The sequence below is a fragment of the Schistocerca americana genome, chromosome 8, assembly GCF_021461395.2.
Source record: "Schistocerca americana isolate TAMUIC-IGC-003095 chromosome 8, iqSchAmer2.1, whole genome shotgun sequence".
NCBI classification, from domain to species: domain Eukaryota; kingdom Metazoa; phylum Arthropoda; class Insecta; order Orthoptera; family Acrididae; genus Schistocerca; species Schistocerca americana.
Window position 1 is genome coordinate 113,025,440 of NC_060126.1, and position 64,237 is coordinate 113,089,676.

Consider the following 64,237-nt stretch of genomic DNA (forward strand, 5'->3'; position numbering starts at 1 on the left):
GGTCACTTGTTAATTTATTGACTGAAGTCCGAACCACGGCCCCGAAAGATTTCATAAATTATCTTCCGATGAGTCCTGCATCATACATCAAGTTATTAGCGCTATTACCAGATAAGAGAGAGAGAAGCAAATTACATTAATGAAAGAGGCATTCGACAAGAGATTAAGAGTAATTTAGAGATTTCTGGCGTCAAGGTCATTCTAATGCTCGAAGTTTAGTTCTGCAATATCAGCTAGCACAATTATCAAAATTTTGTGGAAACCCATGAAGCACTTATATCTGCCTGGCAAGGACGTGTTCAGGCAGTTAATGTAAAACAGTTTTTTATCTTTGTGATAATTTGATGAAATTGGCGTGTATTTCGCAGACCTCTTACAAGTAATTGCAGATACATGACGTATTTTTCGAAATGGGAGTGTTTTCTCAAACTGCTATGTAAGACACCAGTCTATACTATGTTCTCAAATCAACGAAGTAATCATTGTCTAGGGGATACTCCTTGGGATTATTCTTGTGTATGTCTATTAAAATTATTTCGTGTTAAAATACTTCTTAAAAATTAAATCTGAGATATGATCTACCGCAACGGCGTGCTGACATAAACACACTAGCGCCGCATGGCTGGTTCCTGAAGCTCTGTCAGCGACTGAATATTGTCAGACCTTCAGTACTTGGCCTCACACGTTCAGTATGTATTCACAATAATGAGAATATTTTGAGGTCCATCAATACTGCTCGTCAATATTTCTACTATTGACAAAACGTTAATATGCTCCCTCAGACGATCAAGACATTGGATGTTTGACAATGTTGTTGAACTTGCGAAGGCCCTCCGGACATTCAAATCAGTCTTTGGTTTTCTGTGTGGTTGGTCTTCCGCCCGACAGATGTTTGATGCTTTGTACAAGGAGGTGATTGTGTGGGAGTAAATACGATACGGAAAAGAAAACGGGATGGTGGTTTGGAGTTCGTTGAGTACAGCTCTGTTGAGAGTAAGACCGAACATAGTGACAGCAACAAGTTCTGCCCTAAAGAATGTTAACAGTGGCAAGTATAAATTTTATTTATACTGAAGTGTGGCATACGGCAAATGGCAATTGATGAAATATGACCACCAGGAACTCTGAACAATTATTTCGATACCATACTTGTTTAAGCAGACCAATTTGTGTTTATTTAGAGACCTTCTTTTCAGTTCCAATAAGATGCATGAGTGGACATGGCCCAAGAACAATGCCACTTCAGCCATCTCGTTTCCAGTGGAATAAATACAAGGATTTACTACACTTTTACATATTCCTTGGAGCAATACCAGTTGGTTTAATTATTTTCTTTACGAACGTGTTTGTTGGTCCTGCTACACTTGCAGAAATCCCCGAAGGTTATGAACCAAAACATTGGGAATATTTCAGGGTATGTATCAAAAATCAATTTTTGTTACTTCCAGTAAGAATTATTTTCAAAAAAATTTTTCTTTACGTACCTCATAGAGCACTGTTATGTACCTACAAGACTGAGTTCAATTCAATTTGGTCTCGGTGATCATTTCACCTTAGTGGATATTTGCTGTGTAGAAATTGAGGGAAACATGATAACAGCTGTTGACCATTTTATAAATAGTTTTATACTGTTCGTATTTATGCCAAAACGAACAGATTGAATGTCGTAATGTGTTCGAACCCTGAAGTAGCAGTTTGTTTATATTTGTATTTTTTGTAAGGTTTGTTCTATTATTTCTTTCTATCATTTTCATTTTATGTACTCATACAGCATCTTTATAAAAGGGGCTATTACTTTTCCTGTTCATCTAATGGTTAAAATCAAAATTTAATCTCTCTCCTTGTTTAAAATGTTAACACATATATGATAGCGTTTTTGTAAGTATGCTAGAAGAATTCATTGGGCAGCCTAAGCCCTTATTCATCCAATGATCCACCTACCATATTCTCTAGATTCCCCTTCCAAAATTTGGAAAGTGATTCTTATTAATATTGATTTTCCTCTGAAGTAAGTTTTTGTATTTGCTAGTTTATTTGTGCTGATCATAAATAGACACAGTTCCTTGTGCAAATTTATTGTAGGTAGGCGTTTTTTGCATTTTTGATGTACTAACAATAGTTCATCTCCTCTTTGTATTGAATGCATAGAATAATTCAATAAATAAAAATGTAAATGCAATACAAATCATAAATTAATACAGGCTGTATTTACTTTTCTTTTCAGCACCCTATTACACGATTTCTTGCACGGTACTTATTTCCAAATCCGCAACAAGAATATGAAAAATTCCTTCATTATTCTTATGAAGAGGATGAGAAAGCCAAGATAAGGTGAGACTCGTTATTTTAATTCCCAGTTTGAATGAGAAATCTAACATAACAACTTCAAGATAACTTTGTAGAGGAGAATTGCAGGTAAAGTTTACGATGTGCAGATGTTGGCAATGCCTATGCACGTATGTGTAAGAGTGAATGTGTTATTACTTTCAACAAGAAAACCTGATCACTTGTCTTTCCCCATCCACCTCACTATCCCCAATGTTTTAATTCATAAAAACAAGAAATCTTATGAAACATTGTTTCACAATTCTGCTGTTCTGCCACCTTGAATTTTTCCAATGACCAGTTGTAAGGTTTTAACAGAATTTTTATTACAAGAGGGAACAAAAATCTCCCTGCATGTGGAGGGCTGACAGTAATAGGGTTTCTTTCTAGCTGCCTGTGCTGCGCACTTTTTAATCAGTTGATTGGCCATCACGTAGCAGCATTAGTGGTGTTCTTTTAGTAACTGACAGTTATCTATCTCCTGTCTGATTTCCACCAGCAATCTTAACACATACTTGTACTAGAATGCTAACCTCTTTCCCGAACCTTGGATGGGGATAATTTGTGTGTATGACAGTTATTTTTACTTCTGATATTACTCAGATCATCCTAAATTCACCCTTTTATTAACCAGAAAAACCATTGTGGAGTATCTGTATTGAAATGTAAGTGCAAGAATCTTAATGTCCATGAAAATGCCTGTGTAGCATGTTTCTCAACTTTACATAGTTACTCTTACTACACGCTCCTGTAGAGTGAATACTGTTAGATTTTAGCTGCTTTTCTGCATCATATTACACCCAATGGCAGTATTGACTAAAAGTCTATTAGAAAGTTCTATCTGTATGTACATACGATCGGAGAATTTTTGAATAAAGAGGAATATTCTATACTAGTCATCGGCTTTGAACAGTGCTGTAGGAAATGTGACAAATGCGATAAACAGCATGATGACTGTAACATGATCAGTGCCATTGTTTTTTCAGACGGGCTAAGTTATGGATCAGTGTGTCATTGTAAAAAGGTTTTTTGATTTTACATCTGTTGGTTTCAACTCTCAACCAAGCTGTGAAAATATGTGCCGAAAGGTGACACCACAGGAACTGTTAACATTACATCACTGGTAAAAGCCAATGACTAGTATGTTTTTAGCTTCTCTCATGTCAGTTGGGGCTGATGTGTAGTCGCTTTTTAACTCCCCTCTGTCTTCGTGTTCTACCGTTGGACTCGGGTGTGTATGACCCCGGTTGTTTTTTGCGTCCTGAAGCAAAACAAAACCAAACCAATGACTGGTATCAAATATTCCTCTTGACCTGAAATTTCTAACAAGAAGTGCAAAGCAGGCAAAACTGAACTTTTGGTTTCTTACCCACAGCTGTTTTACCTCAGTTTATTATTCATCTTGCTACCTAAGAGCTGCGCTTGGGATCTCATCCAGTGTGATTCATTGATCAACACTGCTTGTACCCATAGCCATTTTTATTTGTATATTTATTTTTGTAATATGAATCTCTGAATGATTTGCTAATCAGTTGTAAGCCTGCTGGTTGTCAGGTATGCATGTGTTTTGGTCCTTCATCAGCAAACACTACAGTCTTCAGAGTTCTACAGTGATCGAGACAGATAATTTATCTGCACTTATGATGTACCAAGGATCTTTTGCTGCATGCTCATATTAGCAGTTCGTTTCTGTTAGTATTATCTGGGTGCTGAATCTAATGATTCCTTTCAGCAAAATATGTGAATTGATATGTTTTTGATATGGAGACCAGGAAGAAAACAAGATGTTCTGAGAGAAGACTGATCTTTAATGTAGCCTGTGGCCTAGGTCATATTGGAATATGACAATTTGGATGTGAATTGGCACTATAGGAAATTGCAAACGAGTATTCCAGTTGGCCAACAGTTAACCAACAGCAGCATACATTGAAAAGCTGCAAGTGCCCTTTTACTGATCAAGAAGAGGAGGGGATTGACTTTTGTGGGGCTCTGTCATGTGTACCTACTATGAATTCTATCATATTTCTGTGCCAGCATTTGTTAATGTGACAATCTGTTTTCTGCTATTAAAACACGAGTACATCTGTGCAATTGAATGCCTTTAAAGTCCTAATATCTTAGGTTGCATTAGTAGAATTTTATGATCCAAACAGTCTCACATGTGCTCACAGAAATTTCAACAGCATAGTTGTTCTTGTTTAAGTCTAACAGAACCATTTGTGAGATATATTACTTTCTCAATTTTAATGAAAGCCAAACTGAGCTGTTGTCAAGATTGTCAGAAAGTTGATTCAATAATTTGCTGTTAACTACACGCCATTGCATGAAAATATATCCCTTTCAACTTTGTTTTCATTCTGGAGAACAGCGGACCAGATCAGGTCAATAGTGTAGGTGTGAACCTCTGTGATTTTGTTTTTGGCTAACTTCCGCATAACATGCAACATGGTAACAGTGTGTGCTTTAGTGGTGTATGAGCAAATTTTGTGAGCACCACAGTGCAGACGGTTTTATCCTTAGTGCCTGTCACAGTTATACCACATGAAGATGGTGGGAACCAACTGGGTTATCATATAAATGGAAGAAAACTAGATGTGCCACACCACTGATTTTACACTTGATGTTAACTGTGTCATTGTATGCAACATCAAGGTGCTGAAATGGATCGCATTTGCAGAGAACATGGTGGAGTTTGTGATGGTGCACTCTAATGGGAGATGTCTGTTTCTAAATTGTTTGTAAGCAATGTTAATGAATCATTGATCCCTTTCAGTGTTGCTTGTGAGAAGAATATTGGAAATGTTTCTTCTAATATTCCGGCTGAATACTGTCCAGCCATCTTCAGAGTGAGCCGAGGCGACTAACGCTCCACCACTTGCTCTGTCCTTTTAAACCTGAGCATCGAACCACTGTGTATGCGGCCAAAGATACACAAGGTGCCAGAGATGTTGATAGGTGGCAAAGAGGTGTAACATATGCATGGAAATTAAATCTATGGCTCTGCCGTCATTCCACAAGCTGATATCAATATGTCACGGAGAGCTGCGCCGTCACGACGTCTTTGTGATTTAATGACAGAAATTGCTTGATTCCATGATTTTTCCAAGCTGAAGCTGCTATCTCTATTAATTAAATTTGTAGCCAACCAAATTTCAATTGCTTCTTTCACTACGGAGTCCCAGGAAGATGAAGGCTAAAATTTCGACATTATTGTACACCATAGAGTGCTCAGTGTCAATACAGTGCTCCGCCACCTCAGATTTATAGGTTGTAAGAGACGGGTGTATCTGTGGTGCTCTATGCATCTCTCCTGGACTGTATGTGTCGTCTGTCCGATGTATGAACAGCCGCACTCACAGGGTATCTCATAAACCCCAGGCTTCCGAAGTACCAAATCGTCTTTAACGGAACCCAGGAGTCATGCAGTCTTTGGTGGAGGGCAAAAAATCACTTTCAATTTGTGTTTGCTGAGAACCCGTCCTGTTTTTGATGAAAGGCTTCCCACGAATGGCAGGAAAGCCATGGATCTAAAACTTTCCGTGTCTCCCATTTTTTGGATGTGATGGTACGCTGCAAAGATGATGGCACTATGGGACGTGCAGTGTATCGAAAACTGACCCATACAGATTTATATTTACGTGCAAATAGCTGCCACCATCCTTCGCAGACGATGAGTGTACCCAGAACTCTAGTACACAGAGCACATGTCATTGCTGATGAGAGCAGTCTGGAGGACGAGATTCTACACCTGAGAAGAGTTTTTGAAGCCAACAGGTGCTCTCCACAGCAGATATGTAAGGCACTACGAATTAAATCAACAGTGGCCACAAGAATAGTGGAAGAAGACATGGAAGGTTCTTAGAACTCTGCAGGTGGGAACCATCACTACAACATGTCCTTGGTTCTTGCCACCACCTGGTCTTAATTAACATTAATTCCTTCAGATCCTGCATTTATTCACAGTAACTACTCTTTTCTTCATTACATTTCAGTTTTCTACATCTTTCACTTTCTGACTTGCCTATTTTTTGCCATCACCCCCTGTAATCTCTGTTACATACAGTGCACTTAGCTTTTCACTCTTACTGATCTGTGCATGAAATTTTAGTAGTAATCTCTGTCTTGCTTTCTCATCCTGTCTGGTAAGCCTTCCCTGTCCCAGGCTTCTGGGTGACTTTTCTGAACTGTACTGCTTTCCTTAAGCCTCTCCAGTCCTTTTACTTCACCACTTTCCCTTCCCCTTCAACTCTTCTCCGAGAAGTAGTAGTCACTGGCTCCGAAAGCTTGTAAAATTTAAATTGTTTCGTGTGTGTGTGTTCCCCCCTACCATTTCCCAGCGAGTAGATTATTTATCTATCCGTTCATATTATCAATAATTGAATATGTTCATGATAGGACATTGGCACGTGAAACTCGTGGAGTCTCGAATCAGGACCTTCCATGGGGCTCACACCTCTGATGCAAACCTGTGTGTGGCAAGGATTGGGTGCCGAGTCATTGGAATATTTCTTCTTACACTATGCTGCAACATCAGCCCATGACCCCTCTTCTCAAACTCTATCCTCCCATTTACTTGTAAACCATGGTGGCTTCTTGATGCGAACTGAGCTTATCGAAAAATTGTGATTTTGGTCATGTTCTAACCCCCTTAGCATATACCAGTAGTCCTGCCCCCTACCCCCAGTTCTTTAAATAATTGAATTGTGTATAAAACAACTTTGGTGTAAAAACAGCTAATTTTTCACTGATCTCAGTGTTTAGAATGTCATATCTCCTGAGTGTTGTAAAATGTTATTATTTTGCTGGCACATCAGCAGTATATGTGTATACTGTGAAAAATGTGTAGTCAGTAGTGTTAATACTAAAGAAATAAGTTAAAACATCATACCTGACACTGAAGCTTTACTGCAGGAACAGCAAAAATGCAGTAAGCGATAAACATTTTTCTTCAGTGTGTGTGTGTGTGTGTGTGTGTGTGTGTGTGTGTGGGGGGGGGGGGTGGGGGGGTTGTTTTCATCAGGAAAAACAGGAAAAAGTGTGACATGCTCTAATTATTATCAAATCCTAAATGAAGAAAGATAGTCTGGGCAGTTTGTGCACCATATATAATGGTGCCTCAAGATGTATACATTATTTCTAACTTCAATACGTATTGTGTTAAATCTTTAAATAATACCTCTTAATGAGTATAACATTATTTGACATTTGTAAATTGAGAAAGTAATATATGATGTACTAAACATCAAATTTATGTTACCCCTGGAAGCCATTAGGTACATTGGATGACCATTTTAAATGTTTGCTTGTGTGGTGTCATGTTCATGTGGTATGCCTAGGAGTATGTGTTAGTTGTATCTGGGACATGGCAAGGCAGGAAACCACATTAAGAAACGAGGAAAAAAATTTGCTTCCCAATACTTCGTCTGTTCCAGAATGGATAAGGAATTCTCTTTGAATATAAAACCACCGTTCTTCTGTAGAACAGACTGAAGATGAGTAGAAGAAATCACCTCAATAAGTAAAATGAGAATAGGATCAGCATTAATCAAACTGTCATCACCCACTCTGCCATGGGCCCTGTTCTTGTGTAACAAGCTTGATGATATCCCTGTCACAATTACACCCCATAAGAGCCTCAACTAGATGCAAAAGCTAATCTTTCATGGTGGCCTTCCACTCTGTAAAGACTGTGATCAACCATTACATGAGAACATCCTTGTGGGGGAACCACTGATTCACATTAATTATGAGTAAGAGCTTTCTATCCCCCCACAAACATGCCATGTCCTTATTAAAGCTCACATAATACAGGAATATAAAACCTCTGACTAAAGTACTCTGAGGCTCAAAAGAAATATAACCTCTTACATTCTGTACAAACGACAGAAAATTTCTTGACGGTGGTAACCAAGGTACCACATACAGCAAATAAGAATGTTCTCTCCCCTCTCAACAGTGGTACCAATTAGGCTCCCAAGCCTGTTCCCTGTTATTCCTTCTACATTTGCCTTGATGTTCCCTCCCCAAGCAGAGCAGTATCCTTCTCAACAGATCACTCTTGGGGGATGGCTACCTTCCACCCACCACCCCATGAACCGCCAGCACTGCATCCCCCAACAATGACCAGAGGCTGATGGAAGCCTGGGAAATAGGCCTTAGGATGGCCCATTCATCTTTAATTCCAGCAACCTATCCCAATGTTTCCAAGCTGGAAATAAAATTCCGAAAGAAAAGAAACTACTGAAGGGAAGATGGATGCAATAACCCTAACAGTCTCTCATGCTCCTTAGCACATCCGTCCCCACATCGGTGAGTCCATTCACATCTGCAGTGACTACTCGAGCAGTTTGCAAGTTCTTGATAAATATTACACTTACCATCCCTTGGACATGGCTATCCAGAATTTCCCGTATGCCCTTGAACAATGTGGACACAAAGTGACCTTTGTCTGGACGCTGGGCCATGTTGGGACCCAGGGGAATGAACTTGCTGATAGCCTGGCCAATCTGGCAACCAGTAAGCCAACTCTTGAGATCAGTATTCTGGAAACATCTCCAATTGGTATTACACCGTGAAGTTTTAGGGATATGGAATGGCTCACTCTCTGACTTCACCAAACTAACTACAGATGATAAAGGAGACCATGAATCTGTGGAGGTCCTCCATGCAGGCCGCTTGCGAGGACCTTACCATCCTTTGCTGGCTCTGTGTTGACCATACTTGGCTGACTCAGGGTCATCTTTTCCATCACGAGGACCCATCTCATTGTCGTTATGGTTCCGGTTTGATGGTACCCTACATTTTGCTGAACTGCCCAACCTAGATGCCCTATAGCAGACTCTTAGTCCCTTACTCACTACCCTTAGTATTAGGAGACAATGCCTCAGCAGCTGATTTAGTTTTACATTTTATTTGTGAAGGTGGCTTTTACCGCTCTGTTTAAGGGAGGGCAACTTAACCTTATCGGCCCATTTAAGGTTTGGCAGAGCACTGTTACCTCCTCTGCGCAGACTGGGCTGTGGCAGTCTGGGCTTGGTGGTCCACCCTAGCCCTCATCGTACCTGCTCTTTTACTCTTTCTCCCCCTCTTGCATTGTCTATTTGACTTCTTTGACTTGTTCAATTTTTGTCTGTCTGTTTCTCTTGCCCTGTCCATGGTGCTAGTCTTTCCTAGGCTATTTCTGAGTGGGGTACCTCTGGTAAGTGACTGTTCTTGCTAAATCTCCCTTTTTTCTTTTTGTTCCTTATCTAGCCTTCATTGAACTTTGGCAGACCTTGGGGTTTTCTTCCTTTAGGTTTTGGGCTGTAGGCCATCTCTGATGAACAGTTGTGTATACCTTTGTGTCTGAGAAAAAAGGGACTAATGACGTAGTTGTTTGGTCCCTTTAATCATCCAACCGACACATCCTAACAGTCTGCCAAATGCCACCTACAGAAATTATGCAAATTGACAGGAATCCAACAGGTGCTACTGGCTTATTTCAAAGTGCGTAACAAAAATCAAGCTCCTGGGAGGTCTTCTGGTGGCGTTTCCACATTGGCCTACATGACCAGTTAACAGATCCCACTCCGTACTTCAAGCAGTGGCTGTGCTTTTACAAACATACATAAATCTTATACTCTGTAACATTTATCTATTTCCAGATGGGGAGGTCACATATCAGCTGATCACTGATTTGATCTTCTAACTATCCACATGCTTATCAATCTTAGGGCATTTTAATGTTCAGTCTTTTGTGAGGCAGTTCAAAAATCTCTGTGAGGTAGTATACTAGAACAGGTATTATTCAGTTATAAACCCCAGGTTGTCCACTTACTTTAGGCAGCCTATGGCACCTTCTCGGCTATATATGTACCAATATGTAACCCCCAGCGCTCTCTCTCTCTCTCTCTCTCTCTCTCTCTCTCTCTCTCTCTCTCTCTCTCTCTTTTTGTCCATGCTGGAATGTAAGGAATGGTGGCTGGCGTAGCTTCATTTCGATAAATCTTACTCCCTCCCAAAGGATGTACCAATACTGTGACATTATAAGCAATAGAAGCAGCAGTCCCTCTCTCCTCAGGTATCAGCCAGTGGATACACTGTGTTTATGGACACCAGTCATCATACAGTATCGTGGGCATCTATCAGGATGGTGCCATTTATTCTGATGTCACTATTCTTGCTGTACAATTGACAACACAATTTGCTCAAGCCTCAGCATGTGGGAGTTAGCCTCCTACCTTCCACCACCATAAAAATGAATGAACAATATTTAACAATCCTTTGATTCTCAGTCCTCAGAAGCATACATTAACCATGCTACGAACAGGAACTTCCCATTGCCTTGGTGCATTGCTGTGACATAGCTCCATGCTCAGATTGAATACATAACCAGATGCTACGTTATGGTCTCCTGAAATACAAACATCATATTTTTGCTGTTTCTTTTTTTTTAGTACCATCTGGTCTCCAGCCTTGCACTCCCCTCCTCCACCAATAGAGCAAAAGTGTAGGTGTCGCTATGTTGAAACTAGGGAAGAATACATACAAGATGGACAGCTATCTCCATATTTCTTACAAATGTTTTACGCATTTGGTTCAAATGAATGGTGCACAGGTGACTTATTTGAACTCTTGAGACTAAGGGACTTGTATCCAAATTTCAGTGCGGATTTTGAGAGAGCTCACCTACCAGTGACTGCCTAATTTGCTTGTAATCCACTATCAGAATGGACTTCAGTCAACATCAGTAATAAAGTATGACCCCAGGTCATTCTCTTTCCTTGCCATGGTGTCGCAGGAGTTGGTGGGTTGGTTTGGGGAAGGAGACCAGACAGCGTGGTCATCGGATTGGGGAAGGATGGGGAAGGAAGTCGGCCGTGCCCTTTCAGAGGAACCATCCCGGCATTTGCCTGGAGTGATTTAGGGAAATCACGGAAAACCTAAATCAGGATGGCCGGACGCGGGATTGAACCGTCGTCCTTCCGAATGCGAGTCCAGTGTGTAATCACTGCGCCACCTCGCTCGGTGTCGGAGGAGTGCAGGACTAGACAACAAGGAGCAAAATCCTGCCCCCAGTATCTGGTCCATACCAGGGTTGACAGGGACACATTTTTGGCCACAAAGCCAAATATGGGGAATTTGCAGCCATTTCCATGATGAAGAATGGTTCCTTCCTCGTTAAATCATCATCTCTTGCACGTTCACAGGGACTGCTCTGTAGTGAGAAGTTTGTGACATTCCTGTGACTGTCATTCTCCACAGTTCAGTCCAGGGCATCATCTTTCACCATGATCTTCTGCAAGCTGACAGATGAGCTGCGGGCCAACTTAGAGGGAAGGGGTGTGTACTTGATCCGCTGGGTCCATAGGGGACCAAGAGAAAAATGAGTTGCTATTGGGGCCTTCATCTTGGCTTTTGAGGATGATACATTGCATGAAAAGTGAAGGTAATGGTTTACCAGTGTGATGCAGAACACTATGTTCCTCCTATGACATGCTTCAGGTGCAGGAAGTTTGGACATATGTCTTCCTGTTCCACTGCCACTGCTGCCTGCAGAGATTGTGGGTGTCTGTTGCACATGAATGTTCCTTGTGCCCCTCCCACCACACTTCTGTGTAAACTGCGGCAAGCTTTACTCTCCCCACTCACCAGATTGTTCCATTTTTAAGCAAGAGAAGAAAATCCAAGAGTGTAAGATTCTGGACAAGCTCACATATCAGGAGGCCAGAAAAAAGTATGAACATCTTAATCCCAGACAAATGACACAGTATTAAGCAACAGCTGCAACACCATCTCCTTCTTTATTGCTCCACTTACAGTGGCCCCTCAGAGCCACCTACTGATACCTGTCCCCCAGATGATTGGCTCCCTTCTGGTGCTTTCACTGCACCCACTTTGATAGTATTCTCTCCCCAGCTGTGAGGGACATTGGTTCCCATCCCCTAGCCAGAGCAGCTCCTCCGGCTTCCCTAGCTGAGAAGAGGTCCTTTGGGGCTCTTCCTTCCACTGTTCCTGCTGGTCCACCGCCAGACTCCAGATGCCGGATGAAGGAACCATAGGTTGCTGACTGCCGGACTTCCCATTCCTCCTGTGTCTCAGAAACCAATTGGAGGAACCTTATCAGTCATTGTCTTCGAAGAAGAAGAAGAAGAAGAAGAAGAGTCCTTTAAGGTGAAGGAAACTCTGGTGGCCGCCTCGCCACTGGACTCTGCATGTACTCCTTCTGTGCCCAAGGTGGAGATCCCGGTTGCCACTGAGGTACCAGATCTCCCCAGCCAATGTACCACACAATCTATGGGGGTCCATGGTTGTACTTATGGTGCACTGTAGTTGGCATCTAAAGTACTACCAGGCACAGAAGTCATGAACATAAATGGAATGTGGGACTGTAGGGTCCACAATCTCTACAAATCTTAATTGCTATTAGGAAAAGGGTTACTCTCAAAATGGAATTTTACAGGAGACTGATTTACTGTGTGTGAGGGAGACTGTGTGACGCACCTACTTGATCACGGAAAGACCAATGGGACAAAAAGTTACGGATAAAAATTGGGAGGACACCTATGCCCCACCCATGTATTAAGATGACGATGTCACCACGTGGTGTTAAAAATGCAATGAGGTGTTCATGGTGGTTGGTCGATTGGAGTGAAAGGGACTGAACTGCAAGGTCTTTTCTCCTGTCATGTATTAAGTGTAAAATCAGGAGCAGTCATGAAAGGAAAGAGGTGAAATGCAAATTCTGGAAAGCCTAGGTATAGCTAACACAGTAGAGAGAGAGAGAGAGAGAGAGAGAGAGAGAGAGAGAGAGAGAGAGAGAGAGAGAGAGAGAGAGAGGAGGAGGAGGAGGAGGAGGAGGAGGAGATCATTAAGAGAACAGTCAAGACAAGTTGTTAAAACCAAGAAATGAAAAAGAATAGTGTAAAAAAAGTGGAAAGGGTACAGGCCAGGCTCGACCACCCACTCAAGGGATGCCAAGGAAGCCCTAGGGGGGACGGGGCGGAGCCGGAGATGGGCACCCGATCACCCCTCTGGCGGTCAATGAGGCCAGAAAACACTACCTTACAGGGATGAATAGAAACCACCTTCCCAGGCAAAATGTAACATCTTGTCGGCCAAGTTGGTGTCATCTGCTAACACTTGAGGTAGTGTGTCAGCACGATTAAGATGCCACCTCAAAGTAGCCAAATTAGGGCAATCTATGAGTAGGTGGGCCACTGTCAGGAGGTCTCTGCAATGGCAGTGAGGGGGATCCTCACATCTGAGTATGTCGCCTTGGGTCAACCAAGTTTGGCCAGTGCGACTGAGGACAGTGGACTCCCTGCGAGAAGCGCTCAGAATTTTACAGACGGTAAAATCCTGATGTGCCCATACCTGAACAGCCACAGCTTCCAATGGTGCAAACAGGTTTGTCAGAAATATTGTGAGAAACTTGTTCATCATGAGTCTATGTATGTCATTCAGGTCATTCAGATAGCTTTCAAAACTAAAATACTGAGATACTGCAAAGTCAAAAGATTAGGTATCTGAAAGTGATGTAAACAGGAATGGCATCTGTCTGAGTTGACCCTAGTCATGTCAGCCTCACCACACCATGTTTTATCATAAAGGAAATGGAAATAAATATAAGTGGCATAATAAAGCTTTCATGGAGTGGAACCATACCTCTTTTTGTCGCTTAGCTCTCTTGTCTAGTTATGAAATTACCAGAACAGTTTGAACATTCCTTTGTTACATTCTTTATATAGATAGGTAATTGTTTGTGCAAAACTATCTTACTTAGTCACGCTATTTTTTATTTTTTCAGGAAACTTGAAAAAGAAATCAAAGCTAAGATGGCAGAGAGAAGTGATTACCAAGCGTATTACTATCGGCCTGCAATTGCTAAATATCACCGCATCTCTAAAGAAGCATCTAATTATCTGGAATCTTTAAGAGGAGATTAGTTATTGAAGAAATACAGAATTTTTTGTAGCATATTGCTAGTGTATATATGGAATGATTTCTGAATCAATTTACTTGTACAAATATATTATTTATAAAACATTGCATGTGTGTGTTGTGTACACATGTACTGAAACCTTAAGGTGCTAATCTCATATCATAGTGTTGATAACACAGGTCTAAAAAGTACAGTTACTAAAACAGAACACATTTAAAACCAAAATGTCAGAACTAAAGTGAAATGAGAATGGTGCAGTTGTTGGGAGTGTTAGAGTTAATGCCTTATGTCATCAATTATTTTGTAATCTGTGTTCCACAATGTTCAGTGATTCCAAATGCCTCCCATACAATTCCTGTGAATGAGTTCACCAGAAATTTGTCAGTATGCTACCTTATTGAAATCATAACTTTTTGTGCATCCTGTAAACTTGATTTAATTTTAAAGCATCTGCAGTACTTACTCAAACTTTAGTTCCCATTGTAAGTTATGAATCACTGCAGTTCATATTAAAATCTGTGCACAGCAGTACTACAGCTGAACATTAACTGGAATGACAATGACGATTTTGTGACTGTGCTCAGTGAAAAACCCATAAGTCTGTAGATTGCAGCTCTAAGAAGAGTTATTGATGTGTGAAGTCATTTCACCCTTTGACAGAAACTTTTACTTTTCAGTGCAAGCTCTGAGAACAAAATACATGTATATCAATTTTTCTTAATAGCACAGGATGTATTACAATGGTTTTCCTGCAGGAGGGTAATCTGTTACAGTAATTGGGCGAATATGAAATACACTTGAACTTTCAGATGTACTTGGGACCCGTGTTTCTGGACAGTATAAAATGTTGACTGAAGGATGTGGAACAAGCACTTTGTAGAAAATTTATAATTCCAGCACTGTGAAATGAACAATCTCATATCTATGTAATATTATTTGCTGTTAAAAATGGATTTGACCAGTAAGGGTATGGTAATTGTGTAGTTCATCTGCCACTAATCAGTGTGTTGCTTAACTCTCCAAAGAACATTTTTTTCAGTTTTCCTCTTCAGAGAAACACAAGATGATTTCAGTTGTCTGTGACAATGATTACAGGTAAAAGAATATTATATATTTTTGTCTGGTTTTTGAAGATAGGTGTGTTAGAGGGGAGGCTGCATCACAGGGTGCTCCAGCTCATCGGTGCATTTGTCTGAAAGATAGCAAGTGTTATTCTTTTTTTGTGCATGTTGATGACTCCTTTGACTGTTGGTGAGTTGTCTCCTGAAGTCTGAAATTATCTGCATTCTGTCAGAACTTTAATTACCATATTTAGGTCAATGGAAGAGTCTTCTGATATTGAAAATGAATGATCACATGTTTACTTCAAACATTATGGCAGATAAAAATCCTGAATTAAATTGGGAGCAGACTACAGGTCTAGTGATCTTTATCTTTCATGGGATTTCTTGTCCGAAGCTTAATGGGTGGGTTCCTTAAGCATGGCGTATTAAATCAAAGCGCATAGACATTTTTTGTTTGTATTTAAACATGATAACCTGTTGTGTTCTGTTGTTAAAGTGTAGTGAATAAGTTGCTCTAACGAGGGTTTTTCATAAAGATGGGAACACAGGCTTTAAAATTAAGTATTTTTCCTGTTGAAAATCTGCCTTGGAATGAGAGAAACTGAATGAAGTGCTGTAAAAGGTATATATATCTTCATTATGTTTACTTGTTGTACACACAATGCCATGATGGGGTCCAGCAAGTGGACTGGTGTGGAGAGGCATACGGGGGGGGGGGGGGGGGGGGGATGGGAATAGAAGAGAGAGTGAGAGAGAGGCAGGAAAGGGGTTGGGGGTGGGTAACTAGTGGCTTGGAGGAAGCCAGCTGGTTTGCTGGCGAGGGATGTGGGAGGGAGCAGTTGCAAGTGCATGGGCTAGGCATGTGATATATGGGTATCACAGCTGGTGAGGAGTGGCCTACGAAGATGATGTGCGATATGTGAATTGGGAGTGGATGGTAGTTCAGAGGAAGGGGAAATAATTGGACGGAGGGTGTAGGGACTGTGGTTAAAGGAGATTGAAGAAAGGTGGCTTATGGAAGTGAAGGATGTGTTGTAAGGATAACTCCAATCTGTGTAGTTCAGAAAATCTGTTCACTCTTGCAGGTCCGGGGGTCACAATAGGCCTGTGGTATTCCTGCCTGTCGTAAGAGGCGACTAAAAGGAGTCCCACACTACCCTCCTTTTTGCTGTTGTGCCACCTGCTTTGGGAGCAACATCACCCCCACCCATCGGGGTCATCCATCCCCACTTCTAAGCTGGAGAAGCATCCGACTTCTTCAGCTCCTTGCTCGGAAGGGGTCCCTCGGGTCCCTCCCTTCCCAGGTTTCCACCAGTGGGAAGGGTGATGCCCGCCAGTGGTGTAAGTGCCGACAAGCAGCTGGTCATAGGGCTTCACAATCCTCCTCAGTCGCGGAGACTGAATCAGTGAAGCCCTCCCAGACAGTGAAACCCAAGGAGCAGTGAGAAAAGTCCAAGAAGAAGACCTCTACGACCAAGGAACTTGCTGTGGCGCCCACCCCACTGCGACCTACAAGCTCTGCGTCTGAGGATGGGGTGGAGATTCTGGCATCCACTGAGGAGCTTTATCTCTCCGGACCCTCAGCCACCATGGAAGTCGATCGCACAGGTACTTAGTTGGTGGCAGCAGGTGATCCAGTGGCGTAATCTACCTCCACGGTGCTTCACGCCTTTTTTGGCTGCAGACAATGTCATCCTCCAGTGGAATTGCAGTGGTTTTTCCACCACCTTGCTGAGCTCCGACAACTTCTCAGCCTTCACCCTTTCTTCTGCATTGCTCTCCAGGAAACTTGGTTTCCAGCTTTGTGAAACCCCCCCCCCCCCCTCTCCATGGCTATCAGGGTTATAAGAATCGGGCAGCTTATGAGAGGGTATCTGGTGGAGTCTGTGTCTATGTCCTTTACTCTCTTTACAGTGAGTGTGTCCCTCTTTAAACACCTTTAGAGGCTGTCGTTTTTTGGGTGTGGATGCCTCAGGCTGTTACTGTCTGCAGTCTGTGTCTTCCACCAGATAGTGATGTCTCGCAGCATTTATTGGCTGATAGCCCAATTGCCGCCACCTTTTCTGTTATTGGGCGACTTTAACGCCCATAGCCCTTTGCGGGGTGGATTGGTGACTACAGGCTGAGGCACTGTCTTTGAGCAAGTGTTGGCTCAGCTCGACCTTTCTCTTTTAAATAATGGTACCTCCAGACATTTCAGTGTGGTGCATGGCACATATTCAGCCATCGACCTTTCGGTCTGCAGCCCTGGCCTTCTACAGTTTGTCCAATGGAGTGTGCATGACGACTTTTGTGGTAGTGACCACTTTCCGGTCTTTCTGTCAGTGCCACTGTGTCACCACCTGGGCAACCCCCCCAGATGGGCTTTGAATAAGGCTGACCAGGACTTGTTCACCTCCATTGACATTCATGAGCCTCTTTCTCATGACGCCATTGATGTGGTGGTTCGCACGATCACCACTAGCATCATTTCTGCCACGGACTCTGCAATTCCCTGTTCTTAAAGGCCCCCTCAGCGGAGGACTGTGCCTTGGTGGTCACCGGAGATTGCTGAGGCTATTAGAGATAGCAGGTGGGCCCTCCAGCATCATAAGTGGCACCCATCATTGGAACACCTCATTACCTTTAAACGGCTGCGTGCCCGAACCCGATGCCTTATTTGCCGACGGAAGCAGTAGTGTTGGGAAAGGTATGTCTCCACCATTGGCACCCATACCTCCCCGTCGCACGTTTGTTGCAAGATTAGGCGACTCTATGGGAATCAACGTCCATCAGTGTACCTGGGCTTTCCCTGAATGGAGCAGTCTGTACTGAATCACACACAATTGCAGAACTCTTAGCAGAGAATTATGCTCAGAGTTCTGCTTCTACGAATTATCCACTGGCATTCTGCTTCCTGAAAGAGTGATTGGAAAGTCGGAGCCTTTCATTCCATACACGCCACTCCGAATTGTACAATGCTCCAGCCAGTGACTGGGAATTCCAAATTGCCCTAGCCGCTTGCCTTGATACGGCTCCCAAGCTGGATCACATCCACTATCAGATGCTGCCAGTAACACCTCTTCGACCTTTTCAACCGTATCTGGTTGAAGGTGAGTTTCCGTCTCAGTGGTGGGAAAGCATTATCATCCCAGTGTTGAAGCCTGGAAAGAACCCCTTGGAGGTGGACTGCTACTGCCCCATTAGCCTCACCAATGTTATGTGCAAGTTGCTCAAACACATGGTGAGCTGGAGGTTGAGTTGGCTACTTGAGTCTCTGGGCCTTCTGGCTCCATCCCAGGGTGGGTTCCGTAAGGGCCACTCTGCCACCAATAATCTGGTCTGCTTGGAGTCTGCCATCCGCACGGCATTTGCTTCCCGTCAACATCTGGTTGATGTCTTTTTTGACATGCAGAAGGTGTATGATATGATGTGGCGACGTCACATCCTCACCATGCTTCATGGGTGGCGTCTTAGGGGCCCGCTCCTGCTTTTTATTGAAAATTTTCTGTCGCTGCGTTCCTTCTGCATGCAAATTGGTTCCTCCCGAGTCCAAGAGAATGGGGTCCCGGAAGGCTCCGTCTTGAGTGCCTCTTTTTAGTTGCTATCAATGGACTAGCTGCAGCTGTGGGAATGTCCTTATCGACTTCTTTGTATGCTGATGACTTTCACCTGTACTGTAGCTCCACTGACATTGTGGTTTCTGAATGGCGGATACGTGGTGCTATCTGCAGGATGCAGTCTTGGGCCATCACGCACGGCTTCCAGTTATTGGCTGTCAAGACCTGCATCATGCATTTCTGCCGGCGACACTAGTTCACCATGAGCCATGGCTTTATCTTGATGGCAAACCTCTTGCCATGGTGGAGATGCATTGGTTTTTGGGCTTGCTTTTTGATACCCAGTTGACTTGGCTCCCTCATACTCGGCAGCTTAAACAAACGTTGTGAGGCCGTCTTAATGCTCTTTGTTGCTTGAGTCACACCAGCTGGGGTGTCGATCGGTCTACCATTCTACGACTGTATCAGGAATTGGTACAGTCCCGACTCCATTATGGGAGCCTGGCTTACGGTTCGGCATTGCCTTCCGCGTTGCAGTTGTTTGACCCCATACTTGACTGCGGGACCTGACTCACAACTGGAGCTTTCCGCACAAGCCCTGTAAACAGCCTGCTTGTGGAGCCTGGTGTCCTTTCTTTGTGGATCCGGTGCCAACAACTACTGGCTGCTTATGTTGCACAAGTTTGTAGCTTGCCCGGGCATCCAAATTACTGTCTCCTGTTTCCCTACTCGGTTGTCCATCTTCTAGAACGGCGGCCCTTGTTAGGACGTATGATCGCCATTCGCGTCGGGCTCTTCTCTCTGGGACTGAGTTTTTCCCCTCCCACCTCCTTTCCGGGCCCATATACGTATACCCCCTGGTGTGCCCCGCCCATGCCTTCGGCTGGATTTGGCACGGGACTCGAAGGACTCAGTGCCTCCTGAGGCCCTCCGCCAGTGCTTTCTTTCCATCCTTGCCACATTTCATGGCACTGACATGGTCTATACCGACGGTTCGATGGTTACTGGTAGAGTTGGTTATGCTTTTATTCTTGGGGATTATTCTGAACAACACTCATTGCCGGCTGGCTGCAGTGTTTTCACTGCCGAGCTGGTCGCCATCTGTCGCGCCCTAGAGTATATCCGCTTCTACTCAGGTTAGTCCTTCATTATCTGTAATGGCTCCCTGAGCAGTTTACAAGCTATTGGCCAGTGTTTTCCTCGCTCTTGTCTGGTGATGGCTATCCAGGAGTCCATCCATACGCTTGCCCATTCCAGCTGCTCCGTAGTTTTTATGTGGACCCCGGACCATGCTGGCATCCCAGGTAATGAACATGTTGATACGCTGGCCAAACGGGCTGTTGGTGCACCTGCTTTGGAGATTGACCTTTCAGAGTGTGATCTCGATTCAGTTTTGTTGCAGAAGGTCCTTGGCAACTGGGGTGCTGAATGGTGCACCCTGCCTTCACCCAACAAACTTCGGATATTCAAGGAGACTACCGGTGTGTGGCACTCCTTGCGGGCCTCTCGCAAGGACTCTGTTGTACTCTGCCGGCTGCACATTGGCCACACCTGGATGACGCATGGTTATTTATTACGCTGCGAGGACCCATCTCTCAGTAGCTGTGATTAAGCATTGACAGTGGTTCACAGAATTTCCTCTCCAACCTCAACTCCTTTGGTTCCATCAGATTCACCTGGTCCTACTCCAAATCCCATGCCACTTTCCTTGACGTTGACCTCCATCTGTCCAATGGCCAGCTTCACACATCCGTCCACATCAAACCCACCAACAAGCAACAGTACCTCCATTATGACAGCTGCCACCCATTCCACATCAAACGGTCCCTTCCCTACAGCCTAGGTCTTCGTGGCAAACGAATCTTCTCCAGTCCGGAATCCCTGAACCATTACACCAACAACCTGACAACAGCTTTCGCATCCCGCAACTACCCTCCCGACCTGGTACAGAAGCAAATAACCAGAGCCACTTCCTCATCCCCTCAAACCCAGAATCCCGCACAGAAGAACCACAAAAGTGCCCCACTTGTGACAGGATACTTTCCGGGACTGGACCAGACTCTGAATGTGGCTGTCCAGCAGGGATACGACTTCCTCAAATCCTGCCCTGAAATGAGATCCATCCTTCATGAAATCCTCCCCACTCCACCAAGAGTGTCTTTCCGCCGTCCACCTAACCTTCGTAACCTGTTAGTTCATCCCTATTAAATCCCCAAACCACCTTCCCTACCCTCTGGCTCCTACCCTTGTAACCGCCCCCGGTGTAAAACCTGTCCCATGCACCCTCCCACCACCACCTACTCCAGTCCTGTAACCCGGAAGGTGTACACGATCAAAGGCAGAGCCACATGTGAAAGCACCCACGTGATTTACCAACTGACCTGCCTACACTGTGATGCATTGTATGTGGGAATGACCAGCAACAAACTGTCCATTCGCATGAATGGACACAGGCAGACAGTGTTTGTTGGTAATGAGGATCACCCTGTGGCTAAACATGCCTTGGGGCACGGCCAGCACATCTTGGCACAGTGTTACACCTTCCAGGTTATCTGGATACTTCCCACTAACACCAACCTATCCGAACTCCGGAGATGGGAACTTGCTCTTCAATATATCCTCTCTTCCCGTTACCCACCAGGCCGCAATCTCTGCTCGTTTCAAGTTGCAGTCATTCAACAACATCTTTGCCTCTGCAATTCTGTCTCGACTGACATCTCTGCCCAAACTCTTTGTCTTTAAATATGTCTGCTTGTGTCTGTATATGTGTGGATGGATATGTTTGTGTGTGTGCGCGCGCGAGTGTATACCCGTCCTTTTTTTCCCCCTAAGGTAAGTCTTTCCGCTCCCAGGATTGGAATGACTCCTTACCCTCTCCCTTAAAACCCACATCCTTTCGTCTTTCCCTCTCCTTCCTTCTTTCCTGATGAGGCAACAGTTTGTTGCGAAAGCTTGAATTTTGTGTGTATGTATGTGTTTGTTTGTGTGTCTGTCGACCTGCCAGCACTTTCATTTGGTAAGTCACATCATCTTTGTTTTTAGATATATTTTTCCTACGTGGAATGTTTCCCTCTATTATAACCATATCTTTAATTTGAACCCAACAATTATGTTCGTTGTTGTCGCTGTTGCATTTCGATATCTTTCCTGTCGTCTTATTTTCTCTTTCTGTTTTTACCAGTAGTCTCACTTTGTATTCACCTTCCCCTTTTTACCGTAATACAATTTTATCCCGCCTATATATACTCAATAATACGTAACCCACTTCCAAACCATAACCAAAAAAATTTTTTTTCCCGCTTTCAACACTACCGCTGCTATAAAATCCACCGTTTCTAGTTCAATAACAGCTGCTTTCACGTATTAAACAACCATTTCGGCTAGTGCTAATAACTTTCACTTTATTTCCACTTCCGTTTTTCGCACATCACTGATCATTTTTAGCCGCTCCCCACAGGTTTTAACGTCATTATTTCTTCGTCAGACAATTGTTAGCCCCATTTTCGTAATCTTTCACCACAACACCACTCCTTTTAATACATTTACACGTTTTTTTCGAAATTTTCCCGAATTTCTCTGTCCTTTAATGTGTTTCAGCGGCAACACAACCACCTATCCTTCATGCACATCGCTGTCTACCAACCCAAGTTCACCACAGGATCAACTTAACCAACACTTTTTCGCCTTTTTTCATACCAGATCTCCAGTTACTTTCTAGTTCACCCTTATCTCTCACCATATATTTTTATCTTTCATTTTCATTTCAACCTCATGTTACACTTTCCACCTTCTAATACCATGTCACCCTCACAACACCCCCACAACGACCCCATTAAGTTTTATTTACATTCCCTCCGCAAACATGCCTTCACCCTAGCCAGATTACGCTCCCATATTTTATTTTCTCAGGCTTGTCTGACATTTGGCATTACCCCTAAAGACCTCACACTTAGTTCCCATGTCTGGCTGCAACCCTTCTTTCCATCAGTCCCTATACCAGTTCCAAACTGAACAATCCATTGCCCTCACCCACCTAATCCTTCACCTACACATCAACTCAGCCAATGAACACACCCGTCAACTCCTATCCTTAATAAAAGTCCTCAATCTTTCCTCTCCCACATCCACACCGGCTATTCAGAGCATCCTCCTACAGGCCAACCGCAAATTAGAACAACATGCCACCCTCCACCTCGAAAAACTATCCAATCTCCTGGTTTCCCACCTCCGGAAAGGCAACTCACTCACCCTTCACAACCTTTCCAGCAAACCTCAACCACCTCTCATTGCACACAAACCCAGTCTCTCCCATCTACTCAGTCTCCCACTTCCAGCTCCACTCCCTCCAAAACCTCAAAATTCCAATCAACACAATCTGTCACCACAACACCCTAACTCAGTAGTTAACCTTTCCTCCAAACCTCTCTCCCAATCCGAAACCTCTGTCCTATGCAAAGGCCTCACCTTCAGCCCCACTCCCAGATTCTACCAAACAGCCCTCGTCAAAGATTTACTGTCCTACACTCGTACTCTCTGCTGGAAGTATCACTTTGCCATGAAGAAAAATGATCCTAATCCTACCCCTAATGATCCAACTCCCCAAGACACTATACAAATTGAACCCTGCCTGGAACAGTTCCGTTCTCCGTCACAGCGGGACCCACCTCCTCTTCCTCAAAATCACCCTCTCCAAACCTTCCAGGAATTTCTGACTTCCAGCCTTGCCTCTCAATCCTTCTTTAAAAAACCTTAACCCTACTCCCAACATAACCACTGCTGAAGCCCAGGCTATCGGTGATCTGAAGGCTGACCGATCCATCGTCATTCTTCCAGCGGACAAGGGTTCCACGACCGTAGTACTTGATCGTTGGGAGTATGTGGCTGAGGGACTGCGTCAGCTTTCAGACAACACCACATACATAGTTTGCCAAGGTAACCCCATTCCCGATGTCCAGGCGGAGCTTCAAGGAATCCTCAGAACCTTAGGCCCCCTACAAAACCTTTCACCTGACTCCATCAACCTCCTGACCCCACCGACACCCCGCACCCCTACCTTCTTCCTAAAATTCACAAACCCAATCATCCCGGCCGCCCCATTGTAGGTGGTTACGAAGCCCACACAGAACGTATCTCTGCCTACGTAGATCAACACCTTCAACCCATTACGTGCAGTCTCCCATCCTTCATCAAAGACACCAACCACTTTCTCGAACGCCTGGAATCCTTACCCAATCCGTTACCCCCAGAAACCATCCTTGTAACCATTGATGCCACTTCCTTATACACAAATATCCGGCACGTACAGGGCCTCGCTGCGATGGAGCACTTCCTTTCACGCCGATCACCTGCCACCCTACCTAAAACCTCTTTCCTCATTACCTTAGCCAGCTTCACCCTGACCCACAACTTCTTCACTTTTGAAGGCCAGACATACCAACAATTAAAGGGAACAGCCATGGGTACCAGGATGGCCCCTTCGTACGCCAACCTATTCATGGGTCGCTTAGAGGAAGCCTTCTTGGTTACCCAGGCCTGCCATCCCAAAGTTTGGTACAGATTTACTGATGACATCTTCATGATCTGGACTCACAGTGAAGAAGAACTGCAGAATTTCCTCTCCAACCTCAAGTCCTTTGGTTCCGTCAGATTCACCTGGTCCTACTCCAAATCCCATGCCACTTTCCTTGATGTTGACCTCCACCTGTCCAATGGCCAGTTTCACACGTCCGTCCCCATCAAACCCACCAACAAGCAACAGTACCTCCATTACGACAGCTGCCACCCATTCCACATCAAACGGTCCCTTCCCTACAGCCTAGGTCTTCGTGGCAAACGAATCTGCTCCAGTCCGGAATCCCTGAAGCATTACACCAACAACCTGACAATAGCTTTCGCATCCCGCAACTACCCTCCCGACCTGGTACAGAAGCAAATAACCAGAGCCACTTCCACATCCTCTCAAACCCAGAACCTCCCACAGAAGAACCACAAAAGTGCCCCACTTGTGACAGGATACATTCCGGGACTGGATCAGATTCTGAATGTGGCTGTCCAGCAGGGATACGACTTCCTCAAATCCTGCCCTGAAATGAGATCCATCCTTCATGAAATCCTCCCCACTCCATCAAGAGTGTCTTTCCGCCGTCCACCTAACCTTCGTAACCTGTTAGTTCATCCCTATTAAATCCCCAAACCACCTTCCCTACCCTCTGGCTCCTACCCTTGTAACTGCCCTCGGTGTAAAACCTGTCATATGCACCCTCCCACCACCACCTACTCCAATCCTGTAACCCAGAAGGTGTACACGATCAAAGGCAGAGCCACGTGTGAAAGCACCCACGTGATCTACCAACTGACCTGCCTACACTGTGACGCATTCTATGTGGGAATGACCAGCAACAAACTGTCCATTCGCATGAATGGACACAGGCAGACAGTGTTTGTTGGTAATGAGGATCACCCTGTGGCTAAACATGCCTTGGTGCACGGCCAGCACATCTTGGCACAGTGTTACACCGTCCGGGTTATCTGGATACTTCCCACTAACACCAACCTATCCGAACTCCGGAGATGGGAACTTGCTCTTCAATATATCCTCTCTTCCCGTTATCCACGAGGCCTCAATCTCCGCTAATTTCAAGTTGCCGCCACTCATACCTCACCTGTCATTCAACAACATCTTTGCCCCTGCACTTCTGCCTCGACTGACATCTCTGCCCAAACTCTTTGTCTTTAAATATGTCTGCTTGTGTCTGTATATGTGTGGATGGATATGTTTGTGTGTGTGTGTGTGTGTGCGAGTGTATACCCATCCTTTTTTCCCCCTAAGGTAAGTCTTTCCGCTCCCGGGATTGGAATGACTCCTTACCATCTCCCTTAAAACGCACATCCTTTTGTCTTTCCCTCTCCTTCCTTCTTCTCCAATTGATATTATTGCCAAACCCAATAACCATTCCTGACACAATGTAGAACATAGAATATTTTTTTAAATGTTTTTAGCTTCAAAACAGAATACTCTGCTTCTGGAACAACCTCAGTTCTGCTACATCAAGTTGAGTTAGGATGGTTGTGCCTATCTCAGCTCTACTAAGTCATCAGACAGTTCTGATATTTCTTTAAATGTGCTTGTCAACATCAGCTGAGCTGGATGCAGAAAGTAAATGTCATGAGAAGATGTCACTGAAGAAACACTGTGTTACATTTTTTATATCTTAGCCTCTCCAGTACCTTTAAAACAAAATTCAAATTGTGTGTGTGGTTTTTTTTTCTCTCCATTATATGCCACTTAATAAGGAATGCTCCACCATAACATTTGCCACTACATTTGCTGATATGTAGGCCCTTTTATAGATACAGTTAATTCCTGTCCTGCCTCTTGATAATCGAACTGGACAGTGGTCCAACTAGTGTAACTCCACATCAGGGCAAACTGGGACTCTCCTCCCTCACTGCTAACAATCAACATCCCACTTTTTGTATTTATCAAGTCTCATTGCCACTTAGCCCATTTGTTTACTGAGATAAACACAAATTCACAATGAAGTAACCCCCCAGGGAGCTCGCCACTGTTTGGTGGGTTCATGTTTGGCTAACACGGGTCCACAGCCTTTGCAGCATTTTTTCCCTTCCACACTGCATGTCTATCCTCTTGCTATTCTTTTTCCTCTTCCTTGGGCAACATGTCTGGGGTGTTATTGGGAGCGTTCTGCACTGTCTGTCACTGATGGAAGAACAGTCTCACTTTGTTTTTTGCTCCCTTTTCCTTTGTTTCACTTCCCCTCTCAGTCCTTCACTTCGATGTTTGATGTTCCTCTTTTTCTTCTTCCCCCCGGTGTGCTCCTGAAGGCCGGCCCACACATCTGACCCTAACAGGTGACTGCATAATGCGTAATTTCCAGCCGCAGGTTGATAGGGTTCGCACGGACCCCCTGGTACAGGGGTGTTGATACAATTGCCGGCCCTGTGAAAACCTCTCATTTACAGAATGGCACTTTGCTTTTGGAGACTACTTCTGATTCCCAAGCACAACTGCTTGCTGGCTCGCTTCTCCACAGCTACCCAGTTTGTGTCAAGGCCCATAGAACTCTGAATTCTTCCTGTGGTGTAATTTACAGCAGGCTGCTCGACAGTCTAACCGAGGCTGAAATGCAGTCTTACCTTTCTGATCAGGGTGTCATAGCTGTCCATCGTGTAATGAAAATGGAAGATTAGTCCTTAGTGCCCACCTGCACTCTTTTTCTTACCTTTGGTAGTGCTGCTTCCATCCAAGATCAGAGCAGGCTATGAAATTATCACAGTCCGGCCTTACATTCTGAACCCGATGCGCTGCTACCGGTTTCATCATTTTCAATCACACTAGAATGTTGTTGACACCCAGCCAAATGTGTAACCTGCGGTATGGATGTGCACGAAGGTGATTGTGCACCTCCTCCTCCCATTTGTATCAACTACAGTGGCTTTCTATTGGGATTGTCCTGTGTATCTTGATGAGTGGGCTGTCCAAGAGATTGGGGTAAAGGAAAAATGCCTCACTCAGTTGCTCAGAAGTTACTGGCTAGTTGCAGACACTGTTCTCCCATATGGCACCTGTAGTTCTGTTCTTGTTACCCCTCGCTCCATGAAGGACATGACCCCACAGACGTGCGACCTCCAATTCAGCTCTGAGGTTGTGAAAGCGCCTATTGTCAAGGTAGCATCACCAGCCCCCCATCCAGTTGTGCAACAAGCTGTCAAACTCTCGCCTCAAAGGGTGAAACCACCAGCTACACAACTGGTAGGCCGGAAAGGACAGGAGTAGTACTCCCGTGAAGACTTCCTCCAGCCAAACATCAGAGTCTTCCTCTAACTGGAAAGGCTTGAAGAAGTCCAAACAATCTTCTCCTTCGCCAACTCGAAAATCCTCTTCGATGGTGTTGCCACATGATACCTTAACCCAGCCAGCCTCCATGTCGCTGGTGTGCACCACCAACTGTTTTTCAGCATTGGACTTCACAGACCTACCACACAAGCAAGCTGATGCTTCTGTGGATCCCATGGAGCAGGATCCTCCTGTTTCTGTGTCCTGTAGTAGCAGCTCTTCATGGGCTGTCACTCGGCAGCTGCCGAGATGACACCCCTATATCTCTTCGATCCGTGCAAAGTGCTGTCACATTCTTTGGGATAGCAAAAGAGCTAGCTGGATTTCATTCACTAGTTCTTTTAACAGTTCCACCCCTTCCTCTGTCGTGTAGGTCAACCTCTGACGGCTCTCTGGGACCAAGATCTATTCCCCAGTTTCTGGCCTGACAGTAGCAGACGATGTCATCGTGGACCCTATTGGTGTCTCCAAAACCTTGGCCATCATTTTGCGGAAGTTTAGAGCTCTTCTACCCTGCCCTCCTCCATCGGAAATGAGTGGAGGAGGCTCTTCTCCAAATCGTGTTAAAATGCCACCTTTACCATGAGGGAGCTAGATCATGCTCTCAGTTCATCCCAATCCTCTGCTCCAGGGCCAGATGCTGTCAACATTCAGAGTTGCAGCTCCTTTCTCTTGTGGGCAGCACTTTCTGCTTAACACATGCAACTGCATCTGGGCAGAGGGCACATTTCCCGGATGCTGGTGCGAAGCCTCTGTAATAACCATACCTAAGCTTGGTAAGGACAAAAACCTTCCTTCTAGCTACCTCCCCATCTCTCTTACCAGCTGTGTTTGCAAGATGATGGAATGTGTGATTCATGCCCAGCTGGTATGGTGGCTGGAGTCTCGCAATTTACTGATGAATGCACAGAGTGGATTTCGAGTGCGGTGTTCTGCAGTTGACCATGTCATTACTTTGTCATCTATGTCATGAATGGTTTTCTGTGGAAATCCCAGACTGTGGCCGTGTTTTTCGATTTGGAGAAGGGCTACGACACTTGCTGGAGAACTGGTATCCTCCATACTCTTTACATGTGAGGCTTCTGTGGCCACCTGCCCTGTTGCCTTCAGGTATTTTTAAAAGAGCAAGTTTTCGTGGTGCGTGTGGGTTCTGCCTTGTCAGACTCCTTTATTCAGTAAAACAGTGGGGCTCAGGTTTCGTTCCTGAGCATCGTCCTCTTTGCTATTGCCATTAACCTTATAATAACCTGTCTCCCGCTGGGCATCTTTGGCTCCCATTTTGTTGAGAATTTTTCCATCTACTGCAGTTCTCCATGGACCTGTCTCACTGAGCGGCGTCTTTAGCAATGTCTTGGTTGTCTTTTCTCCTGGAGCATCATCAATGACTTTCACTTTTCCACTGACAAAAGTCTGTATGAATTTCTGGTGACACAATTGGTTTCTCCCACCATCTTTGTCTTGGGCCAGTTGCACTTCCATTCATTGAAACTATGAAATTCCTGGGTCTCATGCTCGATAGGAAACTCTTGGTCCTCTCATGTGTCTTACATGGCAGCCCGCTGTATGCGGTTCCTCAGTGTCCTATGTGTCATCAATGGTACTTCCTGGGGTACCGAACGAACCACCCTCCTGTTTGTACTGGTCCCTTGTCCATTCAAAACTAGACTATAGGTGCTATATGTGTCTGCACACCCATCACTCTTACGCTGTCTCAACACGATCCACCATCGTGGCATCTGTTTGGCCACAGGCGTCTTTTACACTAGCCCGGTTGAGAGTCTGTATGCTGAAGCTGCTGAGCTACCACTGACCCACTGCTGTGACTTTCTCCTCAACAGGTATGCATGCCATTTGTCTGTCATGCATGGCCACCCATCCTATGCCTCCTTCTTTGATGATTCCTTTGATCACCAGTATGGGGTGCATCCCTCTTTGTTACCTCCTGGAGTCCACTTTCGACACTTGCTAAGGTGGCTTAACTTCACACTACCTGCAACTTTCCGGTTTGGTGTGAACCCTTCACCACCTTAGCTTTGTGAAGTGACCCATGTTAACCTTGGCCTTCTTTTGCTTCCTCCAGCCTCAGTCAATCGCCTTTAGTTTCATGACCTTTGCATGGAACTTCATGATAATACCTTTGCATACGCTGATGGCTCTTGGATTGACTGTGGGTTTGGGTGTGCCTTCGTTATTGGCACCCGTGTCTCTCGATATCAACTTCCGGCACACTAAACGGTATTTACAGCCGAGCCCTTTGAACTGTATCAGCCTTTTAAATTATGTCTTCTGCTCAGACTTGCTCACTACCCTTCAAAGTCTATATGCGCTGTATACTGCCCATCCATTGGTGCGGTGGGTCCAGGTAAATTGCCACTTGGTCACTCTTGGTAGAGCCAGCTTGATGTTTCTGTGGGTTTCTGGTTATGTCAGTCTGCTAGGAAATGAGGCTGCTGCCAAGGCTGCAGTCCTCATACCGGAGCCCGGAAGTTCCTGTACTCCCTCCGATGGTCTCTGTGTTGCCATCTATGAGGTGATGTTATCCCATTGGCATAACTAATGGTCCTCCCTTCACGGGAGTCAGCTCCAGCTTATCAAGCCTCTCCCAGTGGCTTGGACGACCTCCTCTCGGCCCTCCCGCCAGGAGGAGGACATTTTAACTAGGCTGCGTACTGAGTTCTGCCTTTTTAGCCTTCATAATTTGATAAGTGGCGCTACCCCACCACTTTGTACGTATTGTGCCAAAGTTTTAAATGTCCACCACTTCCTGATGGAATGCCCATTTTCTAAACTGTTGAGATTCCTGCTTGGGTTTGCTGTCTGAGTTATCGGCCATTTTAGCAAATGACACGTGAGCTGTTGACCGCATTTTACTTTTTATCCACCAAAGCAATATGGTGAAGGCCATTTAATTTTCAGTTTTTACCTCTGTTTCCTGTATGGTGTCTTTCAGCTCTTTGTCCACGAGCCTGTTTTTAGCTGTCTTCTATTATGTCAATTGGGAGTGATATATAGTCGTTTTTGACTCCTGTCTTCGTGTTCTATAGTTTTGACTTGGGTGCGAATGACCCAAGTTATTTTTTGCGCACTAAATCGAAACAAAATAAAACAAACAATGACGTAAAAGGTACACATTTTAGTAAATTCGTGTGTTGCAGTTTTAGAACATGGAGCAACATGCTGTCTAAAGTCAAATTGTTTGCTGTAACATTGCAATTCTTTTGACTGCTATTCAGTGCAAGATCTTAACAAAGAAAACAACAAACACAAAATTAAGTCTTTACACTTTTGTACTTGCGGATTACTTTGCATAATGAGAATGGTTCCATCTAACAGTCAAAAACAAGAAACAAGTGTGTCACAACCAGGGAATAGTACAGCTTTTGGAACTGTTGCTCAGCACAGTTGTATCAGAATCTCATCATGATTTCCTCCATACATCCCTACCATTCAGTCCCATTTTTGTGTCTTCTTTATCATCGTCTTCCTCTACCTCTACAACTCTACTACTATTTATGCCGCTGGGCCTGTATAAAGGAAGCAAATGATTGCAGGCCTTTACTGTTGAAAGATTTCCAGAACTGTCTCTATTGATTTTAACTTAGCGAAAGACTTCTTTGTTTATTGATTTTACAATTTTTCCTGGGTTTTAAAATTCTTCCTTTTCTTAGTGTGTTTGGGCCTGTAGACCTTGCTACAGGGTGATGCCTTGTGGTATTGCCCCACGTGCCACAGTAAGGTCACATCCCTCAGTTATCACTAGAGTTTCCGTAGTTACACAATTATTTTTTTCCCGCATATCCTCTTTCAATAAACAAATCTGACGAGACAGAATTCTCAATATATAGGGGTCAACGTAGCGACTCTGACTGTTGCTTAGTATCAGGTTGAGACAATATGTTGGTAACCAACATGAATGTTTCCATATTCAGTCAGGAAAAAAAAGTTAAGAAAACGGCGAATAGCGGGGACAGCACGGAGCAACGATGGCAGTCAGAAACTAAGCCAACAAACACGAATTCTGCCAATCCAAGGCACCCAAGAGAGACATGAAATTGATTTCACCTTCTGTCGGACCGCAACATAAATTCTCGCAGACATATAAAAATCATGTGTAATGAATACGGAAATCGACACAGAGGATACATTCAGGGTACTTCGAGCATGCAAAGCGTTTCACACATACCCTTCATCAAAGCTAGTCTGAAGTAGTTTGAGTTAAAGAAGTCCGAATTTTATAAATCCTTGTAATGAGATGTAAAATTGTAATACTGCAATTATTGATTGCTGTAGTTTCTGTGCCGAGTGTACAATCGAGTCCGCTTGTACAGATGTTTGACATCTCCAGTGTATCTATCCCATTGTCTCGAAATATGCGTGTTCCGTACGTACACGTTTTTATAATGCGTGATAGACTGATTTCATCGTTTTCTTGTCAGGAAACTAAGTTGCCATTGAAATTGTAGAAGCCATAAAAAAGATTGAACACACGAGGAATGAAATGTCTGAAAAGGTCTCTGCTAACACACAGTTAAATAAGGCGAATCAGTTTTTGCGTCTTTGTGCCATTGCATTTGGTATCCTCAATCTCACTACAGAACTGGCATATATGACTTCTCGTGTCCCTAGCATCAAGTCAGTAGACATTGTTAGGTTTAATACTCAGCGTTGTGGTAAAAAATTGTAAATGTCAGTTGTTTCTAAACAGATTTTCTTTGTTTACCTTTTACAGCGCTATTGTGGACTAAATGTAAATTCTCTTTTCACATTGTTGGATACGCTACTCGTGTCACAGATGCCTCGTTTCCCCACGAGGGTTTTGTAAATGTTTCGAACTAGTGATGTTCAGCGACAATGTTCAAACTGCCGTATGATAAATATTGTTTTTGAGAGTTTTCTGAAAAGTCGTCTGTTATATAAATGCCCAACTGGTCTGCGAGACAGCGAGTATTTAACACGCTCAAAACAACCAGGTGTTCCACGAATACTCCCCGCAGCTTCAGCCAAAAGTGATTTTTGTCACATAAGAGGAGTTTTTTTCTATCTGCTCTAAACACACTAAAAATTTTATATAGCTAACATTTACACCGTATACGTATTCGGTTAATCGATGTTGTACCCCAAATATAGACCGATCTTTGACTGTGTAACCGAGGCAAGTATTTAGCATGTGCACTGTGCTGCCCCTCCCCGTTCCTTGTCAGCGGTGGTACTCGGGTATTGGTGCGGTTGCACAGCTTAGGTACCCCACTGCTCAATACGCACAAATTGTTTGAAATCTAACCAGCGGGCTGCTGTAGAGAGGCTATGACGTGCCACACGCGTTAATCAGTTGCTGCTGAAAATACTGATTATAAGGGTTTTGCTGTACCCTTCAGTTGATACTCTTGAACTAAACATAGTTAAAGTAATGGGATCTCTACCTGGTAGGATTAACGGAGAACGTCGAAGAGGAGCAGCATGTTTTGTACTACCGAAAACCATAAGAGAGTGTCACAGGCATGATACAGGATTTAGGGTGGACATCACTAAAACAAACGCGTTTCTCATTGCGGCGGGATCTTCTTACGAAATTTCAGTCACCAACTTTCTCCTCTGAATGCGAAAATATTTTATTGATGCCGACCTACATAAGGAGAAACGGTCATCATAATAGAATAAAGGAAATCAGAGCTCACACGGAAAGATATCGGTATCAGTTTTTTTCGTGCGCTGTTTGAGAGTAGAATAATAGAGAATTATTGTGAAATTGGTTTGATGAGCCTTCTGGCAGGCACTTACGTGTGATTTTCAGACTATCCATGTTGTTGTAGATTTCTTGTATAGCCACGTGGTGTGTCTCCACAAGCATTTCGATCGGTACTTTTAATTTCATTTTTGAAAGGAGCAGATTACGTCATTGCAAACAGATTTCTCACGGGGTGTTCGGTGTAACGGCAAGTGTTTGGAAATGTCCTGCTCGTTCTCATGAAAACTCATTATTTTTTTCAAGGGTACAGTTTAGTATATCTGTTGCATCTTCTAAGTGTTCTGCCAATAAATTGCAATCTTTGGCTATTCACGTGGGCTAAGCAACAGAGAATACCAATAAGAACAGTGCCGTATGTAGTTGCTGTGCTATTTTAGAAAAAAACAAATCCCTTACCAATTTTTAATTTTCTTTGTGTGAATGAAATATAAATTGAGTCACGAGCTCTCTTAGTGAGTAACAATTCGTGAGATTTAGTTATTATAATAGTATCAGAACTATGATAAGGCAAGAAAATGACAACGATGACTTGGCTTTGGCTACCATTTGGGAAGACAGCTATATTGCTACCAATTTTATTTTGTCCCCACTATCAATATGGATTAGATTTTCCTGAAAGTACACTGAAGATAATGTTTCTGTGTGGGTTGTAGCTTAATGTGGTGTGTGTCAGCGGTAAAGTGCCAGATTATGGATCCAAAGGTCTCAGGTTTGATGCCCAATTAGTCCTTGTAGCATTATCTGTTAAGTCTTTCATCTCTAAATGTATGTTAATGTGAAAAACGCACAGAGGTTTGGAATCTACTTTAAACTGTAGCGCCGACCGGAGTGGCCGACCGGTTCTAGGCGCTACAGTCTGGAACTGCATGAACGCTACGGTTGCAGGTTCGAATCCTGCCTCGGGCATGGATGTGTGTGATGTCCTTAAGTTAGTTTGGTTTAAGTAGTTCTAAGTTCTAGGGGACTGATGACCTCAGAAGTTCAGTCCCATAGTGCTCAGAGCCATTTGAACCATTTTTTAAACTGTAGCGTCTTCGGCAACTGGCTGGACAAGACAATCCAAAGGCAAAAGGAAGGCAACAGCTTACCACCTCCATCTGTGATATCCATTCAAGTACTTTAGTATTCAAACCAACATTTCAGCTAATGACGGCTTTACCTTTAATCTTAGTCTGTATGAATCCAAAGATTCAAGGTGCAGTCCTCGTTTGGCCCTAGCTGAAATAGTGCCTTTGATTACGACAATATGTCGCATGGAAGCCCAGGTAAATTTCCTCCATAGTATAACACTGCCCCCCCATTGCCTTGCATTCCTGGCGCGTTGTTTGTTTCGAGTAGCCTAGATGATGCTACACTGCAAATGTAGTGTTACAAGAAATGTGATTCGTCTGACTACGGTAAAACCTCCAGGATTTCGTGTCCACTGTAGTCATAACTGATGATGCCGTTGGGCCAATATGGGAACACACAGAGGTCGCCTGGCAGAATCTCAACAATATGTGCCGAACGGTGTGCTCTGAAACACCTGTGCCCGTACAAATATTGTTCTGTCACCAGGTCTGCCACACACTGAGTGGACAAGCCTCCGACTTCCATGTTCTGTGATGAGAGCTAGACGTTCAACAACCCTTGCTTACTTGTGGTTTTACTGCCCTTCGAGCATTTCCATAGACGCTCATGACAACAGCACGTGAAAGCTTACCAGTTCCACCGGTTCTGAGGTGCTCATTCCAAGGCTTTGGACCATAACAATCTACTGTTTGCCAAAGTCACTCATGCCAGTGGATTTCCCCATTTGCGGCTCGTATATTGCTTGAATAATTCCCCAGTCGTCTCTGCTCCGTTTATATACTTTCCTTACCACCTTATTTGCCCGCAACACCATCAGGCGGCATTCAGTATGTGGGCAGTGGTTTAATAGATGTACAGTAGAGGAAATCGGTGTAGAGGCATGGATACTTGTAGGAAAATTAACAATAGTTGATAGTTGGAATAGTTGCTAACAGTGTATATGCAATAGTATCAGACGTAGTATACTGGCAAATGCACTCATATGGTATCGCATTTGATGTCAGTGGTACAGTATATAACAATACATCGATTCAGGTGGAACAGGTAGAATTCGGTGTAAAGGCAGTCGGCTGTGTGTGGTGGTTGTGTGTACGTGCCTTTCCTGCAGAGAGGAAGCAAAATTTGATTCGTAGAAGGAAATGGGACACTCTAATCGTCAATTCGCCAAGAAGTTGAAACTTTCAAGCACAGTGATTTATGATTTCGTTAGATTCGCGCACAATATGAACACGGAAAATGTGGGCAAAGTATAAAATTCTCTGAGGCATCGAAACTGTTACATTTACGCAAAGCAGGGACCACAAACCGTTATTCTTTTCAAGCCGTTGCTCATTTGCAATTGTCAGTAATTGCCATAGTTGTACGACACATTTTGTCAAATGAAAACTTCTTGCAGCCAAGAAACGACTGCAGAAACCTACTCTTGACGCCCAAACGTATACAGGCTAATGTGGAATTTGCTGAAAAACATATGTCATGGACTTGAGAATGGTACAAAGTGATTGATTAGAAGTAGTTTAATTCAGATGGTCTGAATGGATTTCAATATGAGTGGCATGACATGAGAACAGAGCAGCAGATAAGAATGAGCAGAAATTTCGATGGTGGAAGTGTTATTATTTGGGCAAAATTCTGCACTAAGGGTAAATCACGCACTGCTGAGGGCAACACTAGAATGAACTCTAATATGTACACGGAGATTGCATGTAAGAATGGATGTATGAGGACTTAGTCTAATCTTTCAACAAGATAATGCCTCTGTCCAGATTTCTACAACACCAAAAAAGTGGGCTAAAGATAAAGATATCAGTGCCTTGCCATGGCCTGCACGTAGCCTGGGGAATATTTGCAAGGCGTGTTCGTCGCAATGGAAGGCAATTTGAGGCCATTTGTGAGCTGAAAAGAGCGATGCGAGAGGTCTGGGCGACAATGTCGCCGCAAGAACTGCAAACCCTAACTAAATCAGTGCCAAAGAGAATTTCTGAGGTAATTAGGAAGAATGGAAGTTACACAAAGTCTAATAATGCAACATGACGGTGTCTTTACGCAGGTTTTCATTCTGGAAAGGCAACCGCCTTACTTTATTACTAGTGTTATGAAAAGAACAAAGTAATTCCGTTATGACTTTTTTAATGATATATATATTTACTACTATCGCAATGAGTTTGACACACGCATGCTTCGGATAGTTTCATACTTACTGTCACTACTATAGTGTGGAGGCAGGCACAGTGTCGGAACACTATTTCACTTCAAGTTTTGCCACTGGAGCACGGGGAGCCAGGAGTAGTATATCGATGGTAATTGAAGTATTGATAACCTGCATGTTAAATGAACTACTGTCTGTAAAAAGTTGTTCATGCACCCAGTTAGATCTTGACAAGGTTTCAAAGTGATGCAAAGATTGGTAACTTTCTGCAGACGTTCATAAATGTAAAATTGTGTACTTCACAAGACGCAAAATCCTATGAATACAATATCAATTGGAATTAGTTAATTCATACTTTGGTGTAATACTTTTTGTGAATATGAAATGGAATGGTCATACAGGCTAGTCATAGGTGGCAAACTTTGGTTTTAGGTAGGATACTGCGAGACTGCAGGCAGTTGACAAAGAAGACTGCTTACAAAACCCATGTGTAACCCAGTTTAGAAGATTGCGGGGCCCATAACAAACAGAGCTAACAAGTGATATTAAGTGCATATAAAGGACAGCACAAGTGGTGACTGATTTTTCACCCACGAGTGTGTCAAGCAACTGCCGAGAAACCTAAACTGGCAGACATTTCAAAAAACAGACTCCAACTATCGCACGAAAGCCGCCTACCTCTAAAGTTTCAAGAGCCAGTAATGAGTGAGGAATCTAGGAGAATCCTAGGGCCCATATGTATCGCTCTCATAGACCCCCCGATGACAAGATTAGACTATTACAGCGAACACTAAAGCGTATAAAGTTATTCTTTCCGCGCTACAGATGCACAGAATCCTAGAACTTGATACAATAGGAAGTACCCTCTGCCATGCACTTCCCAGAGGTTGCAGAGTATGGAAGTTATGTAGAAAATAATGAACGCCCAAGAATTACACTGGAGAATTGTGCTGAAATTGTAGTGAAAGCCCATCTCAGGATAGCATACAACTGAGTAAAGTAATTAATGGAGAAACCGACTGGAAGGCAGAAGTTCAATTGCGAGAGAAACCTTCAGTTTACTGCGTCCGACACCTGCGAGAGCACATGACATATGATCTACAGTCGAACAAGAGCATAGTAGACGGGTCCCAGATACTACCGAAACTGCGATATACTACAAAGATACCATCTCGAAGAAGCAGCTACCAAAAACCCCAAATTGAGACAATAAATGTCGACATTCAGAGACGCCCAGATTTACAAAAGGAGTAGGAAGTGTTTATCCATCCTAATTAGAGGCATTGTTTTGCCTTTCAGCTAGAGTCACTTGAGGAATCATCCATGTCAAAATAAATTTGAGATAAACTAGTCTGCTACTCATCTTTTGAATACCGATGATGTCTGCTATGACACCATCTGGGCTATTGACCACCAAAAGAACATCGCTGTTCAGCAACCTTTGGACGACATTCCTACTGACTGCCTCATTCTCATCCTATTCTTCCAAACATAAATGGTTCAAATGGCTCTGAGCACTATGGGACTTAACATCTGAGGTCATCAGTCCCCTAGAACTTAGAACTACTTAAACCTAACTAACCTAAGGACAGCACGCACATCCATGCCCGAGGCAGGATTCGAACCTGCGACCGTAGCGGTCGCGCGGTTCCATACTGAAGCGCCTAGAACCGCTCGGCCACACCGGCTGGCCTCCAAACATAAACCTTTACCTCTGATAATACGTATTTTCAGCGTCCTCATTCCATCTCCAGCGACTTTCTCTCCTATAATACTTCATAGCTTGACACTGTGGACGAAAGAGTTTTAGCCAAGTTGTACTTCGTTATCGCCAGGTTTTCCTCAGAGCCGCAGAAGACGAACAGGTGCTGTTCATGTTCTGTGCTCTGTACTGAAAGGGATGACCCATTTTAAAGACTTGCTGGGAGCTGAGGGCGCTGCCAAGTTCCTAAGGACTTGAAACACTTGAATGAGGTGCTTAAGGACCTTACCATTATAAACAAATGGACTTGGCTGATAAACTGCAGCTTTCTTGGCGACTCAGGAATTCACAGAACCATCTGGAGCCACTCATAATCGTTTCTCGACAAAGTGCGGATTCCAAGCTGCTAGGGTACTTGTTGGAGGCTGTGACTTGTGCCGCAACTTGAGACAGTGTGGAAATGCCTCCCGACTTCACGTGATTATTGCCAGCTTCGCCCTACAACTTTTCTAAGAGGGATCAAAAGCATTAGCACCCTGTAATCAGTTACCCAGCGTCGATCGTTCACTGGGTGACATTGCAAACTGAGCCCACCAATGACAAGATGATACAATGGGAAATTCAGCGGCTTAAAGGTCAAGAGTGGGGAAAGAACGACAAAACAGGTGCATTCAGAAGATCATTCGAAGGTTCTTTCAGAGAGGGAATCACTCTGGGAGGATTGAGAGAGATGTTTTGAGGTTACTGAGAGAGTCATCAAAGAAGCATTTAGAGGGTTATTCTGAGATTGATTCTGGGGATTCCCACAGATGGTTTTCGTACAAAGTCTACCCTAAACGATTCACATGCTGTTTTGATGAGACACTTGGGCGTTCTGACTTTGCATTCTGGAGGCATGACTGTTTTCTACTCAGCTTTCAGATTTTGAATCCGAGTCCTACATTCATCTCGATGGCTATTGTCTCTTTGTGACACCCTCAGTTTCCATCTCACGTAGGATAATTTTTCCACAGGATCGTTGTTCGGAACCCTTCAAATATGACTTGGGCCCCGTATCTGCACTCTGATTACTGCAGACAATAGATGCCGCGTTTGCATCAGGAACCAACGAACAGCTGCTCATGTCATGACAGTCGTGCTGTATCGACCGCCATGTAGCGGTTTTACGTGGAGTGCGATTAGCGAGGAGTTGAGGAAAAAGAAACGGGCCAAACTGTTCTGAGCATCACCCGAAAAGCAGTGGATACATGGAAATAAACGTTGCTGGATGTCAGTCGATACGACACCATACTGGCCCTCCTGGAGAGCGACACGTCGTACTGACATCATACCAGGCGATCAGGCCATCATACATCACCAATTCCATTAGATGGTGAGATAAACTAGTTAAGCTCCATTTACCAAGTCATGTCTATGCTCAGTCAAATCGGCCCTGACAGCTTTCATTTAAGATTCATGCATAGTAATGAATGTAAATTTTGTTACATCCTTTCCCAGTTCTAATACTACCTTGGATGTGCCACGTTTTGGCACCAAAAGTGGGGCCATTCCGCTACATTTCTGTTTTACTGTTGATTCTTTCTTCTGCAGTACTTTTCCGCCTATATTATTGCCCCCAGACCTAAAAATCCACAGTCAATACCGTGCAGACCTAAACACTCGCTCAGTTTACTGACGGCCCCCAAGGTGAAATTGTATATGTCTCACAGCATATCCTTCCCGAAAGCAACTCCAGATGCTGTCTGAACATCTCATAACCTCCTTGGACACATGACTGTAGAAGTCCTTGGTCCTATTGTAAGTGAAAACCATTGGGCAGAGCCGCCTCTGACACTCACAAGCCATCAGTAAATACAGAGACACATCAGAAATCTGCTGAATGCAAAGAAACACCGGGAGCGACGCTAAACATCTGCCAACTTCACCACTATATTAACTATAAAACGTACTGGAAACCTCACTAGTACCTGTCCTACTTCCTGCTACCCAATCCTGCACAGTAATCACTCATTTCCTGAGAACCTAAGTAAAGCAAACCATCTTGCGTCATATCTCTCGTGTGCTTTTATAATCCATAATGGTGGCCCTCAGATGAACTGATCCTTATTCCGCATAATCCATGACCAAACACCTCAGTCTGAGCACTCGGCCCTAATTTCCAGTACCTAGATCACATACTACAAAAATATCTTAACACTCTGATCACAGCACATTATACAAATGTTAAACAACGAAACGCTGCCGCTGGTCACGAGTGTATTACCTGAAAGAATGTCCACAGTCCCTACCCTGGAATCCTGGTAGACTTACAAAATGTCATCCTTCTTGCAGGCCATTCTGAAGTGCCGAAAATTCCGTGTGCTGTACTCTTCTTTCAACTGAACAAACCTTTTAGTAACACCCATCACCTTCACCTCAGTGCTGAGCATAGTTTTCGAATCCACCCTCTGCCAATGCAAACAGAAACGCTTAAACCTGCAGCTCCTGTCCCTGTCAACTAGTGTGACTTATCTACTAACTTCTCGTCTTATGGTCGGCTCCTGCACGTTATCCGTTTCCTATCCTACCAACTCAGTAATTGTAAATGCTCCACCTCTGTGTATCTTGACATTGAGAATGTATTTGAACACACATGACATTCCGCCTCCCTTTTCAAATTTCAGATGTGTATACTTTTACTAAACTATGTCTGCCTTACTGCATAATTTCTGTCCAACTGTCCATTCTATGCAGACATATGCAGCATGAATTCCTATTCCTACATCTTTAGTTGCACTGCAGGTGTTCCCCAAGGTTCTGTCCCTTCTCCATTCTGTGTATCCCCTACAGTGCCGACATGTATAAACCCCTGTTCCTTTAGACGTTCTCCAAAATGCTGATGACACCATTTTCTTAGTCCTAAACCTCACCCTCCAGAAATCGCGATGATCCCTTCAACTCCGTTCCAACCAGTTTACATTCTGGTGAAAATATTGCCTCCTCCAAATCAGCCATTCCAATGTACAGACGAATAATTGTGGGATGAATTACCTGCAGATTCCATTCCAGCGACCTCTACCTCGCCGTTAACAACAGTTCTATCCAATTAATTATGATACTAAAAGGGAATAACTTTTGACTGAAACTAACGTGAAAACGGGACTTATTAATAACCTAGCACAAAGCCACACAACAGACCAAAACTACTTAACAGCCTCGCAAGCAGATTGCGTCCCTCCATCATATTCTCACACCTAGAAAGCCTTAATATCACCAATGCTTTGTTATGCTAACATTACCTAGGTTTCCGCTTCACCAAAATTTCGTTGCTCCCTTTAAATCCTCAAACAGCACAGAATATATCTCGCCTTGTGTAACTCTATCCTGACTGCACTAGCGTGTATGAGCTTGTTAATTTCCCTCCTCTATTCTGTCACATCGAACACCTGATTTCTTACAACTCCACATTTGTGACACAAACCATTCTCTATCGTTTCATCTCTGATTGTTAACGCTAATACTTTTCCGCACTTGTACCAACACATCCTTCAGCAATACCCCTAGACACCCTCCACATCCTATCCCAACGACAATTTAATCGTCTTCCCGACCTAACCATGCCCTTTGTCCAGAGATCTAGCCACCCATCCACCTCTAACGTGGAACTGACCAATAGATTCCATGAGAGGCGGATCCATCAATGTAAGAGGAGGCGGGGAGAACTGTGTTCCCAGTAACAGCAGAAGGTATCAGTCAGGTAAACCCCGTCACTTCGAACGTGGACTAATCATTGTACACTACTGGCCATTAAAATTGCTACACCACGAAAATGACGGGCTACAGACGCGAAATTTAACCGACAGGAAGATGATGATGTGATTCGCTTTTCAGAACATTCACACAAGGTTGGCGCCGGTGGCGACACCTACAACGTGTTGACATGAGGAAAGTTTCCAACCGATTTCTCATACACAAACAGCAGTTGACCGGCGTTGCCTGGTGAAACATTGTTGTGATGCCTCGTGTAAGGAGGAGAAATGCGTACCATCACGTTTCCGACTTTGGTAAAGGTCGGATTGTAGCCAATTGCGATTGCGGTTTATCGTATCGCGCCATTGCTGCTCCCGTTGGTCGAGATCCAATGACTGTTAGCAGAATATGGAATCGGTGGGTTCAGGAGGGTAATACGGAACGCCGTGCTGGATCCCAACAGCCTCGTATCACTAGCAGTCGAGATGACAGGCATCTTATCCGCATGGCTGTAACGTATCGTGCAGCCACGTCTCGATCCCTGAGTCAACAGATGGGAACCTTTGCAAGACGTCTGCACGAACAGTTCGACGACGTTTGAAGCAGCATGGACTATTAGCTCGGAGACCATGGCTGCGGTTACCCTTGACGCTGCATCACAGACAGGAGCGCCTGCGATGGTGTACTCAACGACGAACCTGGGTGCACGAATGGCTAAACGTCATTTTTTCGGATGAATCCAGGTTCTGTTCACAGCATCATAATGGTCGCATCCGTGTTTGGCGACATCGCGGTGAACGCACATTAGAAGCGTGTATTCGTCATCGCCATACTGGCGTATCGCCTGGCGTCATGGTATGGGGTGCCATTGGTTACACGTCTCGGTCATCTCTTGTTCGCATTGACGGCACTTTGAACAGTGGACGTTACATTTCAGATGTGTTACGACCCGTGGCTCTACCCTTCATTCGATCCCTGCGATACTCTACATTTCAGCAGGATAATGCACGACCGCGTGCTGCAGGATATGTACGGGCTTTTCTGGATACAGAAAATGTTCGACTGCTGCCCTGGCCAGCACATTCTCCAAATCTCTCACCAATTGAAAACGTTTGGTCAATGGTGGCCGAGCGACTGGTTCGTCACAATACGCCAGTCACTAATCTTGATGAACTGTGGTATCGTGTTGAAGCTGCATGAGCAGCTGTACCTGTACACGCCATCCAAGCTCTGTTTGAGTCAATGCCCAGGCGTATCAAGGCCGTTGTTACGGCCAGAGGTGGTTGTTCTGGGTACTGATTTCTCAGGATCTATGCACCCAAACTGCGTGAAAATGTAATCGCATGTCAGTTATAGTATAATATGTTTGTCCAATGAATACCCGTTTATCATCTGCATTTCTTCTTGGTGTAGCAATTTTAATGGCCAGTAGTGTATGTTGCATGAATGTCAAAGCCATCAATATTTTAATCCTTTTAAAGGTGTGCGTATCGACTGTTGCTGATGTGACTGTTAGGTGGAAATTCAAAGGAATAACGACAGTTAAAACAAGACGAGGCGGACCTCATGTACTGACAGACAGGGACCATTGATCATTGCGGGGAGTACTTATAGAAAAATTGCGGGAAATCAGCGGAAGAAATCACTCGTGAGTCCCAGAGTGCTACCAGCAGTCCAGCTAGCACGATGATTGTGTGTGAAGAGCTTCATAGAATGGGATAAGGGGGGTGCAACAGTCGTGCAGTTGCTCATAAGCCGGAAATTTCTATAGTCACTGCTAAGTGGTTCAAATGGTTCAAATGGCTCTGAGCACTATGGGACTTAACATCTGAGGACATCAGTCCCCTAGAACTTAGAACTACTTAAACCTAACTAACCTAAGGACATCACACACATCCATGCCCGAGGCAGGATTCGAACCTGCGACCGTAGCGGTCGCGCGGTTCCTGACTGAAGCGCCTAGAACCGCTCGGCCACACTGGCCGGCTGCTAAGTGGCATTTGGGGTGGTGTAAAGAGTAATGCCAGTGGGCAATGGATGACTTTGGAGCGATGAATCACGCCTATATCCTACGTGACAGTCTGATGGAAGGGTTTGAATTTGCTGAATGCGTGGAGAACATTACCTGCCATCATGTGTAGTGCCAGCAGCGTAGTATGCGGGAGACGCTTTTACAGTATGGGGGAGTATTACATGGCTAAGATGTGGCCCCCTTAATTCGCGTAAGAAAACGGATATGAACACATTTCACAGCATTGTATGCTGTTTAAGGTGAAGTTTAGAAACAAATATTGATTTATCAGCATGGAAATGCATTCCTGCCATAAAACAGCACCTGTAAGGCAATGGTTTGTGGACGATAATATTTCTGAAACGGACTGGCCTGAGCAGAGTCGCTGTTTGAACCCAATGAGACATCTTTGGTATGAGACAGAACGTTGAGTTCGCGCCAGGCCCCAGCGTTCAACGACACCACCTTCCGTGGTTTCAGCTCTTGAGGAAGAATAGGCCGCCATTCCTCCGTAGCAATAAAAAGAGAAATCGGCCTTAGCAGACGCATTTTTGTAAGTAAACAAACTGCTTTCTGAACTGTAACTGGTGAACTGATGATGCATACGTACGTTCTCAGTATATTAAAACACGATTTTGAGCCGCACAGTCTAGGGCGCCTTGTCACGGTCCGTGCGACTCCCCCCATCGGAGGTTTGAGTCCTCCCTCGGGCATGGATGTGTGTGTTGTCCATAGCGTAAGTTATATTAGGTAGTGTTTAGGCTTAGGGGCCGACGAGAGCGCTAACGCGCTGCTTCCTAGACTTGGGTAGGCGCGCCGGCCCCGGATCGAATCAGCCCGGCGGACTATCGACGAAGGCCGATGTGCCGGCCAGCCTGGATGTGGTTTGTCGGCGGTTTTCCGCATCCCGCTAGGTGAATACCGGGCTGGTCCCTACGTTACGCCTCAGTTACATGGCACGCAGACCTCTGAACACTTTCGCACTATTCCATGGATTACACTCGACGCAGACAGTTGGGTGCACTAATTCCATCCCAGGGGGTACGGGGTGGCAGCAGGAAGGGCATCTGGCCACCCCTTAAACATTAACATGCCAAATCCTATTAACGATGGCTGACCCTGCGTAACTGTGGGACAAGGCTCAAGCGACAGAATAGAATAGGCTTAGGGACCGATGACCCCAGCAGTTTGGTCCCATAAGACCTTACCGCAGATTTCCAAATTTCCACGACTTTGAATTGTTAGGTTGATGCAGAAGTTAGCAACGTTTTTCCAAAAGTTTAATAAACACAACAGATACACTAAGAGATACTTTAGTCATCAATAATGTATTCTCCTTCACTATTTACAACAGTCTGTCAGCGCTAGAGTAACTATTCGATTTCGCGGCTGTAGAAATCACGTAGTTTTCAGGCGAAGAACGCGGATCGCATTTTCTTCCGGAAAGGAAATTCTTTGAAGCCCTCTGCTGTTCCTGATTTACGTAAATGATCTAGGTGATAATTTGAGCAGCCCCCTTAGATTGTTTGCAGATGACGCTGTAATTTACCTTCTAGTAAAATCATCAGATGATTAATTCCAATTACAAAATAATCTGGAGAGAATTTCTGGATGGTGCGATAAGCGGCAATTGGCACTAAACAAAGAAAAGTGCCATGTCATTCAAATTGGTACTAGAAGAAATCCGATAAATTTTGGGTATACGATAAAACGCACAAATGTGAGGGCTGTCAATTCGACTAAATACCTAGCAATTACAATTACGAGCAACTTAAATCGGAAAGACCACATAGATAATATTGTAGGGAATGCGAAACAAATACTGCGCTTTGTTGGCAGAACACTTAGAAGATGCGACAAACCCACTAAAGAGACAGCCTGCTGGAATATTGCTGCGCGGTATGGGATCCTTACCAGGCAGCATTGACGGAGACATCGAAAAAGTGCAAAGAAGGGCAGCTCGTTTCGTGTTATCGCGGAATAGGGGTGAGTGTCACTGATATAATACGCGAGTTGGTGTGGAAGTCACTGAAACAAAGGTGGTTTGCTTTGCGGAGAGATCTTTTTACGAAATTTCAATCACCAACTTTCTCTTCCGAATGCGAAAATATTTTGTTGACACCCACCTACGTAGGGAGAAATGAACATCATAATAAAATAAGAGAAATCAGAGCTAGAAAGGAAAGATTTAGGTGTTCCTTTTTCCCACGCGCCATTCGAGAGTGGAATGGTAGAGAAGTAATATGAAAATGGTTCTATGGCACTTAAATGTGAATTGCAGAGTAACCGTGTAGATGTAGGTAGATGTAGATGTAGGTTAGGTGAAGAAGGTGACTGCGGAATGGCTTCACAGCCCAACTCCTGTAAAGTGTTTTATGTCAGTCTAACAGTAAGCGGATGGGCATTGTCGTAGAGTAGCATCACCTCACGCAGTCTTCCTGGTCGTTGTTCTTGGACTGCATCTGCAAGATGTCTCAGTTGTTGGTAATAACTGTCAGCAGTGATGGTTACACCTCGGGGAAGCAACACGTAGTAAACAACACCGTTGCTGTCCCACCAGATACATAACATCACCTTTTGTGGATGCACGTAAGTCTTTGTATGGGGAGTTGCTGCTTTGTTTGGGCTGACCCATTCCCTTTCTTTTCTTTGTGTTAGCACAAAGACACAATTTCTCGTCACCGGTAACGATACAGAATCGAAATGGTCGGTGTTGTTCACGAGCCAATTGATGACGAGCTGATTTTTGCGATTTTGGATTAGAGCATGCGGTTCCCATACGCACGATTTTTGAACCTTCCACATTACATGTAAATATCGTACGATGGTGGAATGGTCACAGTTCATCACATTTGCTAGTTCCAGAGTACACTGGCGTGGATCGTTGTGAATTAATGCGTTTAAACGATCTCAGTCAAACCCCTACAATCTTCCAGAACGTGGAGAGTCACTGACGTCAAAACGATCCTCATCAAAACGAGAAATCCATTTCCTTGCCGTGCTCTGTCCAATGGTATTATCCCCATACACGGCGCAAATGTTTCTGGCTGCCTCCGCTGCTGTCACCCCTCTAGTGAACTCAAACAGAAGAATACGTCGGAAATGTTCCGATTTCTCCGCTTGGCACTCCATTTTTTAGCGTCCACAGCTCCACTCACTATTTGCAAATGACAATATGTAAACTCAACTAGCGACAGTGGACTATAAAAAGAAAATGGCAGTCGATAAATGAATCCAAGACCAATTCCAATATCAATTCCAATATCAATTCCAATATGAAAGACTGTATACCACATATAATCAGACTAGCAACCACCCATCAGTTTTTAGTTACTGTTGATTTATGTCTTTGGTGGTAGGACTCAAGAAATTTATTAAGGTAGTTAGAAATAACAATCAAGTATGTTCGTTAATATGTTATTGCCGATCATCAGTACAGCGGGAGAACGGCAAATTTTATAGATGCCATACATCTACGACCATTGTTACAGGACATGAAAAGTAATATATACTAAGACCGCAATAGATTGCAAGCTGCTGGCCATGAACACGGAAACTTACATGACCAAGCTTAAGAAAGTTTAAAAATTTTAAGAACCTGTGTTGAATACGACTGCTTCTCACTACTGCAATTGTACTATGATGGTAACAGAGAGAATGGCCGGCCGCAGTGGCAGAGCGGTTCTAGGCGCTTCAGTCCGGAATCGTGCAGCTGCTACGGTCGCAGGTTCGAATCCTGCCTCGGGCATGGAAGTGTGTAATGTCCTTAGGTTAGTTAGGTTTAAGTAGTTCTAAGTCTAGGGGACTGATGACCTCAGAGTTTAAGTCCCATAGTGCTCTGAACCTTTGAAGAGAGAATGTCCTCTTACAGACTCTGGACTTTGTGCTCGTATATACACTGCCGGAAAAACTGCAACATCAAAAAGTAATTAATGTAGAGTAATGAAATATCGGGTACACGTTTGTCTAGGTAGCATATTTGAGTGAGAAACATTGTACGATCACATGTATTGTAAGCACGAGATAAGCCATTGCATATCGGAACTGCTGGCAGATTAATAACCGACGCAACGGCCAGAATGTGCAATTTGTGAATGACATTGGAGTTGTCATCGAATGATGTCACGTATGTGCTCGATTGGAGACAGATCTGATGATCGGACAGGCCAAGGCAACATGTTGACACTCTGTAGAGCATGCTGAGTTACAGCAGCGGTATGTGGGCGAGCGTTATCCTATTGGAAAAAACGTCCTGGAATGCTGTTCATGACTGGCAGCACAACAGGTCGAAGCACAAGACTGACACTTTGCAGACAGGGCGCGTGGTATAGCCATGAGAGTGCTCCTGGTATCGTACGAAATCGCACCCCAAACCCCAACTCTAGGTGTAGATCCAGTATGTCTAGCACACAGATTGATTGCAGACCATGAACTGGCCTAGTTCTAAACAACACACGGACATCACTAGCACTGAGGCAGAACAAGCTTTCACCATAAAATACAACAGACCGCCACGCTGACCTCTCATGAGCTCTCGCTTGACACCACTGATGTCGCAAATGATGGTGGTTTGGGGTCAGTGGACTGCACGCTACAGGACTTCTGGCTCGGAGCTGTCCTTGAAGTAACCGATTTGTAACAGATCGTTGTGTCAATGTGGTGCCAACAGCTGCTCTAATTGCTGCTGCAGATGCGGTACGATGCGTCAGAGCCATACTCCGAACACGATGGTATTGCCTCCAGGTAGTGCGGTTGGCCTTCCGGAGCCCGGTCTTCTTGCGACAGTATATTCTCGTGACCGCCGCTACCACGAGTCATGTAGAGTGGCTACATTCCTGCCACTGCTTTCCGCAATATCGCAGGAGGAACGTCTAGCTTCTCTTGACCCTATTAGACGAGGTGTTGATAATGGCGTCTTTGTCGTTTTGAGTCCATTCTTGACTAACATCATCTGACCATGTCTAATCTTAAAGGTAACTAACGTTCACTATCGTCACAGGATGTATTTAAAACAAACATGATTCGCGTTCTCACAGTGGCGCTACAAACGCCTCTCTTTTGCAACCGGCGCGAGATTTGAACAGACATCATCTTTCAGCTATAGAAACACGCCTACCAACTTTCGTTTATGTTGCACAACAGCTTCTTCGTATTGAGATTTTTTCCGTCAGTGTATTATCTTCTGTAGTCCATAATTCTGATCGTAGATGCACGTATCACATTTATGAATTCTTCGCTTCTACTTTCATACAGACAACAAACAAGTAGAATGATTCTAAGTGCGAGTGCTACCTTTCAGCTAAACACAGATAATATTGTTTCACCACTCTGATTACGTGAACTGGCGTCTTAACATGTCGGCGTGAGAAAGAGGAAGCAAAGCTGGGAGTGATGCGAGGTTCCCACTGAAGTGGCACGATACCTAGTGCGACCAAAGAGTATCTGAGGAGTGGGCTAGTCTACCGTCCATGTTCTCAACATCAAACCGGGCTAGTCACGTAGTTCTGGGACGACGCTGCTTGTCTACAGTTTGCGGTAATAGCTGAACTTAAATATTACGCGTTTTCGCCTTGTTCTATATACCTCCCTGCACGTTTGTCCGCCCCGATAGTTGAGTGGTCAGCGTGACGGACTGCCGTCCTAAGTCGCCCGGGTTCGATTCCCGGCTGGGTCGGGGATTTTCTCCGCCAGGGACTGGGTGTTGCGTTGTCTTCATCATGATTTCATCCCCATCCGGCGCGCAGGTCGCCCAGTGTGGCGTCGAATGTAATAAGACCCGCACAAAGGCGGCCGGACCTGCCCAGTAAGGCACCTCCCGGCCAATGACGCCAAACGCTCATTTGCATTTTTTCTGCACGTTTGAGTTTTAGTAGCAGCTATGGTGCAGTATTGTCGTTTCAACAGATGTATGATGTAAAAGAAGGACCAGTTACTTTTCATAGGTATGTACAACAAATGTAGAACTGTAATTGTATATTGATATGATGCACTTTATACGATGAAAAGTATCGAGACGTGGTAATACAAAGTCTTGTATTGTAAAGATAATTTCTGCGGTTTTGTGGTCATTAATTTCCGAGGCGAGAGATAAATTTGCAGTATGTTTGAGACTGATGACAGTGCCACTAAAGCAGAGTTATTAAACACGGTTTTCCGAAACTCCTTCACCAAAGAAGACGAAGTAAATATTCCCGAATTTCAATCAAGAACAACTGCCAAGATGAGAAGCATAGAAGTAGATATCCTCGGTGTAGCAAAGGAGCTTAAATCACTTAATAAAGGCAAGGCCTCCGGTCCAGATTGTATACCAGTCGGGTTACTTTCAGAGTATGCTAATACAATAGCTCCATATTGAGCAGTTATATACAACCGTGCGCTAGCAGAAAGATCCGTACCTAAAGACCGGAAAATTGCTCAAGTCACAGCAATACCCAAAAAGGGAAGCAGGAGTAACCCGCTGAATTACAGACCCATATCACTAACGTCGGTTTGCAGTAGGGTTTGGAACATATACTGTGTTCGAACATTATGAAGTACCTCGAAGAAAACGATTTATTGACACACAGTCAGCACGGATTCAGAGAACATTGTTCTTGCGAAACACGATTAGCTATCTATACTGATGAAGTAATGAGTGCTATCTACAGGGGATGTCAAATTGATTCCTTATTTTTAGATTTCCAGAAGGCTTTCGACACCGTTCCTCACAAGCGTCTTCTAACCAGACTGCGTGCCTATGGCATATCGCCTCAGTTGCGCGACTGGATTCGTCATTTCCTGTTCGTAGTAATAGATGGAAAGTCATCGAGTAAAACAGGAATAATATCCGGCGATCCCAAAGGAAGAGTTATAGGGCCTCTATTGTTCCTGATCTATGTTAGCGACATAGGAAACAATATGAATAGCCGTCTTAGATTGTTTGCAGATGATGCTGTCATTTACTGTCTTGTAAAGTCATCATATGACCAAAACAAATTGCCAAATTGTTTACAAAAGATATCTGTGTGGTGCGAAAAGTGGCAATTGACCCTGAATAAAGAAAAGTGTGAAGTTATTCACATGAGTACTAAAACAAATCCACTAAATTTCGATTACGCGATAACTCTCAGGTTCGAATCCTGCCTCGGGCGTGGGTGTGTGTGATGTCCTTAGGTTAGTTAGGTTTAAGTGGTTCTAAGTTCTAGGGGACTGATGACCACAGCAGTTAAATCCCATAGTGCTCAGAGCCATTTGAACCATTTGATAACTCTCACAAAAATCTGAAGGTTGTAAATTCAACTAAATACTTAAGGATTACAATTAGAAATAACCTAAACTGCAATAATCACATAGATAATATTGTGAGTGGAGCAAACAAAAGACTGCGATTCATTGGCAGAACGCTTAGAAGGTGCAACAGGTCTATTAAAGAGACTGCTTACACCACGCTTGTCCGCCCTATTCTGGAGTATTGCCGTGCGGTGTGGGATCCGCATCAGATGGGACTGACGGATGACATCGAAAAAGTTAAAAGAAGGGCAGCTCATTTTGTATTATCGCGAAATAGGGGAGATAGTGCCACAGACAGGATACTTGAATTGGAGCGGCAATCATTAAAACAAAGTCGTTTTTCGTTGCGACGGGATCTTCTCATGAAATTTCAATCAGCAATTTTCTCCTCCGATTGCCAAAACATTCTATTGGCACCCACCTATGTAGGGAGAAATCAGGGCTCTCACAGAAAAATTTAGGTACTCGTTTTTCCCCACGCCTTTCGAGAGTGGAGCGGTAGAGAGACAGCTTGAAGATGGTTCATTGAATCCTTTGCCAGGCACTTTATAATCACGTAGATGTAGATGTAGATGCAGATGCAGATGAGCAGAGTGCCAGTCAGTGTATACATGCTGTTGCTATGTTTTGTAGTGGCACTATTGGTAGGGGTGCGGAAAGTCAGTTTTGGTGCAACATGTCAGAGCGCACAAATTACAGCAAGGCTCAGGCCTGTTGACTGTAAGTTTTGCTGACCAGCAGTTGTGGAGTAGAATACAGACCACAGACCCATCGAACCACTGAAAAGAGTAAACGCAGCGATTTGCATGGCCAAGTTACAGGCAGAAGGACCCACTGGCACAACCTAGGTGTTATGAGTGCGTGACTCGGAGTGGTGTGTTAGCAAAAAAGAGGTGCACAGCCATGTATAAATAGGTGCTGGTTTCTAACGAAGGTCATTAAAATGTGACAGCTGTCCTGGATGGCGGGGTGTGTCACACCACTGGCTACACCCAGCAGCAGATGGGGCACCAGCGCTCCAGTCCACGACAGGTCGCTGGTTCAACCCTTTGAGGCCGACTTGGGGTCCATAACCAGTCAGCGATGGGCCCCTCAACGGCTCGCTACCCCGGGCAGTTGTCTTGGCTCCCAACATGCACCGGAGACATCCAGGGCGAGGGCTGCAGATTCAGCTGCCGGATTGCGGGCGCTTGTTGTCTCCACGTTCTTAGCTACACCGGAGAGGGAGCGCGCCGCAGATCGCCTTGCAGCAGGCAGCGCTGAGGCGGCAGGGGCGGAGACTGCTGAGTCGACTGCCGGCACATCCTGACGATGCCACAGCTCCACTGCCGTACAAGGCCGACATATAGCTTTGCATGACTATCTCGGAGCTGGTGTGTCTGTTGGTTCAACTACACTGGAGGCGTTTTGCTGGGACGTGAAGGCAGCTATTCCGCGCCAAACCATTTCGCAGACAGCAAAGTGGTGTCCTCAGCATTGCGAGACCCGGTGATGCAGACCAAGGGGAATGCGGCACTGTGGTTGGAAACAATAAATCACTTGGAAACTCGGACGAGTCTTAATTCTGTGCTTTCTACCACTTTCCATTACATCTGGTGTCAGAATAGTGGATGTCATCTGTATAGTATGACATTCGAGGCCACCGCCTGCATTACAGTCACAAAACGTGGTGAGTGTCGACAAATTTTTCTTTTTGGGTGTCGATGTTTTCTTTCTTTATTTTTGTTTGTGTTTTGAGTATGGCTCCTGGCAGGCCATTTTAGATGTTTTGTGGAGGCATATTATTTTTTTGTCAGAATAAGTGTTAGTGTGTTTGGGGCAGTAAGATGTTGTTTTTCGTGGCATTTCATTGCTTTTGTATTGGTGTATGATGATGCTGAGTATGATGATATGGAGCTGCAGGAAGTCAGGTTATTCTTGTACTTAAATGTTTTGTTTTGGGATTAACTGGGAACACAAGCAACACAATGTCAGAGTCAGGGATGCAAGATGTGTCGGAACCAGAAGCAGTACGGATTTTGTTGGAAAAGGTAGCACAATTGACAGCAGACAATACGCAGTTGAGAAGTGAATTATTGTCTAGAAGTGAGAGAAAAACCGCATCAGATCAGTCGTTTTTGCCTAGGGTGCCGCAGCAGGAGACTGATTCAGCCACTGTGGGTTTGATTATTCCGTTTTCTGGCAAGGCATCTGGGGATGTGCATTAGTTTGTGGAGGACTTGGAAACTTCAGTTGTGATGAATGGTTGGTCTGATGAACAGTTGTTACATGGAGCCAAGATTAGATTAACAGGTGAAGCGAAGACATTGGTAATGTGTTCTGACGCCTTAAGGAAGGCAGGGCAGTTTAAGCAGTTGAAGGAGGGGCTTCTACAGGGGTATAAGAAACAGAATAGCGCTCGGTACTTTAGGGAGAGGTTGAGTACAATGACGAAAAGACAGGGGAGACGCTAGAGAAATTTGCGGACAGAATAAGAGAAATTAACGAGTACACTTACGACTTGGGTCAGAGCGATGAAGCGAATGGTGTTCTGTTGCAGGAGTCTGAGCAAAGGGCATTTGATGTATTTTTGAGGGGGTTACCGGCGCATATGTCGCGGAAAGTGCGTGAAGGGACTTTGAAAGATTTGTGTTCGGCCATTCAGCTGGCAATCCAGTGTGAGGAAATAGATGTGACAATGGAGGTACGTGATAGACAAACAGTATTTACAGTGGATATAAAATGTTTTAGGTGTGGTCAAATGGGACACATGCAGAGGCAATGTACCCACTCACCGGGGAATAGAGGAAGGGGTGGAAATCAGCAGTGTGGATATGGAGAACTGGAGTTAGTAGAGGTGGACAATCGTTAAACGGCAGAGGGGGCCCAAGACCCACCTTAGGGAGCTCCCGTTTAATTTCAGTGCTACAAATACGTATGCAGAGGTGGAATGTTCGATGGTAGGATCCATAGGAACTAAAAAGTTTAAGATTTTGTTGGACACAGGGGCGCAAGTGTCAGTAGCTACTAAGGGATTAATGGGAAGAAGGAAGTTAGACCCACCACGTTATAGGTTGCGTGGAGTGGGGGGTAAGGAGGTCATACCTTTGGGGTCAGTGACAGTTGACTTTTGCATGCGTGGAGGTAGTACCATGGGTAAGCGAGGACTACGACATGATCCTAGGAGTAGATTTCTTGCATCAACATCATGCCAAAATTGACCTTGGACAACGAACTGTTGAACTTGGTGGAATGTTGTTTCAGCTAGGGGAAACTGTTGTCGATACAGATATGTCGCGAGGGGCTTTCAACATAATGAACAAACCAACTGAACGGCGTACATTAGCATTAAGGCTTATTTCGCACGAGTGTGTGTCTGGTGGCACCGTGAAGTCGCTTTAGGTAAGTGTGGAGTCGAATCTACCCTTGGGTTCAGTATGTGTTATTGAACCATTGGAGTATAATGAAGTTTTGGGTCCATTGGTTGTTTTTTGAAACGTAGTATTGTATGCGTACAAGAGGTGAATGACGGGCAAGTAGTTCCTGTGAATGTAGATAATTTTAGTGTTGTAGATGCTAATTTGAGAAAAGGAGTTTTAGTAGCGAATTTGGATGTACCAGATGACGAAGACTGGTGTTCGAATCATAGACGTTGCGATCAACCACTAACTGCCGATAGAACTGCATTGCGTAACAAAATTAAGCGTTTGAAAGGACGAGAAAAAGAACATATGGAAGAATTATTGTGGGAATTTAAGGATTTGTTTTTTTCGCGAGGGCCGTTACCAGCAAGTCCATTAGTTCAACATAAGACACCAACAGGTAACGAAGCACTTGTTTACCGTAAACCATACAGAATACCGAGGTATTTGCAGCCGATTGTGGAGGATTTCATTGATCAACAGCTCGCAAATGGTATAGACCACAGTAATAGTTGCTGGGGAGCGGGCATTGTCGTTGTGCCTATAAAATCTATGGATGGAACTAAGAAATACAGGTTCTGTTGTGACTACCGATACCTCAATAATAAGACAGTAATGGACGCATACCCCATTCCAAACATATCAGAGACTTTGGATCACTGAGGACAGTGCCAGTACTTTTCTACGATGGATTTGACAAGTGGTTATCATCAGTTCGAGGTGGCTCCAGAGGATCACCCAAAAACTGCGTTCTCTACTGCTGGAGGCCATTACCTGTACATCAGAATGCCATTCGGTTTGAGAAACGGCCAAGAAACGTTTCAGAGGTTGCTAGACAGTGTCTTGAGGGGTTTGAAACCACTGCAGTGTCTTGTCTATTTGGATGACGTTATAGTGTTTTCAAGTAGTATGGAGCAGCATAGACAGCAGTTAAGGGAAGTCTTTATGAGGTTAAGAGCAGCTCCTTTGACGTTGAGCCTGGAGAAGTGTCATTTTGCATTAGAAGAAGTAAAATATTTTGGTCATATTATCAGTAAGGATGGAGTGCGAACATATCCGAGGTTGGTACAGGCTGTAAGGGATTTTCGGGAACCGAACGCAGTTAAGGACGTACAATTCATCGGAATTTGCAATTTCTATCGAAAGTTTGTGAAGGGTTTTGCAGATTTAGCACAGCCATTGAGGCGATCGTTATGGAAGGATGTGAAATTTGAGTGAACAGAATAGTTTCAGAAGGCGTTTGACAAACTGAAAGAAGTGTTAACATCAAGTCCGATTCTTGTGTTTCCAGATTTTGAAAAGGAGTTTATACTAGCATGCGATGCATCGAATCAAGCATTAGGGTGTGTTCTTAGTCAGGAAATTGCTGGGAAAGAACATCCTGTAGCCTATGCGTCTAGGCAGTTGAATGCAGCAGAGAGGAATAACTCAACAACAGAGAGGGAGATGCTTAGCGTAATCTATGGAATCATATATTTTTTTATTTATATGGGAGAAGATTTCGGTAGTGACAGATCATGCTGCGTTGAAGTGGTTGTTGGGGTTGAAGGATCTGTCCACTAGACACTAGACGAGCTGTGAGGCTTAGTGAATTCAACTACGAGGTGGTGCACAAGCCTGGGAAGAAGCACGGTAATGCGCATGCACTGAGTAGGAAAGTCGCAAATGTATAAGTCATAGGTTACGACCTAGCAGTATGTCAAGAATTACAGGCCGCGGACAACGATTGTAAATTGTGTCGGACACATCCATAATTTAATATATACAGCGGTCTTCTGTGCTGGGAAACGAAGTTAGGACCAAGGATAGTAGTGGCAGTGAAACTGAGAAATGAGGTTTTAAAAGAAGCACATGATCACGTGTTATCTAGTCATGGAGGGTGTAAAGCGACGAATAGGAGAGTGCCGGAGAGGTACTGTTGGAGACGTAGGAAAGTAAATGTGGATCAGTATGTCAAGAATTGTATACCATGTGCGCAGAGAGCAGATTTGAGTCGGAAACAGATACAGTTACAATGATTGCTGGAAGCGACATGTCCATTCTCTATGTTGAGGGTTGATGTCTTAGGACCTTTCAGGCGAACACCATCGGGGAACAGATTCGTTTTGACAATAATAGACCATTTTTCGAAGTATGTGGAGATGGTGGCTATGCCAAGTCAACAGGCAGCAATGGTCACGCAAGTGTTAATAAACAACTGGATTTTGAAGTTTGGTGTACCGGAGACAGTAATTGCTGACCAAGGGACCAACTTCATGTCAGATTTAATGAAATAATTGTATAAATTGTTGAACATAAAGAAGTTGAGGACGAGAGCGTTGCATCCACAGGCGAACGGAAGGACAGAACATTTACACAGAACAATCGGGAAGATGCTGTGTTTTTATGTGGATTCTCATCACCGTCAGTGGGACGAGTATTTGAAGCATATTGTCTGCGCATACAATGCAAAAGTCCATACTAATACCGATTTGTCTCCGTATGAGGTAGTGTATTGGCGAAAAATGCCGTCACCATTTGATTTAGTGAAGCTACAGAAAGGAAGGACCGGCGAATTTGTACGTCAATTCGCGAGAAAAATTCGGGATGTTTGGAAACAGGTACAAAAGGCGAATACGAAGGCTCTGGAAAGGCAAGAAGACGCAGTGAAGTGGAAAGGAAGTTTACAGCAGTATAGAGTGGGACAATGGGTCCAACCCCTATATGCCAAAAGGGAAAAACGAAGTTTCTCACGAGGTATCAGGGGCCATACCAAGTTGTTGAAACCACATCCCCCGTTATTCAAATGGTTCAAATGGCTCTGAGCACTATGGGACTTAACAGCTATGGTAATCAGTCCCCTAGAACTTAGAACTACTTAAACCTAACTAACCTAAGGACATCACACAACACCCAGTCATCACGAGGCAGAGAAAATCCCTGCCCCCCCCCCCCCCCCCTTATTGTTAAACTTCAGCTGCCAACTAGAGCAACGATAGTACACATTGAGTGGTTACGGCCATTTAAGCGTTGCCCGGATGTGATTCTAGGCGTGTCACGAGAAGGAAAGGGGACGAAAGAGAGAGTGAAGAGAGGTGCTAAGCACAGGGAAGACCACGAAGATACAGTATGATGTACCGTATGCTTTACGATCCAGAAAGTAGTAGAGTATTTGTAGTTTTTTTTCTCTTGTTTGTGTCATTGGGTTTGCATAGATTAATTAGGTATTGTATTTCATATGTTTTATGCGTTTTCGAGTATAGTGAGCCTGCTAGGGACAGCAGCCGTTTTGAAGAGGGTGATCACTGTCCTCAGGTCACTGAAAAGGGGAGCGTTGAGCACGTTTGTAGAAGTAAAAACTGAGGAGGTATTGCTGATCTCAGCAGGTAACAGCTGGTACGCCGAGATGACGAGGAATTACGGAGCTGCCATAAAGGGAAGGTAACGTTATGTCCAGCCAGGATGATAAGCACCAGTCCGGACACGTGCACAGTGCAGTTATTTTTAGTCAAGAGGGAATAAATAGACTGTCCAAGGGACATCATGGAGCAAAAATTGAGCTTGCAACTGGTCGGGATGCTTTGGATCTTCTCCACCTACTAGAATTTGGTAATAGTAGCAAGTTGTTTTGAGTGGGGAGTATTTATCGAAGCGAAACGTATGGAGCTCGAGGGGAGCGGAATTGTAATCAATGGAACTAAGTGCAACCTGATAGGAGCAACCTTCCACCTGCCAGCGTCAATTTCAGGAGTCACGCAATTGAATGTTACACAGCCACAGCTGTACTGGCCAAAAGCCACTTTAGAGATTTGCTAAGGCAGAATCTAACCTTGTTAAATCAAACTCTGGAGCCAGATCTGTAAACCAGTTCATTTTAGAGCAAGAGGGGTGCATATCAGCCGAACAGCTTTTGCAGCATGCCGCTCAATATAGGGAAAGGCAACGATAAATAACGATCATTTTGAGCAGCTCTGTGCCAAGTGTCTTTGCAGCCTTAACTTTGTTATGTGTTGTTTGCATACTGATCAGGTGGAGAGCCAATTCCAAGAGGGAACCAAGGGTAGTCCAAGTCCCAGTGGATTGGATACCGGGGGCATAAGATGGGTAGGTAAGGGGTTGATCGAGCAGTAAATGGAGTAGTCATCCAGTAAGGAATTTTTACATTTTGTCTCATGTCATGTGTTTTAAGAGGACTAGACTACATCTAAGTTTTCTAATAGTAGTAGTAAATATGTCCTAAGTAAGTGCTGACCCAAACAAGTTGAAGAGTAGTTAGAGGTCGACCCAGGGACCGGGTCTTTCTGAAGGGGGGGGGGGGGGGGGGAATAACGTAGCGGCACTACCGTTTGGGATGGGAAAAGTCAGTTTTGGTGCAATATTTCAGAACGCACAAGTTACAGCCAGGCGCAGGCCTGTTGACAGTAAGTTACGCTGACCAGTGGTTGCAGAGTAGAATGGAGGCCTCAGGGCCATCGAACCACTGAAAAGAGTAAATGCAATGGTTTGGATGGCGCGAATTACAGGCAGAAGGGGCACACTGGCACAACCTAGGTGTTATGAGTACGTGACTCGGAGTGGCATGTTAGCAAAACAGAGGCGCATAGCTGCAAATAAATAGGTGTTGGTTTTTAACGAAGGTCATTCAAGTGTGACAGCTCTCCTGGATGGTGGGGCATGTCACATCACTGGCTACATGCAGCAGCAGATGAGGCGCCAGCTTTCCAGTCCACGGCAGGTCACTGGTTCGACCCTCTGAGGTCAACGTGGGGCATTCAAGTGTGACAGCTCTCCTGGATGACGGGGCGTGTCTCACCACCGGCTACACACAGCAGCAGATGGGGCGCCAGTGCTCCACTTCATGGCGGGTCGCTGGTTCAACCCTCTGAGGCTGACGCGGGGTCCTTAGCCAGCCAGCGATGGGCCACTCCACGGCTTGCTACCGCGGGCAGCCGTCCTGGCTCCCAACATGCACCAGAGACATCCAGGGCGATGGCAGCAGATTCAGCTGCTGAATTGCGGGTGCTCGTTGTCGCCGTATTCTTAGCCACACTGGCGAGGGTGCACGCCGCAGGTCGCCCTGTAGCGGGCAGCGCTGAGGCAGCAGGAGGAAAGACCACTGAGTCGACTGCCAGCACATCCTGATGACACTGCAACTCTGCGGCTGTACAAGGCCGAACACTGCTGTGCATTGCACAGGTTGCTGAGGCAGTCATTCTGCGCCAAGTTGTTTTGCAGACAACGAAGTGGTGTCCTCAGCATTGCAGGACCCAGTGACGCAGACTGAGGGGAACGCGGCACTGTAGATGGAAACAATAAATCACTTGGAAAGTTCAGACTAGTCTTAATACGGTGCCTTCTACATCTTCCGGCTGCATTCAGTGTCAGAAGTTCTGACTACCGTTCATATGCACAAAACATTTATGTATGATAGTCTAATTAATCTCCTCCTATTTATGCAGGGTCTCAAACCCTTGCGTGTATGTAAGTATTGCATGAGACAGTTTTCTATACACTTTCATTGTAACATAATTAATTGTAACAGCTTCAACAATATGAATCATTGCATTATAAAAACTAAAAAAAGTATTGTTGGCTGTCACTTCTTTTATTCACATACCGACTGAAGATGACACGACGGTCGGTCGGTGTCGTTGAGCCTTCCAAGGTCTGTTCGGACAGAGAGTCACTTCTTTTATTGCACCAAAATTCGACTCTAGATTTTGTATTTTTCATTTTTTTGCGCGTAGTGTATGGTTTAATTTTCTGAAAAGATTGCGAAACAATGTTATAAACTTTCTACTTGTCTATAAAAATCAGAAGGGTAAATAAAGAAAAATTGAAAATAATGACGAACTAGCAGATGGTACAAATCACTTATTCTATCTACTGTAACACGTTCATAGTTCCGCACGCGTTGTTTTTTCGTGACGTTTCGGCGCCGTCCACACTGTCAATGTAACGTAATCAATTAGAGCAGAGATTCGACAATATGAAGAAGTACTATAAGAAACGAAAAAAAATTGTTGGCTATCAATTGTTATCCCGTTACAGAGAAAATGTAAATGAAATGGAATCTGAGATATGATACTGTGCCTAAAAAGCTCATCACATCATCAAGCCAAATTTAGTTCCTGGTATCAAGCAGTTAAGCTGTCTGTAAAACGCCTATACAAAGTTTCACGGTACTTCTGAAGGTGATCTATATGTATCAGCTAAGAAACAGCACCCAGAATACGATTACTTCTGTACGGGCGAAAATGCAATGTCCCAAAATCACTTGACTTGGGCCGCAGGTGTTATTGCGTACACAATTCTCGTTCTGCGCATCCCCGTAAATGTTTACAATCTATGGACGAGACTCGCGATACTACGCAGCAGCAGCCCGCATCGGAGGAACGCCTAGAAACTTTACTGGAAGCGACGTAACTGGTTCGCACAGGAGTGACATCAATACTACATCGGTACGTATTCTATCGCATTACCTAGCGCAGTAGGGAGTGCTGGTTGCTCCACAGAGCTTGCTGTCGTATGATACACAGAGAAGGAAATTTGAAGTCATCAGATGTGGCTCGGAAAAAAATGTTTCATATAGAGGATGCAAAACTGCATACCTCTCTGCATTTAGTTTCTCTTTAAAACTTTTACTTTTTGCGTAAAAATTTAAAAACCACTGTTTTTGGATTCACACGTGTACTTCGCTATGCAGCATTTCTCATTCGATTTTGAGGAAACTATTCCGTAAAAAAATTGATTTTTTTATGTCCTGTAGTCTGACATCACCGTCTGATAATGAACCGCTTTTCTTTTTCGCTATTGCCCGTATATTTGTGATACTTTGCAAATAAGCAAATCACCGGGCTTGTCACACATTGCCGCATACGAAATATAGCTAATGTATGGAAATTGTTTTTAATGGTGGAAAGAGAGCGAAACCTCATTACAGTGTCGAGAAAGTACGAGATATGTATTGGAGGTTGTCCACGGCGAGATTGGTAGCAACGAGGCACACGCGTCGATATTGCTACCAGCTATGCAGAGTGTAAATTGCATGTTTCTCCCCTTCGTATGCTGCCGATACAACCCGAAACTGGAAACTAAAAAATATTACTTAAATGAAAAGACATTGGTACTCATCAGATGCTCTGTGATTACAGGAAACTACGTGATAGGCAGTAAAAGAGATATGAAAGCTAAATTTCTTTTACTTATGAATGAGCAGCTACGTGAAACTGAGAAAGACACTCGCGATTTTCCTTATCATCCTGCGCTTCTCCCATTTTTTCACACACACTGCCTATCCCTCGACAGAGTTCACCACCCGCTGCTACACCATCGATGGAGAATTAGCTCTCTTCAAATGTAGCTACATTTATTTGCATATTCCTCAAGCTGAATCATAAGCTACTTTGTGAAACTGAACAATTGTAGAAATACTAGCCTAGCTTTGTTAACTTGTAGCTGTTATTTATGTGTGTATGACATTGAATAAAGTTCCATACTAGATGGTTTCATAGCAGCACTTTAATGTTGTCAAACATTTGCATTAGCTCACCTAATTGTAACGAATAGCTTCTCAGCAGAAGAAGCTAGTCGAAAATTTGGGTCCAGTGTTGGTGAAACGTGCGTAACACATGTAACTCGCAAAGATGTTGCAGTCATAGCATTGAAACTTAAGGTGGGAAGTGACAATTTTAGTATTCAATTATGTACGAATGCATGCTTTCGCGGCGATATCCGTTAATAAAACATTCTCGGGTTTCAAACCGCATCAAGTGGTTTTCTGCCCATGAGCTTTCGGCAGAGATCTCCTCTGCCATTGTCAAGTTGATGACAGTCATCCACTTGACAATGGTAGAGGAGATCTCTGCCGAAAGCTCGTGGGCAGTAAACCACTTGACACGCCTTGAAACCAGAGAATGTTTTATTTACTATTAAATTTATTGCAAACGACGAAGGAATTATTTAATAATTGTGTAAGAGTCAAATCCAAATGTTAACTATCTGGGTTATTACCATAAAACAAAACTTTTAGGATACTGATTAATCACAAAACATATAACGGCAAAATATTACTTTATAATACTGAACATGAAATTTCTACAGAAGCTACTTTGTGGCATAGTTACTGGAGGCAAAGGGAATGAGCTATTTGCTTGATCTGATATAACGCCAAATAGTGGTTGTAGAGTCTTGTACCATTAGGAAGCAAGGAGAGGATGTTGTTATGGGTGGCCGGTATCCTCTTTCTACAACACAAATGTACATGGGGATTAATAAGGTTCTTCATTTACATGACTTGAAGTTTTACTTATCTGAAATAGAGCCCATGTTTTGTGGTACAAGCTCATCAGTAATAATCCTCTTGCAGACTGATGTCAATAACGGTAATTTTAATATTACAAACTTAAGTCTCACTGATGGTAAAGTACAAGTCCTGCTATAGTCACAGGTCTGGTCGCTATGTACGTGATGTGAACTGAGCCCTCTCTGCAATTATACTGACAGACGCCAAACTGGAAGAGTGAGTCCGTAAGTCGAGGCCGACCAATTGAGTGAGGCCCTCTGGTCAACGGCGGCGGCCTAAATACTTGGCTGCCAAGAGGGCGCTGGCGGTTTGTTGCTTGTCGGTGTGTCTCTGGCCTCTCTCGTGATAGGCGTACTTGATCCAGCACCTACTATCGATCTTCGCCCTTCATCTTTCCCGACCGGTGTACTACCGACAGCTTAGACCAGCACAGTTGTCTCACCTATTAATAGCTGACAGTGTCTGACATCTGTTAGATGACTGTCCGCTGATGGACTGCAAAAATGTACTGTAGCCACTGATGAGATTCTAATACCCAAACTTCCCTAACAGTCCGATGCTGCATTTATGCTCACCATCATATTTGTCATCAAGTGAGTTGAGTGGTTTTGCGGGGACAATGTGTGGTCCAGTACAGCACTTGTGATGATGTGCTAGTGAAGTCTGCTGTTGGAATTGAACCCAGCACTGCACATGACAAAATAATCTACAATTTGCCTTGTTGCACTCCATGTGAAAGTCTACCCTTCTCTAGTGATCTGAATTCGAATCTTCCTCCTCCCTCGTTCTAAAAATGCCTTGCCATTACTTTCCCACCAAGCGTTTAGAGAGCCAATCACCTGTTAAACTAATCTCCTACGTTCATTTGACGTTACAGAACAACTGACCAATCGGTGGTTTTTGTGAAACAGCTAGCCTCGCAACACAGTCCGCGGTGAAACAGAGGGCCGGGCGAGAGGTTACTTTCAGCACTTCGCACGTTCTTACTCAGTGGTGATCGCATACAGAAGAATATCCATAGTTGGCAGATCGTATCACAAGGGCGAATTCGACACACTGCGGACGCCTGACTTCGGACGAACCGCCGCTTCGTTCCCCAAAGTGAAGGCAGTTTTGTGACCCCGTGTAGCAATGCATAGCGCCTGGTCAGACTCGGTCACTGTTCAG

General features: G+C 44.3%; 1 protein-coding gene across 1 annotated transcript; it reads left to right on the top strand.

The window, feature by feature from the left end:
* The first annotated feature begins 876 nt into the window (after window positions 1–876).
* Window positions 877–14,355, top strand: LOC124544783 (NADH dehydrogenase [ubiquinone] 1 beta subcomplex subunit 5, mitochondrial). The gene is made up of 4 exons (XM_047123466.1): window positions 877–1,048; window positions 1,197–1,414; window positions 2,225–2,331; window positions 14,114–14,355. Exons 1-4 carry the CDS (start codon window positions 955–957, stop codon window positions 14,250–14,252), a joined length of 558 nt encoding a protein of 185 aa, XP_046979422.1. The 5' UTR covers window positions 877–954; the 3' UTR covers window positions 14,253–14,355.
* The last annotated feature ends 49,882 nt before the right edge of the window (window positions 14,356–64,237 follow it).

Coding starts and splice junctions, on each gene's coding strand:
- LOC124544783 (XM_047123466.1), top strand. CDS start 955: ATGGTGGTTTGGAGTTCGTTGAGTACAGCTCTGTTGAGAGTAAGACCG. Junction 1,415..2,224: donor AACATTGGGAATATTTCAGG/GTATGTATCAAA, acceptor TTTTCTTTTCAG/CACCCTATTACACGATTTCT. Junction 2,332..14,113: donor GATGAGAAAGCCAAGATAAG/GTGAGACTCGTT, acceptor TTATTTTTTCAG/GAAACTTGAAAAAGAAATCA.